Source organism: Malania oleifera, chromosome 7 (assembly GCF_029873635.1).
Source record: "Malania oleifera isolate guangnan ecotype guangnan chromosome 7, ASM2987363v1, whole genome shotgun sequence".
NCBI classification, from domain to species: domain Eukaryota; kingdom Viridiplantae; phylum Streptophyta; class Magnoliopsida; order Santalales; family Ximeniaceae; genus Malania; species Malania oleifera.
The window spans coordinates 67,639,128-67,711,216 of record NC_080423.1 but is presented as its reverse complement, the minus strand read 5'-3'; the positions used below and the strand labels follow the sequence as shown (position 1 = coordinate 67,711,216).

The 72,089-nt window shown below is 35.7% G+C and overlaps 1 protein-coding gene across 2 annotated transcripts; it reads right to left on the bottom strand.

Annotated features, from left to right (window-relative positions):
• Window positions 1-25,859: 25,859 nt before the first annotated feature.
• On the bottom strand, window positions 25,860-51,406 carry LOC131160236 (4-alpha-glucanotransferase DPE2). 2 transcript variants are annotated; one of them, XM_058115674.1, is made up of 23 exons: window positions 50,952-51,406; window positions 50,386-50,741; window positions 48,227-48,344; window positions 48,057-48,112; window positions 47,809-47,936; window positions 47,575-47,698; window positions 47,289-47,485; window positions 45,792-45,870; window positions 45,589-45,627; window positions 40,799-40,918; window positions 40,555-40,656; window positions 40,309-40,392; window positions 39,958-40,200; window positions 39,714-39,839; window positions 39,509-39,583; window positions 39,294-39,365; window positions 38,698-38,817; window positions 38,375-38,472; window positions 37,997-38,156; window positions 37,804-37,902; window positions 31,809-32,006; window positions 27,501-27,594; window positions 25,860-26,380 (listed from the first exon to the last, which is right to left on the bottom strand). In XM_058115674.1, the coding sequence occupies exons 2-23, from the start codon at window positions 50,728-50,730 to the stop codon at window positions 26,145-26,147; spliced, it is 2,913 nt and encodes a 970-aa protein (XP_057971657.1). In that variant the 5' UTR covers window positions 50,731-50,741; window positions 50,952-51,406; the 3' UTR covers window positions 25,860-26,144. The 2 variants fall into 2 exon arrangements, with proteins under 2 accessions (XP_057971657.1, XP_057971656.1); XM_058115673.1 differs by having other exon boundaries at window positions 51,221-51,406.
• Between the last annotated feature and the right edge of the window lie 20,683 nt (window positions 51,407-72,089).

The following is a 72,089-nucleotide window of genomic DNA, read 5'->3' as shown; positions in this document are numbered from 1 at the left end:
TTTATACTTAGTCTCGCTTGTGTCAAAACGAGCTTTATGTCTTAAGCACTTAAGAAAGTCAAGTATATTTTTATAAAGGACATACTAAGCATATAAGATATCAAAACGAGCTTTCAAATATGTTTTCATAAAACAAGATATCTTATATTCACGGGGAAACTCACTTGGATACGTTTTAATTTTCATTAGACTTAATATATTTCATATACTTTTATCCAAGAATGTTTTAAGTCATTAAAAGGCTTTTTGAAAAGGAAAAACAGAGTAATCATCAACTAACATAGTGCAACCTTGAGTCCAGAACACCCTTCGGTATTTAGGACATAACTTTTGCTAAAAAAAGTCTAAAAATGACGATCTTGGTATCCCTAAAAGGATAAGAAAATATCCCACAACTTTCATGTTGATGACTTTTTCTTATTCAAGGCACTTATCGACAAGTGGGGGTCACTAGTCCACAAGTCACTAGTCGACGAGTGCAGGAATATCCCACAACTTTCATGTTGATGACTTTTTCTTATTCAAGGCACTTATCGACAAGTGGGGGTCACTAGTCCACAAGTCACTAGTCGACGAGTGCAGGGCACTAGTCGACGAGTCGCAAGCAAAATGTTAATGACGATTGCTGACAGAGTGTGACTAGTCGATGAGAGCAAGGGACTATTCGACGAGTGGCATCATGAATAGCATCTTAACGTCTAGAAAATGGCTAGCTTCTCATGGGATTTGCTCCCAACGGCTAGTTAACGGCTAGTAAGGGTTTTTGACTATAAATACAAGTCCATAAACTTGTTTAGGATGGTTCTTGATCATTTTAGTGAAATATATCTTTGAATACCAAAATATAAGCACTTAGCACTTTGCATCTTTGTCTTTCATTCACAAGTGCTCAATCTCTCTTGCTCATTCATCATGCTTGAATCATTCCTTAAGAGAGTAGTGTGAGGTTTGAATTGTATTTGATATCAGCTTAATAACAAGCATTCTATTTGTAAATCATTTTCTTGGTGTAAAGGTTCTTTGTGAACTGTTGTTTGTAAAGGTTCTTTGTGAACCAAGGCTCTTTGCGAGCGTGAAGGGATTTGTTCCCAAGTATAGGGATTTGTTCCCGAGTTTTAAGGCTTGCTACGGCGGTGAAGGAGTATTGATAATGGATTGTGGAATCCTTGGCTTGGTGCTAAGGCGTGGATGTAGGTTTGGTTCCGAACCACATTAAATCTCCAGTATTAAGCTTTTCTCTCCCTAGACTCTTTATTTATATCTTGTTCTTGATTTATTTTATATATTGTGATTTAATTGCTTGAATCTTGCCAAGAGTTTTTATTTTGTAAAAAAATTTAATATACGTGAAAAGAGTCCATTCACCCCCCCCCCCCTTTGGACTATATACTCTTGAGTGGGACGTCTAAATGTTGGCCTTATAAGGTTTAAAATCTTATATTGATGATAACAAATGAAAGGAATTTAACATATTTGGTTAAGTGATGATATTTCAGGACTCAAATATGTGAATACCAGGTCAAGTGCTCACAAGGATTGTTGAAACCTTATACTCCAAAGAAAGATGATAAAATGAAGTTCAAAGAGTATTAAAGCATGGATTCAAAGATGATCTAATAAAGCTTGAATTATATTGAAGCATGAAGTTATAGATGAAACTTAAAGCCAAATTCAAAATGAAGAATGGAAGCTACACATGAAGACATACTGCTTAAAGTGCTTAAGTTTAAGAAGTCTCATGTAAGTACTTCATTTGATTTCAATATGGATACATGAAATTCTTAGGTTAATTACATGGACCTAGATACCTTTTAAAATACTTGTAAAATATTTTTTATAAGGTTAAAAGTTATTTCAATAAGGTTTAAATTATTTTTTGAATAAAAAGCACCAAAACAGGGTTCTTCAAATTACCTTCTTTTTTCTACATCTATATTGATGAGCATGTTTCTCTATCAAAAGCTCCTTAATTTAAAAAGTGTTCAACATGAAAGTTGTGGGATTTTCTCTTAGCTTTCTATTGATACCAAGAATGTGAAAATCAGAAATTTATAGTGAAATTCATAACCAAAATACAGAAGTCTGGTCGAAGCTGTCAACATCCCAAGTGACTGACATAATCTGTCCATGCAACTGAACAGCAATCCGAGAGGTGACTGACTCAATGTTTCCAATTAAGTGCTCCTTGCTGACTTTGAATTTTTTGGGTTTTTAACTATCCAGGTGACTGACTCTTTGTTTCCAATCGACTGACTCTTCGAGATTTCAAATTTTAAAAATAACGGGAAGTTTCCAAATTTGATTTTTTGAATACTAAACGTTATGAAAGCTTGGGAAACAAGGAACACGAAATACACTTTATAAACTCTAAAAATACCCCTTAAACCCAAGGATTTAGAAACACCAAGGAATACAAACAACAATCAAGCTATATTGCAAATACTTCTCAAAAACCCTCTCTTGCTCAAACTATTGCTGAAGTTTCCATTGAGAATTTGCTTATTTAAAGCCATGGTTCTTTATGTGTCCACTGAGATTTTCCAAATCTAAAGAACCCCAGTGATATTATCTTGAGTTTCATTCTTTCTATATTGATTTCTATTGAAGTATATTGTACTAATCAATTGTACTAATCAGCTCTTGTAGAAAGTGTCATTGTACACCATTAGTTTTTTTTTTTTTTTTTTTTTGTGATGATTCAGGATTTTTGGATCATTGGATTTGTAAGAAGAGGATTTCTTATGTAATTGAGCATGGGTATCACTTGATGAAGAGGGCTCTATCCTATTTAAAGGAGTGGTTGTAAAGGGTTGCTCCTACTCATAAAGGAGTGGTCTAATGGAATCCTTAACTAGTGTTGCCTAAGGCGAGGATGTAGGCGGTTATAGCCAAACCTCATAAAACTCGCGTCTCACTCTCTTCCCTACTCTCTTTAATTTTCCGTTCATATTAACTGCGTGTTTGATTGTTTATTTTTTAGTTCATATACACTGCGTGATTCAAAAATAAACAAAGCTGAAAATTAATTGATATTGGGATTGCGGAAACCAAAAGGGAGTACATTGGTTGATCAAATCTTATTGCGGAAACCATAAGGGAGTACATTGATTGATTAACACCCAATACTCAAAAATCATTATAAGAAAATCAAGAACGATCTTTAATCTTGAAAGCAATTGGTTTCAAATCTAAGTTTTGGAAGAGTGGTTGGAAATTTCTATTGTGTTTCATATTGAAAAATCAAGTATATCTTGTGTATTAATAACAGGTCTTTTGTCAGCTACATACATAAAAGCTAAATCTTGGAAGCATTGCTGAGATTGTGTTATTATTTCATATTGTGAATCTTATCTTGGTTACCTTGGTTGGATTAGTTTGTTGGATAATTGTTGAAAGATTTCTTGACTAATCCATAAAGCATTCAAAGTAAGCATACTCATTCATTTAGGTTGATAACTTATTTAACCTTCCATTGTGCTTATTATTGTTAATCAATCTTAATTGTTAAAACTAAATAGGATTGAGAAAACATTTATTAAAAAGGATTTAAAGAAAAGTTTAATATCTCAATTCACCTTCCCCCCCCCCCCCTTCTTGGGAATACACCTTCCTTTTCACTAACAAGTGGTATCAGAGCAAGGCGCTTGCATTTTTCAGAGTAAAAATAAGAGCATAAATGATCGAAATGGCGTATTCGGTTAACACCCCCACTTCCATTGGACGATCCATTTTTGCACCGCCATTGCTCGAAGGTACAAACTACCATCCGTGGAAAAATCAAATGGCCGTCTTCATTCAAGCATACGACTTGGATTTGTGGGAGATCATATCCAAAGGAGACTTCTCAATCACAAAGAAAAATGAGGATATTCCAAAGGCTTTATTGGAACAATCATCTAACGAAAAAAAGTTAGTTAAACTAAATTTTAAAGCAAAGCATATTTTTTTTTTGTGGTTTAAATGATAAGATACATAGTCTTATTTGTGAATGTCAAACCGCAAAAGAAATGTGGGATGTACTTGAAAACATCCATGAAAACACATCACAAAATGAACAATCAAGAATATGCATTCTAGTTAGAGAATATGAGACGTTTAAATTAAATGAAGATGAAGAAATTTCATCCATGCTCACTCGGTTCACACACGTCATAAACAATTTAAAGGCACATGGTAGAGTTTATTCATTATACGATTATATTCAAAAAAAAATCTCCAATCTTTACTCAAGTCATCAATGACCATTGAAGAAGCTAGAAATCTAGAAAAAACTAAGATAGAAAATGGTCTTGCCTTAGATTCATTTTGTGCTATTCACCAAAAAATAGGTGAGGATGATATTGCATTCTTCACAAGAAAACTTAAGAAAATCTTAAGCAAAAGAATGCAACAAAAAGAAAAAGAAAAAAAAATGAGTCATGCATGGAATGCCCTTTTTGCAATATTTTTAGGCATGATATGATAAATTGCCCCCTAAATCAAAATGAATAAAATTTTCTAAATGGGGATCATAATGCCATGAATGGTGCTACCTAGGATCAAATCGATGAATTGGCCACCGATGACGAAAATAAGAAAGAAACACATTTTTGCTTCATAGCAAATGAACTAGAAGAAAGTAGTTCGGATGATGATGAATATATTCCTTCGTATGATGAAGCAGTAAACAATAGTGCAAAACTATTTGAAAAATTACTTTTAGCAAAAAAGAAGAACAAAAATGTTGAGAAAGAGCTTGTTTTGTCAAAACAAAGGGAATTTTCTTTGAAAGAAGAAAATGAATCTCTTAAAAGGGAAAATGAAGAGCATAAAACTTTAGAAGCAAAAATAAAAAGTTTCAAAGATAAATTGTTAAAATGCAAAGGTAAGGAACCTTGTCTTTGTTCCACCTTAAAAGAGGAAAATATTTCCCTTAAAAAGGAAAGTGAGGAGCTTAATGAAAAAGCTTAAAAAGACCATGAAATCTTTCAAGAAGTGGAAATTTTGAAAAATCAAATTGAAAATGTTTTAAAAGAAAACACTCTCTTAAAAAAGAAAAATGAAGATTATGGCAAAATTATAAGAGGAAAAGAAAACTCAAATAAATTTTTGGGAGTTAAAAGAAATAAATTTTCAAAAAAGAATTTGAAATCCTCTTATAAATCACATGGTCATGCCTCAACTAGCAAAAATAATGCAATCAATGAAAAGCTCTTACACACAAATAAAATTTGTTTATATTGTGAAAGAAAGGGTCATATTCGATATTATTGCCCATTTAGAGGAGCTTGAGGCAAAGAAAGAAAAATAGAATGGGTAATGAAGAAGACAAACCCATTGGCACCCAAGGAAGAGTGGGTACCAAAAGGAAATACATGAATTGTAAATTGTGTTTCCTTAGGACCTAGGATCACGAAATAGGTTTTAGATAGGCTTAACCACACCTTGGTAAAAGAATTTTTAGAAGTTCGTGCCAATGTTGATGAAGTTCAAAATTAAACCGATATGATTCTTTAATTATATATTTTCTTATTTGATTGGTTTATTTCTTTTTGAAATATTGGTTAATTTTCATGCTCATCAAACTCATCATGATCATGCTCAATGTTGTCTCAATATTCATGATCATGCTTAGTGTTGCATGCTCAATTTTAATTTTCATGCTCATCAATCTCATCAATATAATATTAGTAATGTCAATTATCATGATCATGCTCAGTGTTGTCTCAATATTGATGATCATGCTTAGTCTCAGTTTTGCTCAAAACATCTCCTCCTTTTGACATCAGTCAAAAAGAGAATGTTATCAATTAAACACATACAAAGTCAAATGTATAAGGCCAATATAAAGCATAAAACATATAATTATTATTTAATATACATAAGAAGATAAGCAAGAAATCCAAAATAGTATGAGAATAAGTAAAAGAGAAAAAATGTATGTGATGCACATTTTACAACCTAGAGATTGTTCAAACAAAGTAAAGTATCTAAGCATCATCTTGCATTATCATCTTCCTCTTCTTCTTCATCATCTTCTTCTTCGTCATCTTCTTCTTCACCAATATCACCAGAACTTATCTCCATTAGAGCCTTTCCGCGTGAAAAACTGGCCATATGTTGTTTAATGCGACCAATTCTTTGATTTAGAGAAGAGTAATTAGCTTGAAGAGAAGCATAATTGTTCTAAAGTGAGCTTAATCCAGATCTCATTTCACCACGAGAATCTGTGAATTGCTGATGGTATGCAAGAAACCATGAAGGTGTATCAACTACCTAATGTTGCTAAGCTTGGTGCTGAACAGGTGGTTGAGGTTCCTAAGTTTGCCGTCATCTCCAACCAAATTTAGGAAACCAACCTTGATCATGTTTCTCATAACCCATTTTTTTAAGTGTAGTTGATGAAAAGAGATCATAATGGGTTCGCTTAATGAATAATTCAGATGGAGAGGCTATGCTTAGATGAGCAAATATAAGATTCAGAATGCCACCATATTGAAGAATAACTCTGTGAGCTTCTTCTTTAGAGATCATCCATTTGAGAATAAAGTTTGGTAAATCAAGCTTTTTCCCTTTGAGTAAACACCACATGACAATGCAATCTAAATAAGAAACATAGTAATGTGAACCTACTCTTGGCATGACATTATACTTGATAAGCTTTTGGAGAACTTGTGCTTCCAGATTTAGCTAGTTATAAAGTAGAGGATGACCAAAGTATATAGGGGCTTCAATCATAACTAGAGGTAGGAATTCCTCAGGTGATAAATCCTGTGCCATAATCCAAGATTGTCCAAAATATGGACACTTAAACTCACCTTGTCTGATATTTAAAATAGTTGCTAAGGTATGTAGAGTGACAGCAATTAATTTCCCCATAACTTTAGTAGAAGTTACTGTGTCTCCTTGAACCATATTTGCACAAAAAATTTTAACCAAATTTGGATACATGCCTTTTGCCTAAAATGTAATGAACTTTTTCCAACATAAAGTTCTAAACATGGATAAAATGGCAGGAAAGTCTTTTTCAAAGAAAGTCGTATCTAAGACCTTATCGAAAATAAGTTATGTAGATCGAAGATGATCCCGGTATAGTTTCTTTGCATGATAAGTCATAAGACATTTCTCTATATCATTGCTATCATCATTCCCAGAAGAAGATCCTTTGATTTTATTGGTTTTCATTCGTGGCATAATGTATTCAAAGAAAATGAACGGTGAAATCCTTTAAAATCTTGTGGGAAAGAAGTAGGAGGGTGTATTTTAGAGATTAATCAGAGGATTTTAAGTAAAGAAAGGCTGGTAGATGAAGGAGGAAAGAGTTTAGAGGAGAGTAGAAATAGGGTCAGTAGATTGAGATTTGGAAAAATTAAGGTTTCATTCAGTTAGGTATATAAACCGCCTTTAGTCAGTTGACAAAAATTGAGGGATTGGTCACCTGACATTTTGTTTATTTGAATTTTTACCAAACAATAGAAAGTCAGTTGACTAAAATCAAAGAGTTAGTCGCCTGACATTACTAATCCTGAGAATTTTAGCAAGTCAGAGAGTGCTCAACCGATTGTGGATTCATGTGCAGTCACCTGACCTCACTTGTTATCTTAATACACATCCAATTTCTCTTCTCTAGACTACTTATCTACTATGCAACAAGTCTAATTCACGTCTTATAGAAATAAATCTATCCTCGGGAAGTGGTTTTGTAAATATAGCAGCCCATTAATCACTTGTATTTACGAACTCTAGTGCAATGTCTTCTTTTTGCACATGATCTCTTAAGAAATGATGTCTTATGTCTATATGCTTGGTTCTTGAATGAGATATGGTATTTTTGGAGATATTAATGGTGCTACTATTATCACACTTTATAGGTATAGTCGAATACTCCAAATTAAAATCCTTTAATTGTTGCTTCATATAGAGAGTTTGGGTACAATAGCTACCTGCTACCATATACTCAACTTCCACAGTAGATAGAACTACTGAATTTTGTTTCTTGGAGAATGAAGACATGAGAGGTCTACCTAGGAAGTGGCAAGTACCACTTGTGCTTTTTTGATTAATTTTACATCCAGCATAGTCCGCATCAGAATAGTTGATCATCTCAAAGCATGTGTCTTTAGGGTACCATAAACCTAAGTCAATAGTACCTATCAAATATCTTAAGATTCTTTTCACGGATATTTGATGAGATTCCTTAGCAGCTGCTTGAAACCGGGCGCACATACATACATTGAACATAATGTCCGGTCTACTGGTTGTTAAGTAAAGTAAACTTCCTATCATACCTCGGTAGTATTTCATATCTACCGGTTTTCCTTTTTCATCTTTATCAAAATTTATAGACGTATTCATAGGAGTCCCTAAAGGTTTTCCACCTTCCAAATAAAATTTCTTAATCATGTCTCTTATATATTTTCACTAATTTATGAAAGTTCCATTCTTAGCTTGTTTAATTTGAAGTCCTAGGAAGTAAGTCAACTCTCCCATCATACCCATCTCAAATTCATCTTGCATGCACTTTGCAAAGTCTTTGCAAAGTTCTTCATTTGTATCACCAAAAATGATATCATCCACATATATTTGAATAATAAGCATATCTTCATTTTTAGATTGAATAAATAGTGTGCTATCCACTTTCCCTCTAGAAAAGCCATTTTCCAATAAAAATCTACTTAAATGCTCATACCAAGCTCTAGGAGCGTACTTTAGTCCATATAATGCTTTTGTTGATCTAAACACATAATCAAGGTTATGAATATCCTCAAAACTTGGAGGTTATACTACATAAACTTCTTCTTTTAGAAATTTATTTAAGAATGCACTTTTCACATCCATTTGATAAAGTTTAAATTCTTTGTGAGATGCATAAGTTAATAACATTCTTACAGCTTCCTTTCTAGCTACAGGAGCAAAGGTCTCATCGTAGTCTATTCATTCTTTTTTAATATATCCTTGAGCTACGAGTCTAGCCTTGTTACGCACTACAATGCCATTTTCATCTTTTTTATTCCTAAATACCCATTTGGTTCCAATTACTGTATGATTAGTGGGTCTAGGAATTAATTTGCAAACTTTATTTCTTTCAAACTGATTGAATTCTTCTTGCTTGGCTATTATCCAAGAGTCATCATTTAATGCTTCATCTATGTTCTTGGCTTCCTCCTTAGATAGGAACGTGTAATGATTGCATACATTCTTCAATAGTAGATACTCCTCGTGAAGGTTCGCCTATGATTTGATCCTTTGGGTGATTTCTTATAAACTTCCATTCTTTAGGTCATTCATATTGATCTATAGGTCTATCATTTGAAGTTGAACCCGATTCCTTATTCTCATCTTTCACTTCTTGAATTTTTAAGTCTTCTAAACTTTGCTTTATTTCAGCTTCCTCAATGTCAGATGGTTTAGAAAATGGACTTGCTTCATCAAAAGTTATATGTATTGATTCTATGATTGTGAGACTCCTTTTGTTATAGATTCTAAAAGTTTTACTATTTAATGCATATCCTAAGAATATTCCTTTGTCTGATTTCGTATCAAATTTTCCAAAGTCCTCTTTATCATTTAATACAAAACACTTACATCCAAATACGTGGAAATAAGATATGTTTGGCTTTCTTCCTTTTCAAAGTTCATAGGGGGTTTTCTCTAGGCTTGATCTAAGAGAGACTCTATTCATCACATAACAAGCAATATTCACTACGTCAGTCCAAAAGTACTTAGGTAAATTATGTTCATTTAACATAGTCCTAGCCATTTCTTGAAGTGACCTATTTTTCCTTTCAACAACTCCATGTTTTTTAGGAGTTCGAGGAGCTGAAAAATTGTGGGATATTCCATATTCATCATAGAATTTTTCAAATTCTTTATTTTTAAATTCTCTTCCTTGATCATTTCTTATATTTTGAACTCCATACCTTTTTTTTTTTTTTTTTTTTGGAGCTCTTTGCACAAGTTTATTAACATCTTGCAAGCTTCATCTTTGAAGGCTAAAAATAGTACCCAGGTAAACCTGGAGTAGTCATCAACAATGATAAAAGCATATTGCTTTCCTCAAATATTTTGTGTTCTAGTAGAACCAAATAAATTTAGGTGGATAAGTTCCAAGGGCCTACTAGTGAAAATATGTTTCTTTCTTTTAAAACTTGTTTTAGTTTGCTTCATAAGTTGGCAAGCATCACAAATTTTGTCTTTTATGAACTTTGTGTTAGGTAGGCCTTTGACTAAGTTCTTTTTAGCTAATTTAGATAATAAATCCATAATAGTGTGTCCTAGTCTTCTATGTCACAACCAGCTAGCTTCATTCATGGTTGTTAGGCATGTGACTTCTTGAGATATTAAATTTTCAAAATTGATGCAATATACATTATCAACCCTATTTTCAGTGAATAGGACATCATGTTTTTTCTTGATTTTCAACTACACACTTATCTTGTTTAAAGATTACATCAAAGGCTTTATCACTTAATTGACTGATGCTAAGTAGATTATGTTTTAACTCATCTACCAATAAAACATCATCAATAGATAAGGAGGGTTCTTTACCTACTTTTCTAATACCGATAATTCTACCTTTAGTATAATCTTCGAAGGGAACATGTCCACCATCTTTTAGCATTAATGTGGTAAATTTTGATTTGTCTCCAGTCATGTGTCTTAAACACCCATTGTCCAAGTATCATTTGTCTTTTGATGGAGTGGTCCTAAAACATACCTACAAGAAGGGTTCAAGGTGTTACTTTTGGTACCCAAACCTTCTTAGGTCTTTTTAATTCAATTTTAGCTTCAGTTTTAACTTTCCATACTTTCTTAACTTTAACATTTTTCCTTTTAAATGGACATTCAAACTTTATGTGTCCTTTTTTTCAAACGTAAGAAACAAGTGATATGTTCATATGCATTTGTTGAAGATGTGCTAGCAAAGTGTTTTGATGCCTTTACAAAATATCCCACATAGAGATTCCTTTGCTTTTTATTTTCAACTCCATTGAATCAATTTCCTTCTTTATCCAAGGACATCCTTTGTGATCCAACCAGGTTATCAAAATTTTCTTTTCCTCTAGTAAAGTTGTAGATGAAATTGTCTTTATCTTCAATTTTACTCTTAAGATCACTTATTTCCAAGTCATTTTTATTTTCACCATTTACTTGAAGCTTTGTTAATTCTTGAGACATCTTCTTTATTTTACTCATAAGTTTGTCAATGTGTGAGTTTTTTTATTTTTCAGTTGATATTGAAGTTTCTAGCTAATTTTTTAGCATTTCATTTTATTCTTTTAATGCCATGTTTCTTTTGGTTACTTTTATAAACTTATTATACAAGGAGAATAATTCAACTTGCATTTCTCGATATGAGGGCATGCCGTCACATGTGTCACTACATGATTCATCACTAGATTCTTCTTCTTGTGAGCTAGAGTAGGAATTTACCTCCTCATCTTTCTTCATGAAGCAAAGGTTTGCCACATCTTGATTGTTTGAGCTTGAGTCATCCCACATTGTAGCTTTCATCGCCTTCTTTTTCTTCTTCTTAGCGTCTCTCTTAAGCTATGGACAATTAGGTTTAATGTGTCCAACTTTCTTGCAATTATAGCATATAGGAGGAGGTTGATTCTTTATTTCCTTTTTGCTAGTTTCTCCTTTATCAAATTTTGAGCCCCTGAATTTTCTAGTAAATTTCTTGTTCTTTATAAATAACTTTCCAAGTATTCTAGTGATTAAGGCTACATCATCGTCATTTAATTCGTTGTCTTCTCCTTCACTGGAACTTTCCTTTACAGCCTTAAGGGCTATTGATTTTTTTTTTTTTGTTACCCTTAGAATTTCTTTCATTGATAGTCATCTCGTATGTGAGGAATGATCCTATTAGTTCATCTAGGGAGGTATTTTTTAAATTTCTTCCTTTCGTTATTGCAGTGGCTTTAGGTTCCCAAATTGGTGGAAGTCCTCTAAGGATTTTTCTAATCATCTCATAGGTAGAGAGTTTATAATATGGGTGAACCTAATATACATACTAGTGATGATTTCATTAGGGTTCATTATAAATGCCTCATACTTGCTGGTGAACATGTCAATTCCACTATCCCTTACGTCAACAGTTCTTTCATAGGTTACTTCAAACTTATCCCAGATTTCTTTAGCAGATTTGCATCCTATAATTCTATTGAACTCATTTACATCTAAAGCACAATATAATACATTTACTGCACTAGAGTTTATTTGCAACATCTTTAGATCATTGCCAGTCGTCTCTTTTTCTTCTTTAGGTATTTTTGTTGTATATGATTCTAATAGGGATGAGGTCACCATGTATGACTACTTTCCAAGCTTTCCAATCCATGGTTTGCAAATAGATTCTCATTCATTGTTTCCAAAAGATGTAGTTAACACCGCAGAAAATGGGTGGTCTATAAGAGGATTGGCCCTCAGCAAAAAGAGATACACCTAGGTGTGCCATAAGAATCTTTATGTAGCTTCTAGATTAAGATTTACTACAACTTGGCACTCTGATACTAATTGAGAATCTAGGTATACTCCTAAAAGGGGGATGAATTGGGAATTTAAAATTTCTTTGCAACTTTATTTTACATGATCCTTTTGTCGAGTATTAACACCAGCAAATTTATTTTCAGCAATCAATCAACCTTCATCAATCACTCAAATAAAATAATATTGAGGAACAATCAAGTATAGCCAACAATCAATCCAAGTTCAGCTTTTTTATAATGATGTTCAAAATCATCTTGTAAATTTTGAGTACCAATATAAAATAGATTAAAAAATCTCAGAACCTTTTATATTCAAAATTAAATTTTATTCCTTGAGATATAATTTTAGAGATTTGATTTAATAAAGCCTAAAACTTTCCTTTAATTAGCTGAGCAAGATTAACTTCAGTGGTGAAATAAAAATTAGATTATTAACTTCGAACTTGTTAACCCAATTAATGATCACCAATATGTTCTTTGATTTCCGATATGAAACAAAATTAGTAATTTCAGCAACCTCCAAAATTTAGAAAGTATTTAATGATCATACACACATGTTATATACTTGCAATAAATTAAGAAGAGTGGGGAAAGAACTGAGAACCAGATTTTTTACAAGGTTCGGTCAGCAGCCTACATCCTTGCCCCAAGTAACTGCTGTGAGGATTTTCCTTTCCAACTTTCTTTAGTAGGAAAAGTTACAACCTCTCTCCTTATAAGGTGGAGAACCCTCTCTAACAAGAATACCCCTTCTTGCTAGGCAACAACAATAAGAAACAAGAACAACTTTGGTTCGTACAAGAGAAACTCTCAGTTAGAGCAGATTTGTACAATTTAAAAAATATATACTTTGGCAAAAAATCAATATAAAGAATAAAGCTCAGATAAATATCACTGTGGTTCAAACTTGATTTGAAAATCTCAGATAGAAAAATCTGAGAACCGTGAGTTTTTATCAGCAAGGGCATAGCAAGCCTTTTAGAAAAACTTTCAGCAAGATAACTTTAAACGTGTAGTATGAATTTGCTTGATTGCTGATTATTATTGTGTTTAATTCTTGAAATCAACATGTATTTACAGAGTTAAAAAATATTCGTGTTCCCCACATTACTTGCAATGTTTTCCAAGTTTTCTCAAAATTTGGAGTCTAAGAAATCAATTTTGAAAACTTTCCCTCGCTTTTTAAAAATTTAAAATATGAAGGTCAGTCGACTATGACTTGAGGATCAGTCGCCTGAGCCTTTATAGTTTAGCGAATATTTTAAAACACAGTGCTGAGTTAGTTGCTTGATCCTGAGTAGTCAGTTGTCTATCTCGGTTCTTTTTGCTTAATTTTGTTAGCATAAAAAGGTCAGCCGTCTGATCAAAACACATCAGTCACCTGAGCGTACAAATTTTTTGAATATTCAAAAGCTTTGATTTCAACACTTTAATCTTTAATATTGGAAAACATAAATGAGACTTTTAAAAAGTATTTTCAATGGTTTTCAAAATCAGGTCTCTAAGTCAAATATAGATACTAAGAACTTCAAAAAATTATATTGAAATTGTGAAGTACTTACATGAGACTTCTTATAAACTATAGCTTTCTAAGTGCTAAGCCTTCATGTATTTTGCTTCCATTCTTTGTGTCTATCTTGACTTCTTTCTTCAATAGATTTTTGCTTCAATAGATCTTCTATTTTTAATTCCAAGCTTTTAATAAACTTGATCTTGATCTCTATGAAAGCATTTGAGCCCTAAAACTTCACTTAACCAATTATGCTAAGTACTCTTAATTTGTTGTCATCAAAATAAGATTCTAAATCTTGTTAGGCCAACAAGGAAGAGTGTCGTACATTGTTCATGTCCTTTGGACAAGAAGATAGTAAATTTTTTCATTTGCTCCCGTGGATGTAAGCATTACTGAATCACGTAATTCCTTGTGTTATTATTGCTTTTATATACTTGTTGTGGTTGTGGATTGTTCTGTATATTCATCATTGATTACTACATTGTACGTTTGATCCTTCACACAAATATATTCCGCTGTGCAATTCATTTTTCATAACAAATTGGTATCAAAGCATTGTTGTAATGACCTATGGAACTTCATATGCGAAATTTGATGTCAAATTTGATGGAACAAAAAATTTTGGTTTGTGGTTGAGAATGGTAAAGGATTTCTTAGTGCAGCAAGGTATGGTGAAAGTCTTATACGAAGTTCAACCGAAAGGCATGGAAGAAGCAAGTTGGAATGAATTAAAGGCAAAGGCAGTATCAACCATCCAAATTTTTTTGGCTGGTGACATGTTGTATCACGTCATGGATGAGGATTTTCCAACAGCAGCTTGGAGGAAACTTGAAAGTTGGTATATGTCCAAGTATTTATCAAACAAACTATTTCTTAGGCAAATGTTGTATTGGCTTAAGATGGTGGAGGGTTCATATTTGAACCAACATATCAACGCATTTAATCAGGTTGTGAATGATTTAATGCATGTTGATGTAAAGTTCAAGGAGGAAGATAAGGCGATGATGTTATTGAATTCCCTACCTACGTCTCACACATAAGAGAATTTGGTTGCCACTCTTACATGGGGCGAAGAAAGCCTGAATTTGGAAGAGGTGACAAGTGCATTGCTAGGCTTTCATCAAATAAAAATAGCCAGCGATGAAGTTTCACATGGTGAAGGGCTTATGGTGAAGAGCAACCAAGAACGTGGACGACATAAGTCCCGAAGCAGATCTCGGTTGAAATCCGAGAAGAGGAAGGACATAAAATATTTTAAGTGCTGTAAAATTGGGCACATAAGATTAGAATGTCCGGAGTAGAAGAAAGAGAATGCTGAAAATAAGCAGGGTTCGTCAAAATCTGCAAATATAGTGGAAGGAGACATTGGAAGCAATGATGGTGATATGCTATATGTTTCATCGAGTTCAAAGTGCCTCACGGATTCTTGGATCCTAGTTACCGGATGCTCTTATCACATGACAGCAAATAGAAAATGGTTCAACACTTATAGGTCAATTAATATTAATTATGTTTTGATGAGAAATGATATTTCATGCAAAATAATTAGTATTGGAAATGTTGAAATCAAAATGTATGATGGAGTTGTGAGAACCTTATGTGATGTAAGTCATGTACCAGATCTAAGGAAGAATGTAATTTCATAAGGCATTTTAGATTGTAATGGATATAGTTACAAGTCTGAAAGTAAGGAAATGAAAGTGTGTGAAGGCAACTCAATAGTGATAAAAGGACAAAAGGTAGTGAGAAATATCTATGCACTGCAGGGTATCACAGTTGTAGGTGGAGCTACAGTCGTAAAATCTAAGTTAGATGTTCTGTTATATATGAGGTTAGGGCATATGGGTGACTACATGTATTTGGATGTTTGGAGACCAGTGAGGATAGCATCACGGAGGTAGACATATGTTTTTCATGGGTTTATCACGAAAGGTCTTGGTGTCTCTTATGTGGCACAAGTCTGAGGTGTTTGCTAGGTTTAACTTGTGGTTAAAGTGGAAAACTAGACCGAGAGAGAGATCCTTAGGTAAAACATTGGGACTGAGTACGCTGGTTTTGTTCAAGGAGTTTTGTGAGCAGGGCGAGTTACATATAGGGCTTATAGGGAACTTCTTGTTGAAGACAGTGAGTTTGATGCGTTTCTTGTTTAACTGATCGCAAAAGGTATCACTAGATGGGAGAATTGCACATGAATTGTAGGCAGGTTTTGCGGTAGACTACTCGGGTGTGAGTCGATGTCCACAAGTGCACATTTATAGTGATGTTTGATCTAGGCTTGGTGTTATGTCTGGATTATACATCTTTTTGGGGTATAAAAAAGGTGGGTTCAAGCTAGGTGATCCTATGACAAACAAAGGGGTGATTAGTGGATTTTAGTGAGAAAACCATAGGGTAGCGTACTCATATAAAGGAAGAGAAACAAATGCCAGAAAACTGCAGCAGCAGCAGCAGCAAACATGTGGTTCAAGTGGAGTTAGATACTTAAGGCAAAAATGTAGGCAGTTTTATCTCGGGTCAACAGTATCGCAATATAAATGGGTATGTGATGCAGGTGGAGCTATAGACTCAGAGCAGAGATGACACTATTCATATTGTAGGTAGTCAGCTTGGGAAACCAGCAGGATCACGGTGGGCCCAAGTGCACTATCAGACCACCACTTAGGTATAAATTTGGCATTCTGGTATTTTATGCATTCATTACTACCAGCAACAAGGTTCCTACTATTTTTCAAGTTGTAGTGCGCAGCAAAGGAAAAAATAGATGGATAAGTGCTATGGTTGAAGAGATGAAGTCATTGTATATGTACCAAATGTGGGAATTGGTGGAACTTTCAATGGGGAATAGGGTGATTGGATGCAATGGAGTGATGCATCTATTGTGTGTGAATGATATGTTATTGGCTGGGAAGGCTTTGACTAAGGCTAATCAATTGGGAACTCTATTGAAAGGTTTTGACATGAATGTTGTGGGTACGGTCAAGAAGGGTCGTGGTTTGCAGATTCGCATAGATAGAGCTGCAGTGAGATTAGTGTTATCTCGGGGTGGCTTTATGGACAGAACGTCAAGGAGATTGGTGTTATCTCAGGGTGGCTTTGTGGATAAAACTACAAGGAGACTTTGTTTGTTGTCTCCGGGGGGTTTGTGGAGAATCAATGTAAAATGTCTACCGCTCGGTACCCAAGGATGAACGGTGATGTCCGAGATATGTCAAAGGTCCCCCATGATGGTGCAATGGGGTGTTTCGGCAAGCAACAGAGTGGTCCATCAGTTGTAAGATTTTTTTAAGACTATGCAAGGGGCTTTGGTGATAGAAGGCTTATAGCAGGTTTTGTGTTTACTGTTGTGGGAAGACCTACTTGTTGGAAGCCTAGGGCAGAGTCTAAGGTTGTTACATTTACAATTGAATCGGGGTTCATGGCAAAAGCCAAAGCTTCCATAGGAAAGTTCAGGCCTTGTTTGGACTTGGTGTTTGTCTCCAGTTGCTAGATAGGAGGCGGTCCCAACCTAATGTCCCAATGTCAAGGTGGAGCAGCAGGTTCATGTTTTTAGTTTCTCCTAAGGGGTGTATATTCGCCAAGGTGGAGATTGTTGTGAAATGTGGCTCATATACTAAGTGAAAAGCTTGCATATAGAGAAAGTATGAAGGAAATCAAGGAGAATCAGGGAAAACATTCGACGGAAAGGCTCTAACCATCTACGGTTTGGAGCAGTGTCTCAAACAATTTACATTCTATCTTAAACCGTCGACGGTTTAGCTCTGGATACCCTGCGTAGATTTCAAATTGAAAGGGGGACATTAATATAATTGGGGTTTGTAGGGAAAACCTTTGGGAACTCTATTTATATGTCATATCAGATGTATTTGTAGAGCATGATTGTAAAAGGAAGAGTGTTGTACATTGTTCATGTCCTCTAGACAAGAAGATAGTGAATTTTGCTGTTTGCTTCAGTGGATGTAGGCATTGCCGAACCACATAATTCCTTGTGTCATTATTACTTTTATATACTTGTTGTGCTTGTGGATTGTTTTGTATATTCATCATTAATTACTGCATTGTACATTCGATCCTACATACAAATATATTCCGCTGTGCAATTTGTTTTTCACAAGTTCAAAGTGTTAGCACCCTATAACACTCGTTCCCTTGAATGGTTTCCATGCTTACCTTTTGTGTGTGTGTGTGTGTGTGTGTGCATCCCATTTGAAAAATGATTTTTGAAAGTAAAAAAAAACTCTTAAAAGGCTTCCATATGATATCTAAACAAAGCACTAAACAAAAATTACAAAAGTACACATATATACATAAGAATGCAAATAGTAAAACAAAAGATCACATATAACATACTAAAGAATGCAAATGATGAAACTATGTAAGGGGATTTGAGTTTTTGGCTTGGTAAAGCTAAATCTACAAAATAGATTCCCTACATATCCTAAAAAAAAGAAGGAAGTCATTTGTAGTTTGGAAACTATTTTCAAAAACAATTTTGAAAAGAAAGCAATCATTCAAAATCATTATTGAAAAATACTTTAAGTCCTTGGTGTCTTGAAAAATTCACTACAAAAAAACATGTTTTTGGTGACAAAAATATTAGTGACGGTTTCAATTTCGTCACTAAAAGTGGCTTATTAGTGACGGTTTTTAGAAACCGACACTACTAATGTAAGTATTAGTGACAATTCGGAACTTTTAGTGACAAAATAGCAACCATCACTAATACTTTCGTCACTAAAATCCAAATTTTCCCGCCGAACCATCACGAGAAACCACTTTTTGCACGAAAACTAACCTAGGAAAATATTAGTGATGTTTTTTGGAGTATTAGTGATGACATCAAAGCGTCACTAATAATGTGTTATTAGTAACGGTTTCTAAAATCGTCACTATTAATGCATTATTAGTCACAATTTTTCTAAACTGTCACTAATAATACTTTTGTTGACTGTGAAAAAGTCAACATTAGTAGTGACGGTTCATAAAACCATTACTAATATCCTATTATGAGTAATGAGTTTGCTAAACCATCACTAATAGTCTTTTTATTCTAAAAATATAAAAATTATTTATTTAACTATATTTGTGATGGTTTAGAATAACCATCACTAATAGTTTGTTATTAGTGACAATTTATGAAAATCGTCACTAATAGGCTAGTAATAGTAACGATTTGTCAAACCGTGACTAATAATACATTCGTTGACTAGGTAAAGTCAACTATATTAGTGACGATTTATGAGAACTGTTACTAATAGCCCATTATTAGCGACGATTTTTTAAAATCGCCCCTAATAGTCTTGTATTAGTAGCATTTCTAGATGGTCACTAATAATTAAAACAAGTAGTTTTGCTTACAGATAATCCAAACGTAAAGGTAAGGCCTTCCCACAAAGACAGAGATGGCCAAAGAATCACCTCATGCCAGACAAACATGCCAACCCCATTAGTGTTCTAGGTCATGACCTGAGTGGCCAAGATGCATGCACAACAAAACCAATGCTACCCAAAATCATGTACATTTTGAATGACAAATTTAAAAGACAGACGATACATGATTCAAACCAAGATATATTTGGTCAGGTATCCAAACGGATTCCAAGTAATCTGGGTGTCATCCCCCAAAATCATTCTATTTTCCAAAGCGCGCAGCACCCAAGGATTTCCATTACGTACCACTGGGTGTCATCCCCCAAAACCATCTTTTACTTGAGTCTTGAAAACTGAGTTAAAACCAAAGACATGCTCTAGTACAGAGACTTTCTTCTAAAGATCTTTTTCTTTGACGACTTCCACTATATCATATTCACATATTTTCAAGTCCAAACGTGTATGTGCATATGTCATTTCAGCCTTCCAGTGCTTGTATAATGCCCAAACTTCACCTTTCCTGGGAAGGAAATATTCACCCTTCTTATCACTGAATTCCACTCTTACTTCATGGGAGAAGTGGACAGATAAAAACAGTTGCTGATATTGTCCAGTAGGCAACATGACACCAAAAATGAGAATATGGATTTGTTGAAGATAGAATACAACGAGAAGAGCATGTCGATCCTAGTTAGGTTTAATGGGACCAAAGCCCTTACACATCATATTATATATATATATAGCTCCCCCCCCCCCCCCCCAAAGGAAGTCCCACTTTCATCATCTAAAAAATATGTTTCAAGTTTTTTTGAGACAGACTTTGTAATATTGTGCAAAGGCTTCATGGAAGCATTACTTATTTTTAGCTTCTTGAATGAATCGGGTCCTGAAGATCTTTTCTCACTTTTCCTAATAGATTCAACCTCTTACTTTCAAATCTATCTGAAGGAAAGATCTATATGTCTAACCATGGACTAGGATTGTTTTTAACATAGTGAACGAAAAAAAAAAAAAATGGAAGAGCTGTCATTGATAGTGAACCAGGCATATATATGGAGTACCAGGAACCATCTGAGTGTAGGAACTTGAGGTCAATATCGGCCATGGTTAAGCCAGAATGAGATTCTGTAGCAGCCATGTTGATGGAGAAGGGTCGTCCTCTTAATCCGCAGTTAGTGCTTCCGCTACGCTACCAGAATGCAAAATGTTCGTGTAGCACGCAACACTCGGTGGTGGCAAAGAGAAAAGAGCCTTTTGGTAGAGAGCAAGATTTGAGCCACCATACATGGAACTTGGTTTTTGAAATGCAATAGAGTTTGATCAAGAGATCTTTTGAATTGTTCATTATTGTCAGTTTTGTTCTTCTATCATATACATACTAGCAATTGCAGTTCTTGAATTCCCTCTCAATCTCAAAACACTCCAGATTAACATTAATTTATATTTAAATTTTTAATCAATTATTAATTCGGTTAACCAAATATATTAAAATTTCTATTAACCGAACCGATAATCGATTAACCGAAAATTGGTAAAATTGTAACCGAATGGAACTGTTGACCTTTTGAGTCCGATCTCTAGTTTTGATGCTGACGAAACACAAGGATCTTATGTGTGCATTTAGCTTGTGAACAGATTTACAATACAGCATACACATGAGAGAGGATTGATGGAAGCCTGAGGGGCATAATGATCATACCTTCTGACGTATTCCATGATCTAAGGAGTAAAGGAAGAAGAAGAAGATACTTATTTTAAATGTAAATGCATTTGGTTTTTGTATTTTGGGTCTGTAATATTTGCATCGATGTGCATGATATGAATAAGCTCGACAAGATTGTAGATTGATCATAGGAAACCAAATGACCTTAGGGCACCCTTCGGTCGACCGAATGTCGATTGACACCAAATTTTTTCTGTAGGCTAAAAATACCTTAGATAGACCCTAGATCCTTGTACAAATCACTTAGAAAAAATCCCCACTATCATCTGTGCAATCAAGGGTAAAAGTATGGCTTAGGTTCTAAATTGAAAAAGGGTTTTGGGTGACCAAACCTTGGTGTTCAAAACACCTCGGTCAATCTAACCGTTGAATAGTCAAAAAGTTAACCTGCCCTAAGGCGACCGAACTCAAAATGAACTGAGTGTCCATGGTTGACCGAACACAAACCCTAACTTTTTCCAACAACTCGGGCGCCCGAACTTCACATTTAAAATATGCCCAGGCGACCAATTATGTAAGTTCGGCAGACCGAACTTGAGACCAAGCGACTAAACCTTGGATAGATTGGAAAATCGCCTTGGTCAGTAAACCGAACCCTCATTCAAGCACCCCGAACATAAAAAAACTTGTTTTTTCTCATGTCTGTTCAGGCGATCGAACTTATGGCTCAGTCGACCAAACTCTCGGGTTGCCATAATTCTACTGTGGTAATTAAGGTTAATTTTTCATTAAACAATTTCAAAAATCTCTAATATGTCCCTAATGGTCAAAAATCTTCCTAAGTCTATATATATATCCCCTCCATTACTCATTTTAAGAAATCAAAATTAAAGAGAAAATCCTCCCAAAATATTTTTTTATTCTTATTCATTTTTTATACTCTCCCACACATTTTTATTTGAAAAATCTCTTTGGGAGAGCATATATATTTTGGCCATATTTTTAAGCAATCATTTTCATACATACTTCATCTTTTGAAAATCATTTTGAGAGTACCTCTTTAAAGCATTTCCCATATTATTTTCCTTAATAAATATTTGTTTGGGAAAACTCATTTTAGCTTGTGAATCTTTGCAGTATCATTGCAAGATTAAAAGGCTTACATTGAGTTTATTGCACAAATATTTTTGTAAGCACATTCCCAAATATTTCATACACTTCTCTTTGCAAAATATTTTTAAGAGATATTATTTGGTTTTTAGATCTTTGAAAAACACCTATTGAATATCTTGTATTTAGATCAAAGATCATCTTCATTATTTTCTCTCACATTTTTACATAAAAATAATTTTGAGAGAAAATCACACACACTCACTTGAGCTTATATTTCATATCATGTGTGAGTGTATTTGAACTTCATATTGTGGTACATATCTACTTGTGTAGAGGAACTTTATTTGTACTTCAAATTTGTATTTCACTGATTGTATTTCAGGTGTGGGTCTGAAGAAGGAGACTTGCCCTGTGAATAGTCCCGGATTGGCTTTAACCCGGTTAGGAAAATTAGGTGCACCGTCCTGGTAAGTGTTGTAAATGGCGCCGCTCCACCAGTGAAGTGAGCCTTAATGGAATCTTTGTGCTTGTGAGCCAAGGCAGGGATATAGACAGTGTTGGCTTAACCCTGATAACATTTCTTATACCTAATTTTAATTTGCACAATTTATTTTCTGCACTTGAATGTTTATGTTTTTCATATTGTGAATGATTGAGAAATACTGAGTCAGCTTTAATTGTTAAATATTTGCTCAGTTATTTACCAATGTGATTGGGATTGCATAGACAGACCCTAAGTTGTGTAATACTACTGATTTGGATAAACCTAGGAATACTCAATTCACCCCACCCCCACCCCCCCTCCAATCTTGGAAATACACCAATTCCAAAAGACCCTATTTCTTAACCGAACCGAACCGACAGAAATTGGTCGCTTAATTTGGTGAATTCAAGTTTCCCCTAATTATGCTCACCCCTAATTGGTACAACAATTTTAAGTTTGATTTTAAATGGCAGACTATTAGTGACGGTTTTAGGAGTTTTAGTGATGGTTTAAAATCTTCACTAATAATCCAACTTAATAAAACCCTAATTCCCAATTTTCCCCAAATCCCTCATTCTCCTTTCTTTCCCTCCCTCCTTTCCCTCCTTTTCCGTCCATGCTCTCCCTCCCTCCGTTGCTATCGAGAGCTCCTCCCACCACTGTTTCTGCCACCGCCGCTCGTCTGAGCTTATCCTCATCCCACCGTCGTCGCCGCCACTCGCCTGAGCTACTCTTCATGTCTATGTGGGTTTGTGCTTGGGTCTAAGTGTGTATGGGTGTGTCTGCGTGGGTGTGCGAGTATGTGTGTTGGTCTAAGTGTGTGTGGGTGTGTCTGTATGGGTGTGTGTGTGTGTGTGTGTGTGTGCGAGCGCGCGCGTGTGGGTCTGATCATGTATGCGTGGGTCTGAGTGTGTATGGGTGTGTGAGTGTGTGTATGGGTCTAAGTGTGTGTGGATCATGTGTGAGTTAGTTTGCATTTTGAATATGCGAGCCAAACCCAAGTCATAATTATCTGATGACTTGTGTGGGCTCCACTCTTATCTAAATGTTTAAGATGTAGGAAATCCGCTTTCTTGTAATATGTTTGTTTTCAACCCCCTTTTTCTACCATCATGTGTTTAAGTAATCCCTACAAATCCAGAGAACCTCAATGTCTAGCTACTATGATCATCCCAAATGACTCTCTCTATTCCGACCTGACCTGAATTCTGTAACTGCATGTTGCTATGAGAATGGAATGAAATCTATAGAAACAGAATTTAGTTTGTCACTTAATTTCATTATAATCTCTATTCAAATTTTAATTTCATTCCTTTCCTACCTGATCGTTCTATTTTGTAAATCAAACATGTTGTAAGAGCTACCATCAACTTGAATCTCAAAGGGAGCTGTCAACTTGTACTAATTCCATTAGGGAGTTTGATGTTAAGTGATGGCAAAGCTAGAGGCTCATTAATAATTCCTTACTTGAATTCATCTTTTATCAACTCGTACAACATGAAGAAGAACATTACAAACCATTACATGATGTGAAAAATATAAATGAATTCACAAATAAAAATGTTATAAAACAAGGCAATCCTTAAGAGGATTTAAACCACGAAGTTCACCAATAATTAGTTAAATATAAACTAATAATAAGAAATTTCATCAATGTTTTGGAAGCTTTTGGTGAATAGTACATGAACCAATTAAATAACATGAAAGGTCAAACTTCAAGGTATAAAATTTTTGTGCCTTGAAAATCAATAACTTTGTAATATTAATTTTTTTTTTTTTTTTTTTTTTTTTTGTTATCTAGGAGAAAATTTGTTCCTAACAATATTAAAGTGAAATAATTCCCTCTTTTTTTAGAAAAGTTAATTAGGTTCCACAAGGAAATCCTACTTATCACGGGCTCCTTATGCATGCAACTCCATTGCCAAATAATAGTCCAATTCAATGTGATGGACGTGTCAGGACTAACCCAACTCAATTTGGACCTCGTATGCCCTAATTGGATACCTAATTAATTATGAGGGCATCTCAACTTGTGTTCTCTAGGTATATAGTGGGGTGTCGTGACAATTTGTTAGTGATGAAAAACTAACATGTTCACTTCCCCCATCTCATGTACTTAGAGAGTCATGGGAAAATGCTACCAAAATTTAGAATGAGTATAACAAGGGAATTTAAGCGATTGACTGTAATGTAAATGTAACATTCTTGAATGGGATAAGATTCATACCCTTCAGACTGAAGGTGGTTGATTTTAGGATTCCCAATGCATGCCTCATAAACATTATGAGGGAATAATCTACATCTTGAACATGTTATAGGGTAATTAATGAACATGGATTTGGATGAAGGCTCAGGGTAGGTTTTTTCTAGAATACGTGAAAGGGGTACATGATTTCATAGAATCCGTGCGTCCTTGTGCAAACAAAGCCAGTAGAATATTACTTATACCCTTCAACCCTTAAACCATGACTAATACTCTAACTTTGTAAAACCCTAGAATCTGGCTGATTTCACTTTTTTTTTCCCCCAATCTCTCGCCTCCTCCCTCCTTTCCCTCCTCCTTTCTGTCCTCCTCCCTCCTTTCTTTGCCTGCGTGTATGGGTGGGTTGCTCGTGAAGATGATTACATTTCAAAAGGGTCAATAAGAGACTATCTTCACAGTAGTGGGCAAATAAAAACAATGGCTGATATTATCCAGGAAGCAAAACCGGATATGTACCGGTGATGTTGTGGCTAACCTCGCCAGTGTGCTTGACACCACAAAATGAGAATCTGGATGAGCTGAAAATAAAATAGAACGAGCAACCCATGTCCTTTTAAGTATAATGCTTGAAGAGAAAGACTGTCACTAGTAGTCTTATAATGCATGTGTTGACGGGAAAAAAAGTTCAACACACGCACAAGGTATTTGAGTTTGAGCATTTAAGTGAATTTGATTTTCCATGAACCCCTATTTGATCCATAGTTGAAATTCTTGCACCATCCTACTAATCTTAGTGCTAGCTTTGTGTTTTTTTTCACTATGCTTGTTTATATCCTTTATTGTTGCAGTTGATTTGGGGTTTAATCATAACAGAGACATCAGGCCTCCTCAAGTCAAGAAAATTAGCAAGAACTTTCAAGAACGAGAGGAGAAACTTTTAACACCACTACAAAAACAAATAACCTTAAATCGACAGTGTTGTCCAATAAAATATCTAAATGGGAAGCGTCCATCCTGTTTCTAACAGCAGCCAGACGAACAGAGGATAATTCAAAGTTCCCAACATTACTCATTTCGCTGGAATTATTCAAGCCTCGTTTAGCATGTTACAGTTGCTTCTGTTAATAAAATACTGGCAGAAGCATAAAGCTTATCAAAAATACAAATACACCTATAAATTGTTTTTAAAATGATATTTTTACACTAAGGTGAATTATTAGCTGGAGATTTAGAGTCTAGCTTTAACAGCAGCCTTGTTTAAAGAACATCAAATAAATTCTCATCTTCAAGAAAAAAAAAATGGAGCTGCATCTAGGGAACAATTTGTTCACTTACATGACTGCAAGTTTCTCCTTTCGAGGAGCTGCATTTGGCTGGGTAGCAAAAGGAAGCGTTCCCCTGCCATCAACCTGGTGTTTTTCTTGAATTACCGCAGCTGTTCCTTGATTCTCATGCTTTTCATCTTCTTCAACAAGAGGAAATGATCTTCCACTCCCACGTACAAGATCTTTGATAATGGTTTTAAGATTGTTATCCTTCAACAGGGATTCCAATGTCACATGTACACCTGTGAATCAAGACATGGTAAAATATTATTCCACAACCAAATAAAATTTCACTTTTTTAACAAAAACAGAGAAAAATAAATCAATACCAAATAAAATTTCACTTTTTTAACAAAAACAGAGAAAAATAAATCAATCTTCTCATATGCTATTCTGACATGTATAGCTAGAAACAGAAAATAGAAGGATTTTTTAGATGCAATTCATGCGAAGGATTAAAAAATTCATTTCATTTTCTTCTCTTTCACAACTTTTGAAGTCGTACACACGACTCTAGGTTCCAGTTAGGCATTTTAGACACTGCTGCTTCTCAGTTGATAATCACATCAAAGGTCAATGTTTTCTGTTATCCCAATAGAACTGTCAATGTGACTAGCAAGTAGGCTTGTGTAACACACTTCGAGTACTCTAGTGGGTTGAGAATCCAGCTATCCAGAAACCCAATTGAGTGTCGCTGGATGAGTAAATACAAAAACAGTATTTAAAAGTGCATTCACAAACTACTGAGAATCTTTAGTTGCTTTTTCCTAAAAGTAATATGAAATTTGTATGCCATAGTTGGTAAGAGAATGAATTTCCTAAACAGTAGGAACCAAAATATACAACAGGCAAGGATTTTTGAAATATCAGAATTTTCAAGTAAATCTTCACTAATAGTAAAAAAATGTTAACCAATTAAAACATATTATTTTAGACATCAGGAATCTGCATTTTCAGTGAATGCCTAAGGAAATCTATGGGCCTGTTAATCATGGAAAAAAGTATTCAGTTTCCATTTTCAATTTTCCAAGAATTAAAAAAATTCTTCCTTCTTTTCCAGTTTCCTAACGCCTATACGGAGAACTACAAAAGATTAAAACGATGCTTTCCAACTTCCAAGTTTCCTAAAAAAATTTTGGAAAAATTAGAAATAAAAAAAAATGACATATTTTTTTTCTTGTAATTATGTGAAAAACTGAATATGGAACATGACAATTGTTTTCCACAAATGGACAGACCATGACGATTTTTGTGCAGAGGAAAAACATAATATTCAACAGGAAAAGATTTTGGAAGTTATGAAATTGCAGCATTAATGGAAGTTAATTAAATCTTCAAAAAAAAAAAAAAATTTATACATACGGTATCGCCAATAGTGCTTTGGATTCGTGGGATCATTGACAGTCTCTTCTACCACAGGGCGTGTTGTGTATTCCTCTTTCAGAGCCAACAAATCCTGATTGTAAGGCAAAAAATGATGGATACATCATACATGAACATGCAAACATATTCTAAATAGTTACTATGCATGTATATGAATTATCAAATCAAAATGGAATTCATTCCACAATATGATTACATATATTATGTGTAGTGTTCATATCATTCTTAAAACGAACTTAGAACTAGTCAGTTACACAATTAGCTGAGTTTTTCTCACCCCTCCGCATCAGCCCAATTTTACAATTGTACTTCAGTCATCACAAAGCATATTACAAGTGTTTGAGAATACTGCTAATGAGAGATATTTTCCTCTTAGAAAACATAGAAAACCTTGAAAAGTATAAAAAACGAGAAAAGATGCAAAAAAGACTATCAGCGAAGCTAACATAGACCTTATGCTAATTTATGTACTAGGGCTGGATACAAGATATGGAGAAAGGGGCATATATGAACTTGCAAAAACCAGAGAGAAAGTGCAAAGATTTAGATAAAGTAAAATGTATAAAGGATGAGAATGATAATATCTTGGTTAAAGAAGAATACATAAAAGAAATATGGCAAAGATACTCTGATAAGTTGTTTAATGAAATCCAAATTGAAAGTTTGAACTTAAAAATGTCAAAGAAGAAAAAACTAAAAATATGAGATTTATTCGTAAAATTAGAGTCATTGAAGTAAAGATGGTGTTAAAAAATATGAAAGTGGAAAATTTATAGGACCAGATAACATCTCAATCAAAGTTTGGAAGTTTAGGAGATATTGGAAGTATATGTTAACAAGTCTATTCAGCACTATTATAAAACCAAGAGAATGTCGAAAGAGTGGAGGAAAAACACAATAATACATTTATGCAAAAACAAAATTGATATTCAAAAAATGTTTAAACTACAGCAGAATCAAACTTATGAGTCATGCAATGAAATTTTGAAAAAGGGTATCTGAACAAAGATTAAGGTTACAAACAAGGGTCTCAGAGAATCAATTCAATTATATGCCTAGAAGATCAACAACAGAAGCCATTCCTATTCTAAGAAGGTTAATGGACAAGTTTAGGGAAAAGAAGAGGACTTGCATATAGTTTTTATTGACCTAGAAAAAGCCTATCTAGGGAAGTTCTTTAGTGGATTTTGGAAAAGAAGGGCGTATAAAGTAGATAACTAATGTCATTAAGGATATTTATAATAGAGTAACAACTAATGTTAGTACTAAAGAGAGTCTAAAGAATTCCCAATAACAATAGGGGTACATCAAGGTTCTACTTTGAGTTCGTTTCTTTTCGTTTTAATGATTGATAAACTCACTAAGAATATCCAAAATGAGATCCCATGGTATATGTTGTTCGCAGATGATATTGTTCTAATTGACGAAATTAGGAGCAAAGTAGAACATAAGTTAGAACTATAAAGAAAACTTTAGAGTTTAGAGGCTTTAGAATAAGTAGAAATAGAGCAGAATATATGAAATGTAGCTTCAGCCACGTACAAGGAAATATTGGAGATAAGATTAAAATTGATAATCAAGAAATTAATAGCACTAGAAGATTTTGATATCTTGGATCTATTATGCAAGCAAAAGAAGAAGACGAAGAGGATGTACTACATAAAGTTAAAGCAAGTTGGGTAAAATGGAGGATTGCTTCAAGCATGCTATATGATTGTAATATACCCTTAAAATTAAAAGAAAGGTTTTATAGGACGCCATTAGACCAGCCATACTTTATGGATCAAAATGTTGGGGGCAACTAAGAAACAACATATCCAAAAAGTAAAGTTGTCAAAACGCATGCTAAGATGGATTAGTGGTATAACTTTAAAGGACAAATTAAGAAACAACATATTCTCAATAAGGTAGGTATAGTACTAGCAAAAGATAAGATAAGAGACGGAAGACTAAGATTGGGCATTTGAAACGTTGGCAAAGCAATGCTCCATTGAGGAATGAGTTAGTTATTGTTAATGGTGGTAGAAAGAGTAGAGGTAGAGCTAACATACTTGGAATGAGACCGTAATAAAGGATCTAATAGCTCTTAAGCTAGCCGAAGAAAATGATCTTGATCGTGTGCAAAAAAGGATTCATATAGCCAACCCTACCTAGTGGAAGTTAAGGACGCTCTAGTTGTTGTTGTTGCTTTGTCCCTAATGTATGGTAATCCTAGTGGAATTGCTCATTGACCAGACTACTCAAGCCTGGAACACTTATATCCTAGTGCCAAGTTTATTTCTACCTCCTACTTACCTATTGAAGTTCATTTATTTGCTCTATTATAATCATCAATGCCTATTCCTTTTACATATATTGAGGCAGTAACTTGACCTCAGTGGAAACAAGCTATGGATGTAAAGATGGATGCATTGGTAAGTTACATGGCAGCCAGCTGATTTTCCTCCTAGCAAGGAATTTGGTAAGTGTTTGCCATAGAATACCATATAGATAGTACCATTGAAAGGCTTAAAGCAAACTTGTTGCAGAGGGTACACATAAACTTATGGTATTGACTATTTCGAGACTACTTCTCCACTTAACTTTATTTAGGTGCTTATGTCGCTCTCAATATATCTTGATTTGACCTATGTTCCAGATGGATATTAAAGTTTTTTTTTTTTTTGTATGGTGATTTATTATTTATTGGAGGTGCATAGAGAGCAACCTCCTGGGTATGTTGTTCAAGGGATGACTTCAATGAGATTCATAGACTTCAGAAGGTTATTTATGGCTTGAAGTAGCCTGCATGTGCTTGGTTTGATAAAATAAGTACAGTAGTTTGTTTATGGGTTTAGACATCACTATTTAGACGATTTTGTGTTTGTTAAGCAAAACAAATCTGCAACTGTTGTTCTAGGGGGTATTATGTTGATACTTGACATTATGTCACCAGTGATGATATGGATGGCATTGATGGGAAAAATTCTATTTGAATAAACATTATAGATGAAAGATTTGAGTAGATTTTGATACCTTGGATCTATTATGCAAGAAGAAGGGGAAATTAAAGAAGATAATATATAGAGTTAAAGCAAGTTGAGTGAAATGGAGGAGTGCTTCAAGCGTGCAAAGTGATTTTAGAATATGTTTAAAATTAAAGGAAAAGTTCTATAGGATGACTATAAGATTATTGATTCTTTATGGATTAGAATGTCGGGCAACTAAGAAATAACATATTCATAATAATCTAGGCATAGCCCTAGTAGCAAATAAGATAAGGGAGCAAAGGGTTAGATGGCTTGAGCATTTGAAACGCAGGCCAAGTAGTGTACTAGTGAGGAAGAGTGAGCTAAATGTTATTACTAGTATTAGTAGGGGTAGAGATAAACCTAAAATAATATGGAATGAGATCGTGAGGAACGAATTAACAGCTTTTAAGCCAGCTGAGGAAAATGCTCTTGATCGTGTGAATTGGCAAAAAAGGATTCGTGTAGCGGACCCCACCTAGTGGGACTTAAGTCTTGTTTTTGTTGTTCGTAAGCTGCAGTTGTTTGGGCTAGATCTAATAATTCAGAAGGTCAAGCACTAGTTACAATACTTTTGTTGGAGGAGCTCTTTGAAACTTGAGAAGTAAGAAACAAACAACTGTAGCTCAATATAATGCTGAAGCAAAACACAGAACCATGCTCATACTGCTTGTGAAATGATGTAGCTCACGTCACTTAAACAAGAATTTGGCCTTGTAATTAGCAAAGCCTATGGATATGGTTTGTAAATGAGCTGCTATTTATATTGCTAATAACCCTTTGTTTCATGAAGGAACCAAACATATGGAGGTTGATTGCCACTTTATTAGAGATGATGTGATGCGCAAAGATGTAGATACTTCCATTGTAGATTCTTCTAACCAGTTGGGTGATATATTTGCTAAAACTTTGTTTTGGAGGAATGTTCCAACGTTTTTGTTCCAAGCTCGGCATGAATGCTTTGTATGCTTGAGGGCGAGTTGATTAATATGTCTGATGGCAGGAACAGTTTTGGGATACTGTGATCTCTAAGTTCTGGAGAGTATTCTAGTCTTTTATCCTACTGTATGTTCACAAGAAAGAAAAATAAAATCCAGAGCAATCAAGAGCTCTCTTGACTAATTGATTCCCTTACTTCCTTAGGTTAGTGTCCAGAAGATTTTGGTTCTGTTACAACAAGCATGTCACAGAGAGAAAAACAACAAAGTTGATTCTTTTCTAAACTTGTAGTGTTCTAAGAGTGTTAAAGACCACATTATCCACAAATTCATGGTATTACCTGAAGAGGGAAAATCGCCCACATTGATGGAGCTTCAACATGCTGCCTTAGGATGAAATGCGCTATCTCAGGAATACATTGATCCGGTGGCAAATCGTCAGATCCCACCACACTCTTAAAGAATCGACATTTTCTTTCTTCATCTTCTTCCCACCAAGCACGCAAGGTGGAGCAATCGTGGCATGATGGAGCACACACCTGAGACACATTGAGGTAATTTTCCCAGTTTTTAAATGATATTCCACCAATAAATACACAAGAATTTATAAAAATTCAGTTAGATATCATAACATCTTCTATAACCAAGGTATAACAAAGGAAAAACAGAATAACTTGCTTAAAAGATAATTAAGTTCGAAAATGAATTCCCAATGGTCTTGAATTTTTCTGCCAATCCATTTCCTGATAAATTTTGTGTGCATGAGAGAGAGGGAGAGCGATAAGGAGAGTGTCATGGCAAAGGACACACTTCTGTAGAGACTGTCCAGAATTCATGAAATTAAGTTGTATATGATGTTCTAAGAACAATATGTCAAAAGGGTAAATGAAAACAGGCAAAAAGTTGGGAGATGAATACCAGCCAAAGAAAGTCCAAGATTTTTTTAAGAAAGAAGGGAGAAAGGGGAAGTTTGAGCTTTTGATCACATAAACAATGGATCAGTTGGTTAATGCAGCCCCACCTGGAAGTCCAAAACAAATATTTTCTAATAGTGAGTGTTATTGGTTATTAAGAATTATTATCAATGCCAGTAGTGATCATCGTGATGTACTTGACATATATTATAAATAGAGAAGGAGACCTATAGCTCAGATTAGGTTTCCAATTTACACAACATTGTTAACATAGTATCAGAGCATGGTCTCGAGGCCTTAACCCTAGGTGCCACAGCCTCCGCCAAACTGAGCCTCAAAACCCAAAAATAAATAGAGGAGACCTATAGCTGAGATTAGGTTTCCAAATTAACACAGCATTGTTAACATAGTATCAGAGCATGGTCCCAAGACCTAAACCGAAAGTGCCGCAGCCTCTGCAAAACTGAGCCTTAAAACTCAAAATCCTCTTCATGTTTACTGCCATACAAGAGCTATGAGCACCACCGTAGACCTGAAACCAAGCCAGGAAAAACACAGCAGCCATTGGAAATTCCTGGACAATGCTACATGTTCAGGAATTACTAAAACCCCTTGAGATTTTGCAACACTAATACCATAGCGATCCATGAACATTGCCTATCTGCCACACTCTGAAATCTCATTGCAGAAGCTTCCCCACAAACCCTCACATGCTAGCTGAAGGCTGGAAACTCTAACTCCACACACGTGGTGCATGAGGCTTCATACAACCATGTTTTGGTCTGAACTGGTCCCACATGGTTTGCATCCCTCTATAAACCATATTGTCCTGTTTTGGTTTATGTACTTTTGTCCAAAGATCCAACCTTTTAGTTGTTCAAGTGTGGCACTCTTTTAGAGATCATGTGAAGACTGTTCTGTTAGTGGCAATGGAGTTCATTGGGGCCCAAAACAGTGTTATGTCACTGTGTGTGTGAGCTGTTTCGGTTGTTTATCTTGTCCTCCGTGTGTTTGGATACAGTCCATGAATCCCAAAACTCCAAAAGTGCGTTTCCTTCTTCATAGCCACAGATTATAACCAAGAGGTTGAATGGAAGGAACTATGTGCAGTGGTCAAAGGCTGTAAAGATCTATTTGATGGGCTTAGGCAAGGTGGAACACTTGTTTCAGTTTGGAAGACGCACTGATTGTCTCCCTATTGTGGAACCCACTCGAACCCCAGTTTGCACATGTGTATGCATCTAGATGTAAGAAAAGAAATTTGGGACTATGTCAAAGTCCTATACTCCAGTTACATAACACACATATATAATGTCTCCTGAGCATACTTTCAACTTCAAGGGGACAAGAATTGGCATAGAGTAATTTGTGGAGATGAAGCACATCCATGAAGAGCTCAAAACCATGCAACCCATAACAGCTGATATCCATGAGATGCAAAGGCAAAGGGAACAGTTCTTCAAGTCTTATGGGTTTGAAGCCAAATTTTGCTTTTTGAACAACTTGTGATCCAGGTAAAGATGGAAATATAAATCAACAGAGTTCAAAAGTCAGGTGGGCCGTTTATTGTATGTATGCCCACTCCCTTCATATTGAAGTTATCTAGAATTACGTCCCATATCTATTTTCTATTTGAATTTTCAATCTTGCTTTCTGAACACCAATATGAAAGAAAGAAAAGACCCTCCATTCCTTATCTCTTATCCCCTATCCTTTAAATGGGGTAGCCAAATTATTAATTTTCTGTGGATTTCTGAATTCGAACCAAGAGGGGAAGGATTCTTGGTACGAATTGAAATTCAATCGAAATTCAATCAATGGGAACTGCCCAGTCTTATATTCTTCCTAGTGTAGAGTTGCCATCCTTTGCTGATGTTTTTCCTACACTTCATACCTCCAACACCCATTCCTCGACATTATTCTCACATACTTTATGCATCCTCCAACACCCATTCCTCAGCTCTTGGCTCCAACCTAGAGTTCCAAGATTCCATCGCAGATTCCACTCTTACTCATTCAACTCTTAGGGAACATTGTATTAAATTTATTTGGAGGAAATTTGAAGTTCTTGCAGTATCAGGCATCCCAGCAAGCTTCTTTTCCCATTGCATCTCTTTTTTAAATAGGTAATCCTATAGCTTGTATGTCGTTTAGTACCTCTCCCACTAGCCCTTGCATTATAGGTATGACCAACTTATTTTCTACATTCAAGTATTACAAAAACTTAACTCGTGTTACTGTTGCTGATGAGTTCACTACTAAAGCAAAGGGAATAGGAACATGAAATCCTCTCTCTCTATCTCTCTCCTATTTTGAATATTCTTTTTAATCTCGTGCTAACGGGTTAGCAAGATTAAAAAATCCATGAATTTTCACATCAATTCTTTCTGCACTTTGTTGTCATTCAGGATTTGAACAGACAATTGGTTGACTAAACAACTTTGTCGACATCCACCTGCAGCTACACCACTTCAAATATATTATCGCTTGGTGATTCTTCGCTTTACATGTTAAATAGTTGTGTCTAGTCAATCGGGAAAGCACCACCATGTTCTTTTTATTTCCTGAGTTCATAAAGGAGCAACTCCTTATTTTAGTTCATTATGATGTTTTGGGTCCAAGTCATGTTGTGTCAAAATTGGGTTCTGATATTTTCTCACTTTTGTGGATGGCTACTCAAGGATAACTTGGCTTTATTTGATAAAGGATCATTGTGAGTTATTTCACATCATCTATGCTTTTTGTTCTGAAATAAGGACTAAATTTGATTTGTCTATTCAAATACTTTGTAGTGCTAACAAATAAATCACTACCTGAGTACCTATAGACTAAACCTAGCATGATTCATGAGTCAACTTGTGCCCACTCTTCATAACAAAATGGGGGTAGCAGAGAGGAAAAACAAAAATATCCTCAAAGTCACTTGTACTCTATTGTATGATGCGATTGTCACAAAATTACTTTAAAGTGATGTCCTGCTCATTGCTTGCTACCTTATCAACATAATGCCATCCTCTTTCCTTCCTAGTAAAATACCCCATTCAATTCTCTTCTTAAATGCTCCTTCCCAAATGGATACAGATCATTGTGCTAGCCAGTGTATTTTTCTGGCTGCTACTGTACTAAAAAATGTATGTTGCTGTTAGAGTCTTACTTTGAATCATTTCTTTGTCTCTATTGATGTTATGTCCTTTGAGTCTACGCCATATTATTCCAATTCCCTGGGTTACGATGGCCTTAATAAATCTTACTCTGCCTAGTCTTCAGATTCTGGTCTTTGTCTCATCCCAATCTTCCTCCTATTTCATCATCTCAATCCTTCTAGTTGCTTGGACCATCCTCATCTACATGTATACACATGTCAGTGACGCAAGGGATGAGAGCCCCCTCCAAGTCCTAATAATACACCTTTGGCTTCCTTGTCTCATGATCCAACTTTCCATGATATTTACCTTCCTATTTCTGTTCAGAAAGGTAAACACAGTTGTATTCCAACATCCAATCTCCAATTTTGCCAGCTATGATTTTTTTGTCACCCTCATATTAATATTTTGTCACCACTTTATCAAATATATCCATTACCAAGTTTGTGTCTAAAGCCTTATCCCACTTCGGGTGGATGGCGGGCAGTGGTTGAAAAAACTTGTGTGCTTTCTAAGAAGATGATAGAACTAGTGCATCTTTGCAAGTCTATGGTTGGATGTCTCTAGGTGTACATCATGAAGATCAACCTGATGGTTCTAAGGCTCTCGCTTAATGCTCATCTTGTTGTATACTTAGGTGTATGGGTCAGAATACCTAACACATTCTCCTAGGTTGCTAAACTTAAATTGGTTTTACTTTTTTTTATCTCCTTAGCCACCCCTTATCATTGGCCTTTGCATCAGTTAGATATAAAGAACACCTTGTGATCATGGAAGAGGTCAAAATGGAGCAACCACTTGGATATGTTGCCCAGGGGAAGTCAGCATCGATGTGTCATCTAAAGAAATATTTATATGCTAGAGCATGGTTTGGTAGGTTCAGTACTTGAGTTTGGCCTTCATCATGAGCAGTAGATCACTCTTTATTCTATCATCATAATAATGGAGGTAGAACTTTTCTAGCCATATATGTAGATGATACTGTGATTGCTGGCAATAATGATAAGGCTATCCAAGCCTAAAGCATTTTCTGCGAACAAAGTTTCAAAAAAGATTTAAGGCTGTTGAATACTTCTTGGATACAGAAGTATCCATATCCTGTATCATTTTGTCATAGAGAGAGTACCTTCTAGACCTTTTAGATGAGACCTGACTGCTGACTGCTGAGATCCAAACGTGTTGATACAACTATGCATTCTAAAAAGCAAATTACTCCAAGGTGTGGGTGATTTGTTGGTTGGTTGGGGACAATATTGGAGACTTAATGGAAAGTTAAGCTATCTCATAGTCATTAAACCAAATATTACTATCACAACAAGTGCTGTGAGGAAATAAGAAAAACATCTATTCTCCGCTTTCAAAGAAGATACCTAACATACCATGGAGACAATGTAGGTCGTGGAATAAGTATGCCTGCACAAACATTGATTTTAATAAATGGTATGACCAGTAGGCATATTTTAATGGTCAAAGTGACTGTTTCCACAACCTCTGAGGGTGGAGGCTCTCACAAATGGCTGTGAAAGCAGCCTCTTTGGTAGCAGAAATAGCAACTCCTGGGCACAATTTGGCTTTTATTAACATTTTCCTCTCACCCTGATACTAGAGTATTCTCTAAAGATGATATGGTTGTGTGGAATTACACTTGTTGTGTAAAGCCTCATGAACCATTACAAAACGGACAGCATTAGTATTGCTAACAATTTCTAAAAATGATTGTTGCATACCTTCTGTATGCTAGGCTGATAGCTGCTAACCAATTGACTATCAGGCCAGACCAAAACTCACATGAGAACATACGAAGTTAAACTTAAGACTTCCCACTCCCAGGCAACCTACTTAACAAGCCAGCACTCAGTAATGATTTTTATTTTTTAGATCAGGGAATGTTTACAGCCATAACAGCACTATCTGTCTTCTTTTCTATCAAATGAAAATTTTGGCTCACAAAAGAGAGAGGGCATAAAAGGGCATCAAATGTAAAATGCAGGTTGCAGCCATGCCATTATGTTACACACAGCATTTGAAATAAGCCATTCAGTTTTACAGCACTTTGAACCTGTCCCTTTTGTTAAAGATAAAAATTCCTTTTTTTGGTATTTTAATACTTCAAGAAAAATGACAATGCACAACATTTTACTAAGCAATATCGATGGCTTCATTTACTGCAGTTGTTTTGACAAAGCAGGCAAATCAGTGCCTTCAAATTCTATGGGACATTTAAATGCAAGCAAGTAAATTAGGAACAATAAAAAAGCAATAGTTTTGAATAATTTTACCGTCATGTAGCTGTACTGGGAAGGAATACCAAACTCCAAACCTGGTTCACTCGGCATACGTTGAATGCGTAAGCCTATTAATCCCAATTCTTGCATGACCTGCATAAAAAATTTAAAGCTTCTGTGAAATATATGTTTAAAGTAAGCACATAAGGATTAAGCACCAAACCCAAAAACGTTTAAATAAACATACGGGGTGCACACAAGAAGGAATAAGGCCAAGATCTTCCCCACACGCCAGCATGTCCGATGAGTTCAGTAGCGCAGGCAAGGTCTTCAAAGCATTTTCACACCAAAGATTTTCTTGCCGATGGAAATAGTAATCATAATATAATCTCTTCAGAACATTTTTGCTGTTTAATAGGACAATCAATGAGAGATGCTACATTGCTAGTACATCAGTGGATTTGGAATTCCATTCTTGTTTGCATCATATAATGTAAGGTAGAAATGACAAAATTAGCACAATATTTGGTCGAGAAATATTATTCTAGATCACATAATATATTTCTTTATTACAAGAAAAATTACATAGAAATAAGAAGATCTTCCAGAGAGAAAATTCAACTACCTATGACCATCCAAATATTTAAAACTTGATGTATCTTCAAGATTGAAACGAGGATAGAATTTCCTCGCATCCTCTGGATCTCTAATAAGAACTATATTCTGCAAGAGCATTTGATAACATAAAAGCCTAAGATTAATAATGGTACGGCAATTCAACACATGGACAGACAGGATCCTCCACCAGTGAGAGAGGGAGAGAGAGAGAGAGTGTGTGTGTGTGAGAAAACCATGCATGAAACATAATATAACTCCTTCAAATGATATAGAAGAACAACAGAAATCCTGAAATCTGACTTCACGTCCCTTTTCAACATTACACACTACCTGTAGAAGATCAAAGAGATTGCGTTGTATCTTGTCTTCGCCCTCCAACACCAACAAACTTGCTGCACATGATTTCAGCTTTGAAGCAATTTTCTTTTCTGTGTTGCAGTCCTCCTTGAACTAAAATAACATCAGAGGGGACATATTGGTATCAAGCAAGGCTCCGATGCAAAATGTTGGACAGTAAAACTAAAGAAACAAACACACAAACCATACAGGGAACAAAAAGATTCAGTACTTCCTATTGAGAAACCAGATGGCAATAGTACATTACTGCTTCAAACAGGTAGACAATGCACTGCAATGTCCATTATATGATGCTTTAAGGGTTGCTCGGGTATTTCATTAAAAGTAGAAGGATATTACCAGTAAAGATCATCCAAAGCAAGGGATGAAAGGTACATGGGGAACAAAAAGTGTTTGCTAACGAACAGTAGAGTTATTGAGTAGAAGAAAAGAACAGATCAGAGACTCCAGAAAAATTCAAGAAGTTAAACAACAGTACAGAAGGTCTGTTGATGGAATCCATCAGAAGACAAGATTCTGCACAAAAAAAAAAAAGGAAACCAATGTTTAATTGAAACTCTATTTATCACCTTATAGTGTTTCTTTTGAAACTCATACAAAAACTTTGAAGCAATGGAAGTCCAAGAAGCCCCAAATTTATCCTGAAACATTAGAAAAAAAAATTATATATAACAAATAACAGGCATAACTTACACTGTTAGGAAAACAAACTCTTACAAAGAATCTAGTTTTTAATAATACTTCAGGGAAAACAGCATAAAACTATTAAAGAAAATCCAACAACCTCTAAAAATTCCTGCCGAATATATGGATTGCTCAAGCGATCAAAATCCCATATTCCCTCTCTTTCAAGCTCTTCCTGCAACAAAAGTATTTTATTGTGCAAACACAGAAAAGAATTTTTCTCTCTTGAATTGCTGAACTGGTGTGAACTGCAACCCAGATCATTTATTGAAGAAAAACTAATTTGAACTACAAAGACATCATACCTGACTTAGGGGGATAGATGGACGAAATTTTCCTACTAATCCTGTGGCAGCATGCTCTGGAAGCTCCCAGATTCTAAAGAAGCCCAATATGTGATCAATCCTGTACGCTGTGAAGTATTTTGCCATCTATGAATGAAACAGAAAATAAGTTATCTTAGTCAATAACAGATTCACAATCCAAGTACATGTGATTTGAGACACACATGAGCAAGCACAGACATATATTTAAACAAGGGCTCAAAACCTGTGTCAAACGTGCACGCCACCACGCATAGTTGTCTTTTGACATTTCCTCCCAATTATAAGTGGGGAATCCCCAATTCTGCCCATTCTTATCAAAATAATCAGGAGGAGCTCCAGTAGACGTGTTCATCCGAAACAAATTTGGATACACCCAGGTATCCACGCTGTTTCTGTCAACACCAATAGGTAGGTCTCCTTTCAAAATCACTCCTTTCTTTCGTGCATATTCCGCAGCTTCTGACAACTACCAGTTCAACACATGAGCAAAAAATAAACAACGCAACATCAAGAATTTTTTTTTTTTTTTGGTTCAATGACAAATATGAACAAAATATAAGGAAGGAAATCTTACTTGTAAATGTAAATGGAACTGTATATAATAGTGAAAGCAAATTATGTCATAGTGAATACTGTCCTTTGAGACAAGCTTTGCAAGCTGTAAAATATGAAAATTGTTTATTAAAGAATGTAAATGAGACAATTTGGTAGAAACAAATTCTATAAAATTCTTGAACAGATTTTTGAACAGATGAGCAGCTTGGGTTTAATTTCAACAATTATCTAATCTGATCAGCTAGGAAGTAAGAGGCATGATTACCTTGTCTTCAGAAAAGTGAGAAAAGCGACCCCACTGACTGTGATCAGATGTTTCAAAAAAATCCCGAAGAAAACAGAAGGCCGCATATGGTTTCAACCAATCCTGCACCAAATAAACAGGAGCCAGAATTAACAGGGGAGTTGGTAAAAGTCCAAAGTCAACAAACTTGCAATTAAAATGCAATTGAGTTTTATGGAACTTGTGCAGTCGTGTATAAAATGATAGCACAGGAACTCTGAACAACCTCATTCTCAGAAAAAAAATTCTGAAAGGAACTAGATTCCAGTATCGAACTCTTTTCAATGGCGAAAATTCTCTTGGCAATTGAAAGCTTGGTAGCCATGGTAGCATCATAATCCACATCCTGCACAAAACAATTAATTTTAAAAAGCCAATCAAAACATAAATGTAACAGCACTAACTTTATCCAATAATAGCCATAATTTATCGCCACCCCCCCCCCCCCAAAAAACAAAAAAACTTTCCCATAGAAAATTCAATATCACTTGTAATTTATGCATGATAAAAAGAATAACTTAATATGAAGATAGAAAACTAGAGATTGAATTTAACAACCATTTTTCACTATCAGCTAACCGTTGATAAACACTACAGCTTCTTGTGCATTCTTGCCTTTATTCCTTATTATATTCAGCTAAACTTTTCATCAGACGATTGGCTGTTTGCACATTGAATTCAACCCTATAGCAACTAGCAAGACTAATTCAAAGATTTATAGGAAATTTCATCAAACAAGATTTATTTTATCCACAAGAAAGACAAATGTCCCAGTAGGTTGACCAAATCAGCTACCATGCTCATTCAGGCAAAAACCATTTCAAAGAAAGCATCCCAACAAGAAGAGATACCTATAAAATTCTGCATTTCATATGGAAAATATTTTTACCATAGAATCTACTAATCTACCATACAATACATTAGTTTCATGATGCATGTATCAACCATTTCCCCAATTTCTTTGTAGTCTTGTCATGTCAACATGACACAAACAGAAACGATCCCATAAGGTTGCTGAAGTAAGTCAGGGTTATGCACTACTTTGTTACCCAAGAAAAGATATAGGACTGATAAAGTTTTTACTCTTTTCATCTATTATTTATATAATCATGAGAAATTTCCTCATGCACCCAAAAGAGGTGATGTATAAAATAGATTGTAAAATACAACAATATCACAAAATTACATGAGTACTCTTTATGTTAAGCACTGATGCACATCAACACATTATTAGCCCACAACCTAACAGCTTAAGGGTATGTTTGGTATCGTTGTTGTTTCCTATTTTCTATTTCTGTTTCTCCACAGTAAAAGAAAACAAAAGACAGATTATAAAAATGCGTTTGTTTCTGTTAGTTTTCTGTTTCTATTGCTGGTTTTCAGCTGTTTGTCAAAAAACTGAAAACCAAATTTTATGGTTTTCAGTTGTTGCCAACAATTTTAATATCCAGATTTGGATTAAATTATTCATTTTATACACTTTAAAATTAAACTCAAAATTAACTGATCATATAAATCAAAATATAATTAAAATAAAAATATACATAAATTTTTAAAAATAATAATAAGGCCAATTACAAAATACTTTTACTATTTTTCAATTGGCATGTCTAGCAAAATATTTATTGTAAAGTAAATTTTGAAAGTAGAACAATTAAGTAAAATAATCATAATAAGTTTTATTTTTATTATAGGAATTTTTTTAACGTGTGTTATTTTTGTAAACATTTCTCTGAACAAATAAAAAATATTTTTATTTTGTAATTGTATTGTTTTAGTTATTTTGATTTAAAGATGAAAATGAGCATTTTTTAAATTAAGTTTTTAATTTGTATTAGTTTTATAAATGTTAACCAAACAAGTTGTTGGTTTCTAGTTTTTAGTTTCTGTTTTGTTTCTCTAATTTTTTATAATGATACCAAACAGCCCCTAAGCTTTTAGGCTAAGTGGTCACTTAACAAATTTTTGTTGCCTAGATTTATCTTATATTTGCAGAGTGATCCTAACTTGGGTTATCCCCTAATGGAGGTTATCTGGTGTTTAGTCGCACTCCATGTGAAATCACAATCATGTGCAGAGAAATGTTTAGGCTTCGTCTACATTGTCAGCCCACAATCTGATAGCTTTAGCATTTAGGCAACTGAAAAATGGAAATTAACATTATATATCTTTACTATTAGAAAGCCAACTATTTTTTGTTATATTTCAAAAAATTTCTGTGAATCTTATATTCAATAGAAATAATAACTAGGTTTATTTATAATTTCAAATAATTTAAATGTTCTATAAACTTCCACTCTCTTACAATCTGTTCCCACCATTTGTACCTTATCTCTTACCTTTTTTTGGATGGGAACTAGTTGCACCTACATAGTGAGTGCCACATGGCAAGTACTCACAAAGATCACGCACAAGAAGAAAAAAATTGCTAGAGAGCTGCTTTGGCTTCAATTGTTAAACCAACAGAGGATACATATTGCAGAACATCATTAAAAGAGGAGGAAATCTATACCATATATCGAAGTAAACACAGTCAAGAACATTTATTCAGACAAAACCCTTGACATTGTCTCATAAGTGGACAGAATGTTTAGTAACCTTCACCTCCAAATCTAATCCATGAACTAAAAAATTAATTCAATGCTAAATATACTCTCTTCTTCCTAATTTTTTTTGTTAATATGATTTCTTCCACTAAAAGGATTCTTGTGCCGCAAACCTTCCATATGTTTCAATCCTATGTTGCCTCACAAGAAATCCAAATTGCATAAAAATGACTGAAATTTCATTCCAATTTCATTCCATGAATCCATTATCAAACTTCATCTCATCTGTATACAACACATGAGAGAAGAAAAGTAATTCAATTCTAAACAAACTATTATTATACCATACTTAAAAAGATTCTGTCTAACTATGCTTTTCTTCTTCTTCTTTTTTTTTTTGGGGGGGGGGGGGGGGGGGGGGGGGGGGGGGGGGAGGAGGGGGTGGGGAATTAAAAAGAAGTTGGTAAAACATTAGTTAATAATTATAGAAGCCACTCAAGAAAATTAGCTGCACAAACATGCACGTGTTTGTGTGTATATTTATGGATACCTTCCTGCAATGATTTCTAATATTTCCATCAGCTTTTCTTGGTTTTGATGGATAGCTCATAGTCTCGTGTATTTCCTTGGTTACATGCAAAATGCTCCCATAACAACTAGGAAATTCCAAATATATTTCCATGGATACAGTCTCCTCAAAACACTTTCCATGATTGAACCATTAGGCATTATTTTCAAGAACAAAAATGGGCTACCTAAATCCTTAACCGTAATTTAATAAAGAAATAACAAAAAAAAAAAAAAAGATATGATTGAGAATTTAAAAATGGCCAAATCACCCAATCATAAAGATAGTACATGAAGAGAGTGCAAGAAGTAATTGTTGCTAGCCATTCCTCCTAAAGCAAATATATCCAATTATCCAATTACGGCTACCAAGCCCATGCTTAGTTTTGCCCATGTAGTAGGGCAGCTCATGCTAAACTCAGTTTAGCACCTGAGTGGTACGGCTCTAAAAGATAAAGCAATGATAACATCCATGGTTAGGCTTAGCACCAAGATTACAAGATAAGGAAAAAGTAGTTATAATGGGCACTTACAACATAGAAAAAAATATTATTAGTTGTTGTTAGAGGCAGTAAGTGACAAATGAATAGACTAGAAAAACTTGAATTGAGATGGTGAAGAATTGACATCACTTCAATTTCTGAGGATATTGCCCTCAACTTGATGAATGCCAGAAGAGCACCAACCCCTTGTAGTGGTGCTTTTGGGGGGTGCCTAGAAAAAAAATGGCTCAAGGCTTTTAAGGACCCATACAAGCCTAAACATAATGCAGAGACCCTACACACTAGTGCTTAATCATTATAAAAACCATCTTCACTCAAAACTGTGATAGCTAAATTATTGGTAATTTAACATCAGGTACCATCTTCAAAACTTAATATCGTTATATATGTTTGGAATTACAAGCCCTCCAAAGTTTTTCTAATTTATCCATTATTTCTACCTCTTTATTTCCCACAAACAACTCTTTTCACAACAAAATACAAGAAGGCAAATATCCCATGCTCATAGGAGACAACATGCCAACAAAACAAAAAGCAAAAGAAAACGCTGCAAGATAAGGTAAAACCCAAAAAATTAAGCAAGAGAAACAATAAGACTCATTTCTTCGTTACTTGTTCAAAACTTCCGTATAAACTTCATGTGAAACCATCCTCATAACATGCCTTGTTTTCCCCAGAATTGTAAAGGTTAAAAGAAAAAGAAACTCCACATTTGTGGTTTCTACATTTAACTTTGTTTAAGGCTTGATATACATTGTTCATCTTCGGCCTAAGTGGTAACTTAGCATGGTATGAGAGTGATGGTTGCTTAGAAGTTCTTGGTTTAATTCTTGCAGTTAACATTTATCTTCTAGCTCTCAAATTGTCTTATTAGATAATTCCTATGAACGTGTTTTTCATTGTTTGTTTACCCTTGCATGTGTGACACACATATCCCACATGCAACGGATTTTTAAACCTTGAAATACATGATTGACCAAAACTAAACATCTTAAGCTCTAGTTCAAGTGACTTCAATACATTCCAACTTAGATAAATTGATCCTTTGGTTTACCTAGGAAATTTCTTCTGTATTTGAGTCATGGAAACAACGTCTCAGCATGCTCAAATTCGGCAACATAGGACAGGCCACCCTCCCCTGAACCCACACCAATCAGAGCCCTTTACTCTTTGCTGCCCTTCCATATATAGTTTTCTTCAGCTAGTTTAGTTCTATGTGGTGATGTGCACTTAACAAAGAACAGTATGTAGTGTCCCCTTTCCAGGCACATAAGTCAGCTAAATTATGAGGAGCTTGTTAATACATTACACATTGCTCGAAACTACTATATAGATGAATTACTTAGTAGTCAGTAATTTTTATCATGATAGAAAAAAAGAAAATTAAATAAAAGGATTACCTTCCCATCCAGTTGCTCTTTTGCCTTCAGAATTTCTTGCTGCAAACCCCCCACCCCCCCAAAAAAAAACCCAAAAATTTAAAAAAAATTAAAAAACATATCTGATTAGCACTGAGTTATATGGCTATTTGGCGCAGAGAATTGATTAATTAAAAAACAGAAAGCTTTTTTTATATCATAAAAGCAGAAGCTGAAATAGCCACCTTGATATCCTCTGGAGTATTTCTTGAAATTGCTTCTACTCTAAGGTATAATGGATGAAGTGCAAAAACAGAAAGAGAGCTGCATGACCAAGAAGCAGGGGGCTAAGTTATAGTGAGATCATAAGCTCAAATCAATGTCAGAAATTAAAATGTTAACCAGAATTTTAAGTCAACAATCAACAGTAAGCGACAAAAAGATGTGAGATAGTGTAAGAGACCACCACAGATAAGGAAATTTAAGACCAAGAATGCCTAAAAAGCTCATCGGGAAAGACAAAAATTGCTGGATTAACCATTATTTTAAGGATTAAAATTGGAATATGAACTTTAATTATTAAGAACAGGAAGAACTTGAAATACACAAATGCACCATCAAATGAAAAGATGAAAGATCAAGCGTTCATTCATGTATTGAGACATAAAGGGTGTTCCCGGGCCACAAGGCTTCCCACTTTGCGAGGGTAGGGGGAGGGTCTTCACAGTGTATGCAGCCTTAACCCTGCTTTTAAGCAAAAGGCTGTTTCCTTGGATTTGAACCTGTGACCGGTTACAGTCACAAAGGAGCAACCTTACCATTGATCCAAGTCCCGCCCTCCATGAAAAAACCATATGGTTTTTGGACAACAGTAGTCCATCATGTGATTAAGGCCAAACCAATAACATTCAACATTTAAAACTTCCTATTTTGTTAAATAGCTTGACATACACTGTTGAGGCCCAACCCCTAAAAGTCAAAGAGTGACACAACCTAGTATCAAAGCTACGGCTGCCAGAGGTCCTGGCTTCAATTTTTTGTTTGCATTGATGTATTTTTAAATTGCATAATTTCCCCGAAAGTATATTCTTCATTGCTTGTCAAAGAGTGACTCAACCTAGTATCAAAGCTACGGCTGCCAGAGGTCCTGGCTTCAATTTTTTGTCTGCATTGATGTATTTGTAAATTGCATAATTTCCCCGAAAGTATATTCTTCATTGCTTGTCACCACTCACTCATGAGTGTAAGGGACTCAGAATTGATATAAATTGCTAGTTGATAACCAAATAGGTTAAGCACTAATTAGGTTGAGTCATTCCTCAACGTCGTACCAGAGCTCTTGCTCCAGAATGTCGTAGATTCAAGTCTTATCATTTGCATTAGTCCCCAGCAACACCCCCACCCGCTCTTCCCTGGGAAAAAACTTACAGTTGTTACACTGCATGCATACTATTTATGTTTGTGCACACATTTGTTTCAATTTGCTTATCTCTTCGAAGGTTATATGTAAGTGGGAGAGCTAGATATACACATTGTCAGGTTTAACTTCTAACAGCTTAATATTTTGGGATAATTGGTGATTTAACAAATTTAGTTGAGACCAAATCACAAACTCAATGACAATTTTATGCACTTGCTCAACTACATTTGGTCGATCTAAGGCAAACTTGATCTATTGATCATATGGCAGGTCCTGTGCATCACACAGGCTACTGTCAGTGCCATATTAAAGATGATATTACCTGTAGGGATATGAATCCCACCACATCCCATGCACAGAAGTATCATTGATTGGTAAAAGCTGAAGTAAATGAAACCCCGACTGAACAGCCCAATCAACAAGTAGTTTCAGGTCAAGAAATTCTCCCACTCCAAGATCAGCTTCTGATCTAACAGAAAACATGGGTATTGCAACACCAGCACCCCGCCAAGGCATTTCCTGGCAGAAATAAATCAATAATTATATGCACCTTTGATTTTCAATATAAGATATTGTTTACTTGGATAAATTTCAAACCAACAGCTTACTCGCAGCATGCCATCCGAAAGATAAATGAATTTTGGCTTATTACTAGAGTCAATAGAAAGTTCTCGATTTGAACCAATTTCCAAAGAAGTGTTTCCTGTTCTACCATATTTACAGTACTTGTATGTGGAACTATTGTTAAGGAAACAAGAGATAGACAGAGGCAAATACAGAGCCAAAGAATAATATTCAAGACACTATCGAACTACAGAAGACAAAGACTTGCAAAAGGATATTTTATTGGAAAATCATCCTTTCGCATCTCACAATCTGCCTGCCAGATTGATTCACCAGCATAACTAAGTTTTAGTCCATCTTGTATCCTCCAGTCTCCCAACTTTGCAGGGCTACCAATCACATAAACCTGCAATAGTCAAACAATGCAAATATTGGCAATGCCAAGTCAATATTAAAAACAATCTAGAAGTAGCAAATTATATGCAGGTAAATGCAAATCCTCATTTTTAAGGGAAGGAGGTTGTACTGATGTGCCTTCATCTACATTTGGGCAGCAAATTTTGAAACGGACAAGGACTGAATCTGCTTATGACAAGAGTCACAAACACGCACATAACCCAACTAAGATGGTAGTTCCCAGTCAAAATATCATGTCAAAAAAGTCATAACCACAAAGTTCAAGCTCAGCAGAAATACCTTCCTTGCCTAACTGATTCTGAATGACTCCCAATGGTCTCTCCACATGCAACCTCCCACTTCGGCGAAAGACGACATTTTTAAATGCACTTCTGAAAGGAATAGCATCAGAACTAGTCTGCAGAGATATCAACAAAACTTTCACATATCATAACAAAAACTTCTTTTCATCCATTCATCCATGAATCAATCAGTACTAAAAACCAAGAAAGAACACACTATTCAAGAAGACAAGAAAATAACTAAACTTGCTATGTTTTACACTATAGTAAAAACTACATTATTATTAGGACTTCAATAAGAATCTAAGATGGTAGGGTTGTAGTAGAGCGACACTCTGTTATTGGAGAATACATAGCCAAATCCTCATGTCAAACTCATACCACCTCAAATGATAGATATGGGATAGAATGTCTAGTTTTTTTATTCTTCCATATTGTAAGTTAAAATGTATTGGCACATCAGTGAGGTTGCTCTGCTGCAAGTTGGCCATCATGGATTCAAGTCATGGAAACAGCCTCTCAGCATGCAGGAGTAAGATTATATGACCCTCCAATATCATACTTCGGTGAGAACATTGTGCACTAGATTGCCATTTTTCATCGGGCATACATTCTTATCTGTTGTTTAACAAACTAATAGGAAATGTGGCCAAAATGGACACCCCAGGAACTTTTTCATTACCCACACCCATTCAAGCCTTGGCACATCCAACAAGGCATTTAACCCATTTTGAAGTCCACCAACCATGTTTGGATGTGCTGAACCAAACTCTAACACCAAATTCTTATACCCCAGTTATCCACAATCCAACAATGCCTTCTATATCACAGAGTACAGATTCTTCTAGAACACTAAATCCAACGATGAAGCAAATTTCTGTTTACCTTTCAATTCTTTTCTCCTAGGAACTGTTCATTTTCTAGAAAATGTATTAAAATTTTAGAATTTCCCCCATGACTGAGGAAAATCCTTACATTTCAAAAATGAGGGCAAAAAGAGAAACCATTTTTACAATAATATTATGCATATTTACTAGGATGCTGCTGGTTGTTGGCTAAAAGGAAGGAAAGAGAAGGAACTACTTACATGAAAAGGAGCAGGAAACAACTTTGTACAACATGGGGCAATGTTATTAATGATCACAAAGAAGGGTGGAGACCTCAAACTGATTTGCCACAGCTATCTCTACTCTCAATTCCTCTCATTGTGGAACTATTTTTTTTTCTAGCAGTAGCTCCTCTGATGCAGATCCAGTAATACCTTAACACAATGTTTGGTATGCAAGAATGGAATGAATTAAAAGTGCAAGTGAACGAAAATTTATATGGAGAAAATGTGAAATTACAAAGACTAATTCCTTTCCATTCCATTCTTGTGTACCAAACAAATAGTAAGTTGCTTCCAACAGTAATGGATAAAGTCTTGAAATTATTACATAAATTCAGTATAAATCCAATAGGCAATAGCCAATAACCTAATCATAGCTTAACCATCTGTGACTTCTGGACCCAAACACAGACAGAAAAAATAAACACACACACAAAATTATGAGCTTTTACTGCAACCTTGAATAAGCATTTTTTTAACAGTTGGTGGTTAGTACATACTCTTATTGTCAACTAACAATTACAAAAACATATCACTCACCATAAGCATCAGACCATTATGACAGACAGCATAAACAATTTTAGACACTCATGGATTGAAAGAGAAGAGATTATTACAATAAAGTTCTCACAGAAATTTCAACATGCATGAAAACACAGCATTCATAATAAACATGTCTTCCTTAGGTCATCAAAATCAATTAACACTCCACTTGAGGAAACCAACAAAAGTAAAGAAGAAAAACTGAAACGCCTATCTGAATAAGTGGAATGGTTGTTGCATTATTGCAAAATCGCTTGGTCTTACTCATGTCAAATTATCTCCTCAGAGACCAAACACACATCATTGAAAAGAAGAGCAAAATAAAAAAGAAAAAGAAAGAGGGAGTTAATTTAGAAATAATGTTTCTTTATAAACAGATAAAATCCTATGAAGCCAAACAAAATTAGGATCCAGTAGAACTTGTCTTCCTATACATTTCCACACTAATAGGAAGAAAGAAAAGCCATAACACGCACCATAGAGAGAGAGAGAGAGAGCAAGTTCACCTGCCAAAGATCATTTAACTGTACGAGCTCTCCACTCTGAACCCCATCAGGAAGCATCAGCTCACGCTTCATCCCAGCCTCCCATCTCAGAACCTTTCTTTCATCATCAACCACATAATAACTGTACTCACATCGGAACTCACTGGGGACAGCGATGCTTCCACGCCATATGAGCTCACCGCCCTGTTGAACAGGATTCAGTAACACTCCCTTCTTCACATTCCATGAACCCAGCACCGGTTCGGAGCCGCATACTAGCAGGCTTTGACCCCATCGAGTGTAGTAAGGTATTCTGAAGCTGACATTCACTGATTTCCTGGACTTGTTCAATCCCAAATTCACCATTTCTTCAAGAACTGAATCAAACCCAGATAATATTCCTCAAAATCAGCAAAATCCAAGTGCCGGGGTTAGAATTCGACATCCAAGGGTAAAATAATTGCACTTTCGAAAGAACCAGATTTAAATATACAGAATCAAAATTAAATACTAATCAAAAATTAACCAATATCAATGCATACGAGCTTCCAGGACCAATCACGGAAGAATCAGAACGAAAGACATACAAAATGGAGAATTTAACGCGATTTAATGCCAAAAACTGCCGTTCCTCAGAAACTGAAGAGAACCCAAATATGATTTATCACACTACAACGCGAAGCAATCAAGCATCACGGACTAATATACAGTGAATGTCGCCTTCAATTGAATTAAAAGCTATTTCTGCCTAAATAATGCAGGGTCTATGACGAGGGCAGCGGAGAAGAAACAAATGAATCAAAAAGATAGAGTTTTAGTTTGGGTTCGAAGAATCAAAAAGAGAGTCCTGGCCTACTGAGAGTAGCCAAGGAGTAGCTCTCCCTCCCGAGAGTAGAAAATGAGCGGTCACTTCCTCTGCAGATTTGTTTTCTCCTCTTTGTCTATTTCTGTGGTAAGGTGGAAAATAGAATTGGGGTAGAAGAAGAAGAGATGGTGGAAGTAGACGAACAGATGGGTCGAGATTGAGATGACATTTGAGAGTGAGAGCGAGAGAGAGAGAGAGAGAGAGTGCGTGCGCCTTAGCACGTAACTCCTTTCACGGAAAAGTAACGGGCTGCAGGGGTTTTAGGGTCTAGCACCGCTGCAGCTCTCACCTCATTTTCCTACATACAAAACAAACTCGAGAAGAACAAAACCAAAGTTTTCTTTCTTTCTTTTTTACCTTCTGGCTACGCAATATCTTACAAGTTAGATGAATGTAGTTGTGGCTCACGTGAACCTGCTTGATTTCAATGATGAACTCGAAAAATTTATATCTATGGCACTAGAGTTCTGGTTTTTTGCAGTGTTATACCATCCACAGAGCATATATTTAGCAGGTTAAATTGCCATTGACAGTATAAAATTTTAGATTTTAAATTTGAATGTAGTGAATTAAGATAAAATTTATTCTTTAAAGTTTAAATTTTTGCTTTGCATCTTTATTAGTATAGATCCCAGTAAGATGCAATATAAACTCTACCAAATTTTATTTAAAATTCACATATACTTAAAAAAATTTATGTTTTTTGTTTTATTTATTTTATTGTCCCATAGCATAAATAAAAATATAAATTATATTATTTACTTATTTATTACTTTAACAAAGACAACCTATTTGCTTTTAGAAACAAAATTTTGGCAATTATATATTACTATAGTTATATTGCTATTATTATTTTTTTTTTTTTATTACATAGGAACTTCAGCCACCAACGAGCCCTTCGAATTCCCTGGTGCGGCACCAAACCTACGCATCAGCATCCTCCGCCCCAGGTTTCACTGATCAGGGCAAAGTCCAGATGCGGACACCGCTTCCGCGCATCAGTTGGACGTTCGGCCAACTCGACTCCCGAGACACATTTCCATTACCATCTACGGTCTCCAATGGCTCACAGAGAACTTTCACCATCTACAGTCCCCACTGGCTCACAAAGCGAACTCTCACCATCCATGATCCCCTCTAACTCATAGAATAAACTTTCCCCATTCACAGGTATCGCTAGCTCTGTAAGTGTATTTACCTGAAATTGAACCCCCGATACTCCTTCTTATGTGCTGATGTCTTTCCACCGCGTCATGCATGTGGGGGCAATTATATTATTATTATTATTATTATTAAGTAAAGAGGACACAGTTTTACAATAATCTTATTTCTTTTTCATTATTCCAAAAATGTTCTTAATCTTACATAAACTTATCGTTACTATAATATCAAAATGTATTAGTGAAAACATGTGCATTGCACGTGAAACATTTTATTTTTTTAATTTTTAATTTAAAAGCATAATCTTCAAGTTTATAAGAAAATATGGATTTGTGCACTATTTGTTGCATTTAGTCAAAGAATTAAGCCAAAAAATAAAAATAAAAATAAAAAATGAGTCTTAAACAATATGATGGGAAAAATTCTATGACTAGTATCAGAGTCATTGAATTCTTGGAAACTTTGATAAAGTTTTGAGTCAACCAATGTCAAGTTTACAATTTTACAATATAGACATTGATGCATATGATGAGATTAAAATATGAAAATCAACAAGTGAATGTATTTCATTTTTATAACTTCATCTCATTATGTTACTTGCATACAACAAATCATTTAACCGACAAATGGAGGTTGTTCATTGTCTATAGTGCATTTTATTAATATGGCTAAAGTTACTATATTACTACTACTCCCATTATTTGAAATAATTTGTTCACGAGTTAAATTTTAAGGATGACGTCACTAAGTTTAAATAATTATTAGATGGGTTGCAACTCAATAATAACTATGGCAATGACAAGTTTATAACTAATATTGAGAAAGTTATTGTCCCAAGAAAATTTATAACTTCTACTACTATTATTTCCAAATGTTGCATGTATCGTATTGAGTCAAAAGAGAACTACATCAAGAAAAAAAAGTCAATAAATAAATAAGACAATCATTTTTTTCCGGGCATAATTGAATTGTGTTATTGTGTGCGTGTGTGAATATGCCAAAAATACACCATATAATCATCAAATCGGAGTAAAATATAAACAATAAGAATTATTGCTACATTGTTTTCCCAATTATTTCTAGATGTTCCTTAAATTTACTATTATTATTTTTTGATGCAAAAAAGGAATATTAAATATACACATAAATTAAATAATAAGTAAATTTGAGAAGTTGATATTGGATCATGATAGTATTTTTTTTATTCATTACAATAATGTTTTTAATTTTATTAAAAATATACTCATGTATATTATTTTTCAACTTAATAATTACATTTCAAAGTGTGAAGTTAAAACAAGTGTCAAATATAAAAGAAAATAAAAAACAAACAAAAGATTAAAAAGGATCGAGTTAAATGTTGGGACTTCTATGTTGGAGGAAAATATGAGATAGAAGATGAGCTATCTCCTATTGTACAGTCTAGGCCCCAATCCTCCTATCAAAAAATAGAAAGCAATATTTTCAACTTTTTTCATAGTAATATTTATGTCCAAAAAATAAATTATATATAGTTTTTTTGATCCACTAATGGCAAATAGGACATGGGCTATGCAAAGGTAGTCCACATCCTTTTAAGGTTAGAATCTAAAATCATTAACATGGAAGTGTCAATTTTGTTTATATGGTACATTTATATAGTTCTGTTGTACAAAATAATACGCAACGGAAACAAACGATCTTACAACGCAGCAACCAACAGTGAAATATACAGAAAACACAATCACGCAAATTATATGAAAGCAATAAAATAATGACACAAAGAATTACGTGGTTCAGCAATGCCTACATCCATAGGAGCAAATGGCAGTGATCTTTTATCAAAAGACATATGGATTACAATATACAACATGTATATATAACCCTCCCAGAGGTTTTTCCTTCGAAACCCAACCTATACAACTTTCCAATTCAAAATTTGAAAACCAGCACTGAGTAACCAAATAAAATCAACGATTTTAGACATACCGTCGACGGTTTGAAACCGAGACCAAACAATCGATGTAACAAGATAAAAACAGTTGACTGTTTCTTCCGCACCTGGAAAAATCGTCGACGGTTTCCTCCTGCATGGCTAGCAACTCTATTTTCAACTATGTTTTCTCTTTGTACATGTATTCCACTCAATATATGAATCACATATTACAATAAAAAGGAGGTGGACTACCTTTGCATAGCCCAAGTCCTATATGCCATTAGTGGATCAAAAAGTATGAACTTTACATGCTCAGAAGTATGAATTTTCTCAAGCACAAGTTCACCTGAAGAAACCAACTCCTAGATCCTGTGGAACCTCACATTTATATGCTTGTTTCTTGCATAATCCACCTCGTTCTTCACCAAATAGATGGTACGCTAGCTGTCACAATGCAGCTGGACTCACCTTGTTGTATACCCAGCTCCTTGACTAAACCTGTAAGCCACAACACTTCTTTGGCAGCTTCAGCTACTGCCATATACTCTAACTCAATTGTTGATAATGCAACTAGAGATTGTACCATGAACCTCCAACAAGTAAGCCCTCCCACAAAGGTAAACACATACTTTGTTGCAAACCTCCTATCATCAAGATCCTCTACATAATCTACATCCACATATCTCCCAACTGACGAATCACTCTATTGTCTACCGAATATGATGTCATAGTGACAAGTACCCCATAAGTATATGAAAATCCACTTGACGGCATCCCAACGCCGTCTACCTAGATTTGAAAGAAACCTACTCACCACACTGACAGCATGTGTCAGGTCCGATCTTGTACATACCATAGCATACATTAAACACCCCACTGCACTAGCACAGGGGGACCTTTGACATATCATGAATATCATTATCCATCTTTGGGCACTGAGCGGTAGACAGTTTAAAATGATTCACCAACGATGTACACACCAGTTTTGCATTAACCATGTCAAACCTCTCTGACACCTTCTCCACAAAACCACCCTGAGATAACCACAATCTCCCTGTAACTCTGTCCCTGCGAATCTCTAACCCAAGAATCTTCTTTGTCACACTTGAAACCTTCATGTCAAATTATTTTCTCAACGGAGTTTCCAACTGATTAACCTCAGTCAAAGTCTTCCCAGCAATTAACATGTCATTCACATAAAGCAACAGATAAAACACCCACTTGCATCCTATTGCCCTCTTCCTTTCTAGAAACTCCACCAACTCCCACATTTGATTCTTATGCAATGACTCCATTTCCTCTAGCATAGCACCTATCCATCTATTTTTTCCCTTGACTATGCATCGCCTCTTAAAAAAATAGTAGGAACCTTGCTGATAGTTATGAGTGCATAAGACACCGAATCATCAAATTCATACATGAGTGGCCTGATAGTGCATCTGGATCCATTGTGATCTTGCTGGTCTCCCAAATTAGAACTTCTTGCATTATAAACAATGTCATCTCTCCCATGAGTCTATAACTCCACCTGTATCAGAATCTCACTTTTGCTACATTTTATACTGTGATACTGCTAGTCTTTCGAGCTAGAACTCCCTACATTATGAACAATGTCATCTCTGCCCTGAGTTTCCAGCTCCACCAACATCACATGCTCATCGCTGTTGTAGTTTTCTAGCACCTATTTCTCTTCATCCACATGAGTACGCTACATCATAGCTTTCTCATCAAAAACCATGTCTCCACTGATTACCACCTTATTTGTCATTTGATCCCACAGCTTGAACTCACCTTTCTAATACCCTAGAAAGATGTACCGTCTAGACTTTTGCATCAATCTTAGATCTCGCCTCACTAGAAACGTGCACCAATGGATAACCAAACACTCTTAAATCAGAGTAGTCTACCGCATTAACTATCCACACCTCCCTTGCAACTTTCTTATTGGGTGATACCCTTGGCGATCGGTTATTCGAGAAACATTCCATACTCACTGAATTAATCAATAAGTTCCCTGCAAGCCTTGCATACAACCTGAGACACCAAGCCCTTTCAATTAGAGTTCGGTTCACCCTTTCCGCCACACCATTCTGTTGTGGTCTCCTGTGACTATGAAATGTCTCCCATGCCATGTTGTTCACAAAACTGCCTGAACACCACCATACTCAATTCTATTGTCTAACTTGAGGATCTTTCTCTCGGTCTGGTTTTCTAACTTAGCCACAAGTTAAACCTGACAAACATCTCTGACTTGTGTCGTATGAAGTACACTCAGACCTTCCATGATAAACTTACGAAGTACATATGTCCTACCCACGATGTTATCCTCATTAGTCCACAAACATCTGAATAAATGTAGTTAAGAATACCCTCTATCTTGTGTGTGGTCTTTTTACACAAAACAGTATTATCTAAGTCAGAATCTGCAGTTGCAGCTCAACCTACAATTGTAGTACCCAACAATGCATAGATATTTCACGCTAACTTCTACCCCTTCATCACCATTAGAACGCATTTACACACCTTCATTACCCCACTTTCAGACTTGTAACTAAATCCATTACAGTATAAAGTGTCCAATGAAATCATATTCTTCTGTAGATCTAGTACAAGCCTTACATCACATAATGTTCTCACAACACCATCATACATTTTAATTATGATATTTCCTATTCCAATAATTTTGCATGAAACATCATTCTCCATTAGAATATAACCAGAATTTACTAACATGTAGGTGTTGAACCAAATTTTATTTGGTGTCATGTGATAAGAACATCCAGAATCTAAGATCCAAGAATTTATGAGGCATTTTGAACCCGATGAAATAGAAAGCTGTTGTGATATGGATTGTATAATGAAGATGTACAGCGGAATAAACAACAACAAGTGAATGTAAATAATACACACAATCAGAACAACATCAACACAAAGATTTAGGTGGTTCGGCAAAGCCTACATCCACGGAAGCAAAAGGCACACAAATTTCAGTATGGAAATCACAACGTACACAATACACTTCAATAATGATCACTCTCACTCTCAAAATATGCCCAGATGACATATATATAGAGTTTCCTTGGACGTTTCCCCCCATTTGACCAACCACCCAACGTTCAAAAATTCAAAATTTCAGAAAACTGTTGCAGCCCATACGCCTCTCGATGATGAACACAGGGCTTCATTGACGAATCCAAGAAGACCCTTCGTCGATGAATGTAGGTCTCTCGTCAACGATGCCAGAAGTCTAAAAATTTCCTGCTCTCGGTAATTATTCGTTGACGAGCTTCAGAGCCTTTGTCGATGAACCTCTATTGTTCCCTCGTCGATGTGCATAGGCCCTTCGTCAACGAGTTTGTTGTGCTGCCCCCTTCATACTTTTCCTTCTTCCTTCTTTGTTTATCAAAATAGAAGTATAAGAGCCGTAAATAAGAATCTCCACCTTGGCGATTATACGCCCCTTAGGAGAATCTCAAAAACATGAACTGCTTTACTTTAAACTTAAAAACCCTTGGTTGGGTATGTCTCCCTTCTAACACTTGGAGACATTGAGTAAGTTCAAGCAATGCTTGAACTTCTCTGAAGCAACTGATTTGGTCAGAATATCTGCTGCATTATCAGATGTGTGAACTTTCTCCAACATAAATTCACCTGAAGTAATCAATTCCCGTACTCTGTGGAACCTTACATCAATGTGCTTGGTCCTAGTATGGTATACCTAATTCTTTGCCAAGTAAATGACACTCTGACTATCACAATGCAACACCACACCATTTTGTTGTAACCCTAACTCTATGACTAAACCAGTAAGCCATAAGGCTTCCTTTGCAGCTTTGATAACTGCTATATATTCCGCCTCAGTCGTGGACAATGCAACCAGAGACTGTACCGTGGATCTCCAACATACCTGTCCTCCTACAAAGGTAAACACATATCCTGTTGTAGACCTTTTGTCATCCATATCTCCAGCATAATCTACATCAACAAACCCCATAACTGAAGGACAACCCTGTTGCTTACCGAACATGATGTCATATCCTGATGTACCCCGCAAGTATCTAAGTATCCATTTGACTTCTTCCCAATGCTGCCTTCCTGGATTAGAGAGGAACTTGCTCACCATGCTTATCGCATGTGCCAAATCTGGCCTCATACATACCATGGCATACATTAAACTCCCCACAACACTAGCATAGGGGACCTTTGACATATTCCAAATTTCCTCATTCGAACTTGGGTAATCTGTAGTAGACAACTTGAAATGATTCGCTAGAGGTATACACACCCCTCTTGCATTAGTCATGCTAAACCTCTCCAACACCTTCTGCACATAACTGCCCTGAGATAGCCATAATCTCCTTGCAATCTTGTCTCACCGAATTTCCATCCCAAGTATTTTCTTGGCTGAACCAAGATCTTTCATGCCAAATTCCTTATGCAATAGGTCCTTAAACTGATTCACCTCAGTTAAATCTCTTGCAGCTATCAACATATCATCGACATACAATTACACGAAAATAAGTGAGCCATCATCAAGTTTATTCACATATACGCAATAGTCATACTCACACCGTTTGTAGTCAATCTTCATCATATAGGAATCAAACCGTTTATACCATTGCCTTGGAGACTGTTTCAGTCCATAAAGAGATTTCTTCAACCTGCAAACAAATTTTTTTTTTCCTGGTTCATTGAATCCCTCCGACTGTACCATGTAAATTTGTTCCTCCACGTCACCGTGAAAAAACGTCATCTTCACATCCATTTGTTCCAAATGAAGATCGTAATAAGCTACCAAACCCAACACAATTATGATAAAAGTATGTCGAACCACTGTAGAAAATATCTCATCATAATTTATCCTCTTCTTTTGTGAGTATCCTTTTGCCACCAACCGTGCCTTGAATTTCTCTCCTTTTTTTTCTAAAATTGCATCCTTCTTCCTATACACCCATTTGCAACCTATCGGTCCTTCCCATTTGGAAGATCCACCAACTCCCAAGTTTTGTTCTTATGTAGTGATTCCATTTCCTCAATCATTGCTCTCATCCACCTATGTTTCTTCTGGTCGTGCACTGCCTCTTGAAAAGAAGTTGGATCGTTGCAACAAGTAAGGAAAATATAAGATACCAACTCATCAACAGCATACCTTGATGGAGGCCTGATAGTGCGTCTGGATCACTGTATAGGAATATCATCGATTTGTTGGTTTTCCGAGTTAGAGCTCCCTACAACCACGGGACCATGATCATTTTCATTGCCTCGAGCTTCCAACTCCACCTGCACAATATGTTCATCACTGCCCCAACTTTCTAAATCCTAATTCTATTCATCAAACTTTTGAGTACGTTTCACCATAACCTTCTCATCAAAGACTACATCTCTACTGATCACCACCTTGTTTGCCATTGGGTCCTACAACTTATACCCCTTCACACCCTTTGGATATCCCAAGAAGATGCAACGATGAGACTTCGGGTTAAGCTCAGACCTTTCCTCACTAGACACGTGAACATAGGTTGGACACCCGAATACCTTCAATTCAGAGTAGTCTACTGCATTTCCCATCAAAATCTCTTCTGCCACTTTACCCGCTAGTGATGCCCTTGGTGATCGGTTAACCGAAAAATAAGCCATACTAACTTCCTCAGCCCAAAAGTTCTTCGGTAGCCCTGCATTCAATCTGAGACACCGAGCCCTATCAGCAATAGTCTGGCTCATCCATTCTGCCACACCATACAAACTGTAAAATGTCTTTTGATGCCCTGCTCTGCACAAAAATCCATAAATCGAGAATCAACGTACTCGGTCCCATTATCCGACCTTAAATATTTGATTCTCCTCCCTGTCAGGTTTTCAACTTCAGCCTTCCAAATCTTAAACTTGGCAAACATACTAGATTTGTGATGCATGAAGTAAACCCAAACCTTCCGTGAGTAATCATCAATGAAACTCACATAGTACACATGTCCACCCTTTGATGCAACTCTTACTAGGCCCCAAACATCTGAATGTACATAGTCAAGAATTCCTTTCGTCTTGTGAGTAGCTGAACTGAATTTTGCCCTGTTTTGTTTTCCAAGAATACAAAATCTGCAGAATTCCAACTGACATGATTTTAAACCTTTCAATAATTTTCTCTTGTGTAGTTCTTTCATGTCATGTTCTCCCATATGCCCAAGACGCATATGCCACAAGATGGTCTCATCTGATTCAGCATCCACGGCTGCAACTCCACCTATAACGGTAGTACCCTGCAACGTGTAAATATTCCCATCCAACTTCTTACCTTTCATCACAATCAAATTACCTTTCCATACCGTCAAGACTCCACCTTTGAACTTGTAATTAAAGCCATTACAATCCAAAGTGCCAAGAGATATTAAACTCTTTCTCAACTCAGGTATATGTCTTACATTACACAATGTTCTTACAGTACCATCAAACATTGTTATCTTTACATTTCCTATGCCAACGATCTTACAAGAAGCATCATTACCCATAAGAACTGTTCTAGAATTTACTAACCTATTAGTGCTGAACCACTCCTTCTTTGGAATCATGTGATAAGAACATGTCGAGTCAAGTATCCAAGAGTCCGTTAGATTATCCGACTCTGCTGAAACTGATAGAACATCACCATCCACTGAATCCTCTTATTGAACAACATTCACAGATTTAGAAATCCCCTCATGCTTATTAGCATTTCCCTTCTTCCAATCCGGGCACTCCTGTTTCACATGCCCCTTTTTATCGCATTTATAAAATTGGATTTCCTTCTTCTTCTTGAATTGATTCCGGGATTTCCGATTAGACCCATTTTTAAACTTTCCTTTGCCTCGCTTATTACAACTCTTTACCACAAGTCCTTCTCCTTCATCACATATTTAAAACCTTTGATGAAAATTTAACAAAGCACTTGTTACTTCTTCCAAATCAAGTGTTTCTTTTCCCCATGTAAGAGTGGTCACAAGATTTTTGTAGGTATGAGTTGAGGGGAAAGAATTTAACGGCATCAAAGCCTTATCATCCTCATTAAACTTCACATCAACTCTCATAAGATCACTTATGATTTGATTAAATGCATTGATGTGTTGATCTAAAGTAGATCCTTCTACCATCTTAAGTCAATATATATACTGCTTAAGAAAAAAATTGTTAATAAGGGATTTAGACATGTACCAAATTTCTAACTTTCTCCAGATAGCCGCTAGAGAATCTTCCTCCATCACCCAATAGAGAACTTCGTCGACCAAACACAAGCGTATTGTCGACACTGCCTTTGCTTTCAAATCTACTTATGTTGTCTCATCCATTCCTTCTGGTTGAGTATCAAGCAATGCTTTAGCCATTCCTTATTGCACTAGAATATCTTTCACTCTCCTCTGCCATAAACTGAAGTTTTCGGTTCCATCAAATTTGACAATGTCAAATCTTGCAGAAGACGATCCCGATGCCATAATAACAATCGCTCTGATACCAATTTGTTGTGATATGGATCGTATAATGAAGATGCACAGTGGAATAAACAACAACAAGTGAATTTAAATAACACACACAACCAGAACAAGATCAACACAAAGATTTACGTGGTTCATCAAAGCCTACATCCACGGAAGCAAAATGCACAAATTTCACTATGAAAATCACAATGTACACAATACACTTCAATAATGATCACTCTCACTCTCAAAATATGCCCAGATGACATATATAGAGTTTCCTCAGAGATTTCCCCCCGTTTGACCAACCACCCAACGTTCAAAAATTCAAAATTTTCAGAAAACTGCGGCAGCCCAAGCTTCTCTCATCGACGAACACAGGGCTTCAACCCTTCGTCGACGAATGTAGGTCTCTCATCGACAATGCCAGAAGTTTGAAAATTTCCTGCTCTTGGTAATTATTTGTCGATGAGCTTCAGAGCCTTCGCCAACGAACCTCTACTATTCCCTCGTCGACGAGTCTGCTGTGCTACCCCCTTCATGTTTTTCCTCCTTCATTCTTTGTTTATCAAAACAAAAGTATAAGAGCCACAAATAACAAAAGCATACCACCATCACTGCTCCTTGAGTCTTCTTCTTCCACTACATTCGCAGATTTTGAAAAACCCTCTTGATTTTCTGCATTCTCCTTCTTCCACTCTGGATATCCCAATGTTATGTGCCCAATTTTTTTGCACTTAAAACACCTTATGTCATTCTTCTTCCCAGACTGTGACCGAGATTTGTAATTACTCGATCCACCCCAGAACTTGTTTCTCCCACGTTCCTGGTTACCTTTTTCTACAAGCCCTTCAACTTGTGAAATTTCATTGCAGACTTTCCTCTGATGAAAACCCAATAGAGTGCTTGTTACCTCTACTAAATTCAGGGTTTCTTTTCCCCATGTCATAGTAGTAACCATATTTTCATATGTATGAGACGCAAGTACGAAATTCAATAGCATCAATGCCTTGTCTTCTTCCTAGAACTTCACATCAACCCACATCAAATCACTTATAATCTGATTGAATACATTGATGTGTTGGTTCAAATCTGAACCCTCTGCCATCTTAGGCCAATAAAAATTTTGCTTAAGATACAACTTGTTCATTAAATACTAAAACATATACCGACTTTCTAGTTTCTGCCAAACTTCAGCCAGAGATTCCTCATCCATGACATGATACAACACGTCATCAGCCAAAAAAATTCTGATAGTCGCCACAACCTTCGCTTCCAATTCCTTCCAACTTGTTTTATCCATGCCTTCTAGTTAACCTCCTTATAATGCTTTCATCATACCTTACTGCACTAACAGATATTTAACCCTTCTCTTCCATAGTCCAAAATTTCCCGTTCCATCAAATTTAACAACATCAAACTTTGCATAAGAAATTCTAGAAGCCATTATAATCTAATGGTTTGATACCAGTTTTTTGTGCAAATTAATGCATTGTGGAAACAAACGATCTTACAACGCAGCAACCAACAGTGAAATATACAGAAAACGCAATCATGCATATTATACGAAAGCAATAAAATAATGACATGAAGAATTATGTGGTTCAACAATGCCTACATCTACGAGAGCAAATGACCGTTATTTTTCACTATCTTCTGTCAAAAGACATATGGATTACAACATACAACATGTATATATAACCCTCCCGGAGGTTTTCCCTCGGAAACCCAACCTATACAACTTTCCAATTCAAAATTTGAAAACCAGCGCTGAGTAACTGAGCAAAACTGTCGACAGTTTCAGGTATATCGTCGATGGTTTGAAGCCGAGACCTTATAGTCGATGTAACAGGACAAAACACAGTCGACTGTTTCTTCTGCACCTGACAAAACTGTGGATGGTTTCCTCCTGCATGGCCAGTAACTTTGTTTTAACTATGTTTTCTCTTTGTACATGCATCCCACTCAACATATAAGCCACATATTACAACAAGTTTATTGTTCTTTTACTTATCAAGTCCTCAAATTCAAATTGCTTATAATTTGCTATCACTTTCTCATAGGGTTGTAAGTTTAAATACTATTGGTCGCACATTAGAATATTTTGTTAACTTGACTTTTTCATTAGGCCTGTTCTGGTAATTTGGGTTTGATAAAATTGATCATGATTTTTATTTGTAAGATTTTCAATTATGGCCTATAAATCTGACTCGTAAACATGATAGGGATTGGGTTGGACTGGTTGGTCCAATTTGAATTTGAAAACCATATTGAACCATGTAAGGAGCACCCAAAAAATTTTCTAAAGTTAGAGTTTCTAAAACTAATCTAAAATTTTTGGACAAAAGACATTCACCTCACTTGAGGTTTGGCAAAAAGACAAAGACCTCCTCTAAGGTTTCAAAAATATTATAAATCTCCCCTAAGGTTTCAAAAATGTCAAAAATTTCCCTCAAGGCTTGTCAAAATGACACAAATCTCTCCTGAAAAACTTCTCTTTTTACAAAATTCAAGGGGAGGTTTGTGTCTTTTTGACAAACCACAGTGGAGGTCATTGTCTTTTTTCCAAACTTCAGGGGTGATTAGTGTCTTTTACCTTAAATTTTTATAACATGTAGTGTTATTCCACTATTTTGATCTAGCTCCATTTATATTTAAATAGGGCCCAAATTTGTTGAGTTTATTCAAATTTATATATCAACCTTTTTTAGAACATTTTTATACTTGTCATATTAGATTTTATATTAAGTGTATCAATTTTTATCACATGAAAACCAATTACATGCTCTTAAAAATTGTACATAATCTCAATCATCTAAAAATAAATAAATAATTATTTTCCTTTATAATTAATAAAAAAAAGTGTCCTCTTAATTTGCTCTTCAAATCAATTATGCATAACGATAAGCAAATTAAGAATTTAGAGCATATGCAATCCTTTTCCTTTTATATATATTTTGCATATTGGTTTCTTTACCTTCATCCTATCATTGATATTTATATTAAAACAAACCAACATACAATTAATCAAAACCTACCCAATTGTCCAATATATAAGGTAATTTGTCACTCAAATAAGAGCCTTCAAAACCTTAAAATTCCTTGATCTTTCAATAATAAGGGATACAAAATTGCCTTGCTTTGGCTATTATTCACAACTCCTTATTTTCTCCTCTCCACAACCACATGCCTCCCATGCCATTATATAAATCAGTGGTGTGACACCACCTCTCACCCTTAGCCTTGCAAATACTTCATGTATCTCTCATCCTACCAAGTCGAAGCCTGATTTTTTTATGGTCACAGTCCAAGTTGCACTAGTTGAAGCCATCAAGGCCTAACAACACACTTCATCTAGTGTGAATCCTCTTGCAAAAAGGCAAAATAATGTTTTTGTCAATTTCTTAAAACTCATGATGCTAAACAGAACAATGGATGCCATTGTAACACCCTGTACCCGCTATGTGGGGCCCAAGGTGTTATGAGACCAATCTGGTGTCTCTGATACCATTCACGCAGCAGAACTAATTAAACGATCTCAAATAAAATACCAGAGTACTATATTTACATATGCAAACCCATAAAAGGTATAACCATATTCTCCATATTACATAACCAGGACAAAATTATTAAACACAGAACTACACACATATCCATTCTTTTAACTACTCACAAAACTAATCCCGCCCCAGAGGTTTCTAAGCTCAATCTTCTGGAGGACTTGAAAAGATTAATAAATCGACGGGGTGAGACACCTCTCATGTAACATCCTCAAAATTCATACTTTTTTTTTATATATCTGTGTATCTACATTCATACCTAAGCAGCAGGAACATAAATCATACAATCATTCAAATATATACTATACAATACCAGAATCCAGTATATATAGACCATAGCCATACAAAAATACCCCTCCAGCATCATCTACCCTAAAATATACACAACATTGTCAAAAACTCACCCTATAACCAGGGTAATCCAAAATACTCTCTATCCGCGAGCCTGATCTGCTCGCCTAACTAACTCACCTGAAAAATGTTAAAGTAATGGGGTGAGTCGATGCTCAGTAAGTGGAAATATGCTATTACTAGTGTGTGGCAACTAAGTTAAGAACACTTTTAAATAATAACTGAACTGTAATGCAATAAATAATCTGTAAAGCATATCTGTCTTTCACAATTTAAAATAAACTATATCATCTATATTTTCTACTTTTCATACTGATAATATCATACTATAATCATCATATACTGTAAAACTGTATACATATACATAACCGTGCTTTATCCCTGAGACTCTATATGTCATGATTTGACCCCTCATGATAGGGTTGTGCGGCCTGTAGGCGGGACTTCATCTGGTCGGCCCTTCAGATAAGTCGATATACTCTACACTACCTCAGCCTGGCCAAACTGCATCCACTCCTAAGCTCGGGACTGACTACTACCTCGTCAAACCGGCCCCCTCCACTCAGTGAATTGGGGAGCTGCAACCTCTTCGAGCACGGCTGACGGTACCCACACACTATCTGAGATATGTGGTTGCACTCTATCTGTATATAGCAACAGTACCATACTCTGAATCTATATCTGTACTGTATCTGTCTATAATCTTTCCACCGAGATCTGATATTATATACATATATACATATATACTCTTTCACTGTTTTCATCACATTTCCAAAATTACCATAACGCTATCTTTCTGTACTATAAATACTGTAATCTCTATATACTGTATATGTAACATCTTGATGCTACCTTTGTATATCTGTCTATATACTCTGTCTACATACTCTGTCTGTATACTTTGTATGTTATGGTAATAGGAAACATGACATACTATAACTCTGTATATACTATTTTGTATAAAACTGTGAAATATATACTGAACTGAATAAAACTGTATACATGTATATGTATATATATATATATATATATATATATATATATATATATATGTCTGTTTCATGAAACTACTCGTATAAAAGTTGTATATGCATGTAAATTTCTCTGTATAATCTCTGTGAATATGTATCTATATCTATATATTCTGTATAACTCCATATACAGGGGAAAACTATGTAAACTGTATATATTGTCTATATCTGTGTATTCAGTATAGTATGATACACTATAAAGGCTATATAAGTTTTTCATCTCTTGAAAATCTATTCAGGCCACACAAACATTTAAGCTTATATTCTGTAAATATTGTACAATAAACTGATATAGATATGTGTCTATGAAATCTCTGATAACATTATGAAAACTCCTAACATAGCATATTTCCCTTACCTTAACTCTGAAAAGCCCTTATAAAATTCTGGCTATATACCCACAAGGTTCCTAACTCAACATCCTGAAAACACAATACCCTAGAACAAAATATTAGTATTTTCTTACCTACAACATTTCTTATAACTGAGGGAAAGGCAAATACTGAATAAAATGCCTTACCCTGGAATTGGGACGAAATCTAACCCAACTTTTCCAACGATCAGCTCAAGCAGACTTGCAAATAACTTCGTCAGGAGTGTCGTGGTAGCCTCAGATCTTCGATCCGGTGAGAAACAGGCCCGGAAAAGAAGAGAGACGTGAGAGAGGGTTGTAGAGAGAGAGAGAGAGGAGAGTTGAAAATGGGTAAAAATCTGGGTTTTTCACTATTTATAGGGTCAGATTCGTCAACGTGACGGGTTATCTCATCGATGAGTCCTTCATTAATTTCGTCGACGAACTCCCTCCCTCGTCGACAAATTTCAGTTTGTCTCAAAACGCTTCTCGGTATCTTCTCGTCGAAGAGGCGTAGCTTCGTCGACGAAGCCTACTACCTCCTTCTGATTCTGTTTCCATTTCCCTCTCTCTTAATATTTAAATATCATTATTTTTCGAGTCGTTACATCTCAATATGGAAGAAAAAGCTATAAACAGTGTGTGGCGGAAAGTTTAATATATACACAAAAATAACCATCCATTATTCAGCATTATTAGCACCAAAGAATCCACATCATCAATTACATCACTAATATCTGATAACATATCCACATTCATAACTACTTTTACTGATAATTCCCAAGAATAGGGAAGACTACCTACCCATAAAAGTAGCTTCCCTCTGCTCTAACACTATGTTAGGGTCACTCACCTTACTTAGTAAGCCATTGGGTTATGTATCCAGGTAAAGTCTCCAAGAATAGGGAAGATTACCCGCCCATATAGGTAGCTTCCCTCTACTCTGGTACCAGTAGCCTTCCTCAGCAAGCCTTCGGGGGGAGAATTCTACTTTACCATAAATACTTATGTAATTATAGTTACACGCATCCAATGCCATCATTTCACAAAGATCCACATGTATATGCATATCACAATCAATCCACACAAGATACACAAATAGTTTATGCACACCCACAAAGGGTCCATAACCATATGAGTATCACAATCCACACAAGACCCATATCCACACAGGATTATTCACACAGTCTTCATTCACACTCACACATGGTTCATATCCACACATAATACAACGTCCACACAAGACCCACATCACAAAGATTACATGGTCCACACAGGACTATCAACCACACAGGTTACTACTTCACACACATAAACCCATTCATAGTAAATCGATAAAATAAACTCCTCATTCCACTGCCAATGTTTTACCCCCCTTAATATAAATACCCATATAATGACCTCCTCATACCACTGCCAACGTTATATGACAATTTATATCAAGTACGATGTAACGACCTCCTCATACCACTGCCAATGCTATATCGCAATTTATGTGAACCACAGTACATATTAATAACAAAACCAACCACTCCAGCACATCGACTCATTTACCATAGTATACACAATCAAACAGTATTCACAACCGATCAGCATTTTCAATCAAGCAGAATTTGCAGCCCAAATAGTAACCACAGGCACACAATAAATCATAATCTCGCAGTACTCGCAACCATTTAATTATGAAAGTTGTTTTTTCATGCCACGCGATTTTTCCCAAATACCATATATTTAATTAAAATCATCATTGATCCAAAATTCTAACCATTTAGAAAATTATACCTAAATATATATAATTTTATACTAGAATTTAACTGGTTCAAAAATTAATTAAATGGCTGCTATAATGTTTTCCTCTTACCTGGTTTCCTAAGTCATGCCCATGGAAACCCCGTACGTCGCCTGCGATACTCACCTGAACCCTAATTTAAAAACCCGAGTTTATCAACCCAAAATTCAATAAAATGCTATTTTATCATTCCCTAGGCTTTATATACTCCATATTATTAATGAAACTTGAAAATACCCTACTTACCCTAGTTTTGGAGTGGTGCCTAAGTACTCCAAATTGAAAATCCGCTCCCCCTATATTGCAGAGAATCTTCTCAAGAATCTCGTGGTAGTTTCTGATTGTCGAATCGAGCTAAATCCGGGCTGGATTCAAAAAAAATAGGTAGGAAAGTCAAAACCCAGAGAGAGAAAATGAAAGAGGAGAGAGAATTTCGCGGAAAGAAGTGCCAAGGCCTATTTATAACCAGGCTCTCATTGACGAGGCGTTTAAAAACCCAAATTTTCCCTGCTCTCGGTAATTCTTCGTCAAAGAGATGCATATACTCACCGACGAAACCCAGAAGATCGCTCGTCGATGAGAAGATCAACGTTGTCAACGAGTCCCTACTTGACACTTTTAAAATTTCTTTTTCCCTTTCTTTTATTTTTTCCTATTCCATTTATTATCTTCCTTATTATTTTAGTAGTTAAAATTTTCTGAGTCGTTACATTCTCCCCTCCTTTAGAAAATTTCTTCCTCAAAATTTGTTAATCACAACATTCATACAATTCAATTAATCCTTACATATGCAGTATCGAATCGCTCAAAGTCAAATAAGATCATTACTTATGCAATCGTAAACATATTACCTGCACCTCTAGTATTGTCTCCCTCAACTGTGCCAAGCATATAAACCCGCGCTGGGCCACCGCCGCCATGAGGCATTGGGTTGTTCCTTTGATTATGATTTGGAGCAAGTGCATTGTTCAGCGGTTCTCAACCCTCCCGGGCTATATGGTCATATTTTTCACATCTATAGCCCATGAAACCCCTACTCCAGCATTCTCCCCAATGCCTTTGATTGCATCTAGAACAGTGGGGGCGTGATGAATCGCCCTGTCGTCCTCGATCATTCCTTTTTGACCCTTAACCTGCAGCATCTTTGTCTCCCCTCCACGACCCTTGTCTGACATTTGCTTGGGGACAAGGAGACATGGGTCTCCTTTTTCGTTCTGACGCCTCTGCACCTTTCTTTAAACTCGACTCTACAACAGTGGCTTTTTCCACTAGTTCTGCAAAATCCTGAATCTACAAACACACCATATGCTCGTGAATCCTATGATTTAGACCCCTTTCAAATCGCCTCACCTTTTGGTATTCATCTGGAATCATGGAAGGTGCAAAACGGGAAAGTTCCAAGAACTTAGCAGCATACTACTGAACAGTGAGACGCCCCTGAGTCAAGTTGAAAAATTCTTCTGACTTCGCATTTCTAGTGGTGGTGGGAAAATATCGGTCGTAGAAGACCTGCTTGAAATGACCCCAGGTCATTGCTATAGATACTGCTCACTGCTCTTCCAACAACTTCACCACATGCCACCACCGTTCAGCTTATTCGGTCAACTTGAAGGTGGCAAAAAGAACTTTCTACTCTTTAGTGCAATTCAACACTGCTAGTATCTTCTCCATCTCTTGCATCCACATCTCAGCCTTGATCAGGTCAATGCCACCCTAAAAAACAGAGGGTTTCAAGTGGGTGAATTGATCAATCATACAACCCTAGTGCGCTGGTGGGTAGCTTGATCCCCCGAAGTCTTGTCTCATCTCTTCCCTAACCTAACAAGCTATTCCTCACAACAGTCTGGAGGTGTCAATCTCATCCCCGCCGGAAGCTCCCAACTCACTTCCTCCTCCTTCATCCATGCCTTTGCCTCTAGGATCCATCCTGAATATATAATAGAGGCAAGTTTAAAAATCTCTACATCTTAATATAATTGACATAATCATAAAACAGGAAACCAAATTAATATTCAAATCCTTAATTAAACATCCAACATCCAATTATCCACAATCATCTTAACCTTAAAATTTAAATTCCAAATTTCAGTTTCTCCGCTTGGAAACATCACCGTCTATGGATTTATCGTGATTTTCTAAAACCGTTGACTGATTCAGAAAATCACATAAGTCCGTCAAGGGATTTCTGCCTCTAAACTATGAAACACAACTCAAATTCTTGTTAGTACCTTAATCGACCCCATTCCTACCCTTATTCAACTCAAACCTATACTCTGGTATTAATCCTCCTAAAGTCTGTAGAATTTATAACCTAAAGCTCTGATACCAACTATAACGCTCGTACCTGCCATGAAGGGCCCAGGGTGTTATGAGACCAATTTGATGTCTCTGATATCATTCACGCAACATAACTAATTAAACAACCTCAAATAAAATACCAGAGTACTATATTTACATATGCAAACCCATAAAAAGGTACAACCATATTCTCCATATTACATAATCAGGACAAAATTATTAAACACATAACTATACATATATCCCTTCTTTTAACTACTCACAAAACTAATCCCGCCCCAGAGCTTTCTAAGCTCGATCTCCTGGAGGACCTGAAAAGATTAATAAATCGTCGAGGTGAGACACCTCCCAGTAAGGAACAAAAAGCTATAAACAGTGTGTGGTGGAGAGTTTAATATATATACAAAAATAACCATCCATTATTCAACATCATTAGCACCAAAGAATCCACATCATCAATTACATTACTAACATCTGATAACATACCTACGTTCATAACTATTTTTACTGATAATTCCCAAAAATAGGGAAGACTGCCTGCCTATACAAGTAGCTTCTCTTTGCTTTAATACTATGCTAGGGAACTCACCTTACTCAACAAGCCCTTGGGTCATGTATCTAGGCAAAGTCTCTGAAAATAGAGAAGATTATCCACCCATACAGGTAGCTTCCTTCTGCTCTGGTACCAATAGAAAATTACCAAGGCACTCGCCTTCCTTAGCAAGCCTTCGGGTGGAGAATTCTACTTGACCATAAATACTTATGTAATTATAGTTACACGCATCCAATGCCATCATTTCATAGAGATCTACATGTATATGCATATCACAATCAATCCACATACGATATACACATAGTTCATGCACACCCACAAAGGGTCCATAACCACACAAGCATCACAGTCCATACAGGACCCACATCCACATAGGATTATTCACACAATCTTCATTCACACTCACAC

Excerpts from the sequence above, each read along its gene's own strand:
- LOC131160236 (XM_058115674.1), bottom strand. The coding sequence starts at position 50,730 with ATGGTGAATTTGGGATTGAACAAGTCCAGGAAATCAGTGAATGTCAGC. Across the intron at positions 47,937-48,056 it reads ATGTAGATGAAGGCACATCA|GTTTATGTGATTGGTAGCCC; the intron begins GTACAACCTCCT and ends TGACTATTGCAG. Across the intron at positions 38,473-38,697 it reads ATCTCTTTGATCTTCTACAG|AATATAGTTCTTATTAGAGA; the intron begins GTAGTGTGTAAT and ends ATGCTCTTGCAG.